Source organism: Rhipicephalus sanguineus, chromosome 5 (genome assembly GCF_013339695.2).
Source record: "Rhipicephalus sanguineus isolate Rsan-2018 chromosome 5, BIME_Rsan_1.4, whole genome shotgun sequence".
In the NCBI taxonomy this organism is placed as follows: Eukaryota; Metazoa; Arthropoda; class Arachnida; order Ixodida; family Ixodidae; genus Rhipicephalus; species Rhipicephalus sanguineus.
This window is the reverse complement of record NC_051180.1, coordinates 149,203,588-149,275,676: the sequence shown is the minus strand read 5'-3', so window position 1 is coordinate 149,275,676 and position 72,089 is coordinate 149,203,588. Positions and strand designations below refer to the sequence as shown.

At 45.5% G+C, this 72,089-nt stretch overlaps 1 protein-coding gene across 1 annotated transcript; it reads right to left on the bottom strand.

The window, feature by feature from the left end:
* Positions 1 to 16,532: 16,532 nt before the first annotated feature.
* Positions 16,533 to 70,613, bottom strand: LOC119394340 (uncharacterized). The gene is made up of 6 exons (XM_037661638.2): positions 70,121 to 70,613; positions 33,885 to 34,256; positions 22,335 to 22,685; positions 21,941 to 21,961; positions 18,736 to 18,828; positions 16,533 to 17,467 (listed from the first exon to the last, which is right to left on the bottom strand). Exons 1-6 carry the CDS (start codon positions 70,170 to 70,172, stop codon positions 17,406 to 17,408), a joined length of 951 nt encoding a protein of 316 aa, XP_037517566.1. The 5' UTR covers positions 70,173 to 70,613; the 3' UTR covers positions 16,533 to 17,405.
* Between the last annotated feature and the right edge of the window lie 1,476 nt (positions 70,614 to 72,089).

Here is a 72,089-nt window from a genome sequence, read left to right as displayed (position 1 = left end):
AAAAATTCCTTAGCATATATAACCATCGCTTTGCTAAAAAATCTCGTTCAAATACTGCTGAATTATTATCATTGCCATCACTTCACTGCCGACGAAATCGTTCTGATCTCTTGTTTCTTTACAAGCTAGTCCACGGTATCATATCCTGCCCTGTACTTCTCAATTGTGTTAATTTTCGAATTCCGCGTAAGTTAACCAGAGAGAACAGACCGTTTCATGTACCCGCCTGCTTCTTCCAACACTCTACCGTTCACAGAATACAAAGTCTCTATAATGTTAATTTTCTTGATCTTGACATTTTTCATAGTCCACAATCATTGTTTTTATCCGAGCTTTGCACTGTTTTGACATAGTATGGCACAATGTACAAAGTCTTCCCTTCTCCGTCTTTCCGCATAGTTGTATATATGCAATCTAATTTTTCATTCCCCTTCAATATTTCTTGTGTTGTCTTATTTTACTCCTCCCCTTTTGTGTTCATTTCTCTTTGTCTACGTGTATTTGCTCTTTTTATTTCTGAAGACTGTCTGTATTGTAGTTTATTTTTATTGTTTTTTTTTTGCGTGCGCCTGCACAAAGACCTTACGGTTGTTCCTGGGCACGTTAAATAAATGATTGATTGATTGATTGATTGATTATTATTATTATTATTATTATTATTATTATTATTATTATTATTATTATTATTATTATTATTATTATTATTATTATTATTATTATTATTATTATTATTACTATTATTATTATTATTATATGCGTGCGCCTGCACAAAGACCTTACGGTTGTTCCTGGGCACGTTAAATAAATGATTGATTGATTGATTATTATTATTATTAGCAGCATGCTTAATTTTATTCCCCAGTATACACCTAAACAACGTAAATATCCCCACTGGTTCTCATCTGAACTTATCAGTGCACTGAACCATAAAGATCACGCACACAGGAAATCTAATCGTTCTCCATCCAGCGAGTGGAAGGAAAAGTTCAGCTTTTTTCGAACTCTCTCTAAACGCCTATAAAAACAGGATCATAGTTCGTATATTGAATTGTTAGAAAAAAGCGCCTCTGACAGGCCGGCTGAGTTTTGGAAGTATGTACGTAAACGGTCCAGCAAAAGCGGAGAGTCCTTCAGACTACTGGACTCAAATGGGGTAGAAGTGCATGCCGTCGCTGACTGTTTTGCCACACATTTCTCATCCGTTTATAAGGCCTCAGACTCTAGCACTGATATCAAACAGCCCAAGGCAGTTAGTTCATCCAGTGCTTTGTCGCTGGATGAAAATCTTATCAGCGAATGCATTAAGCGCTTAAAACCATCCTTATCATGTGGCCCAGATGGCATCCCCTCCGCCATAATAAAAGCTTATGGTAGTATATTTGTCCCAGTACTGACTACGATATTTAATAACTGCCTGGACACTTCCACATTTCCTAGCATGTGGAAAACTGCTCGCGTTTTCCCAGTATTTAAGTCGGGCTCTAAGACAGATGTTTCTAATTATCGCCCGATTTCTCTACTATGTGCCGCATCAAAGATCTTCGAACTGGCTCTTCACAAAATATTGTCTTTTAGTGTGAAAAATTCATTGATTCCAAATAAACATGGTTTTTTTGCTGGCCGCTCAACTACCACAAATCTTGGTAGCTTCATGACGCAGACCTCCACACCTATTTCTCAGAGAGGGCAGGTTGACGTAATCTACTGTGACCTGAGCAAGGCTTTTGACGTAGTCAGCCACACACTGATTATGGTTAAACTTGCGAACTTTGACGTTGACTTGTCAATTGTGAATCTCTTGCACAGCTATCTGCTCAATAGATCTTGTTATGTTGCCGTAAATGGCCAAACCTCTTCTATGTATAAACTGACTAGTGGGGTCCCTCAAGGGTCGGTATTAGGCCCACTCCTATTTTTAATTTACGTAATGATGTTTCTTTTTCCATTCGTAATTCTTCTTTCCTCTTGTATGCCGATGACATCAAGATACTTAAGGAAATTCATTCAGTTAACGACTGTCGCTTGCTGCAGTCAGATTTGTGTTCTTTTTCCGAATGGTGCAACGGCAATAACCTTTCTCTGAATACCTCAAAGACAAAATTGATGTCTATCACTCGCAAAACATCTAGCGTGTCATTTCAATACTCTGTCAATTCTGTGCCGTTATGCAAGGTTTATGAAATCAGTGATCTTGGTGTTGTTGACAGCGCGTTAAACTTTTCTTCTCACGTTAAGCGTGCTGCAATGCGGGGCCTTCGTTCTCTCGGATGCGTTTGTAGAATATCTCGAGAATTCAGGTCTCCCATGGCCCTACACAAATTGTACACGGCAATATGTCTTCCGCAACTTCAGTATGCGTCCGTGATATGGAATGGCATCGCTCAATCCAGCGGTAACACCATTGAACGAGTCCAGAAAAAATTCCTCAGCATATATAACCATCGCTTTGCTAAAAATGGCTCTGGATCTCGTTCAAGTACTGTTGAATCATTATCACTGCCATCACTTCACTGCCGACGAAATCGTTCTGATCTATTATTTCTTTACAAGCTAGTCCACGGTATCATATCCTGCCCTGTACTTCTTAATTGTGTTAATTTTCGAATTCCGCGTAAGTTAACCAGAGAGAACAGACCGTTTCATGTACCCGCCTGCTTCTTCCAACACTCTACCGTTCACAGAATACAAAGTCTTTATTTCTTGATCTTGACGTTTTCCATAGTCCACAATCACTGTTTTTATCCGAGCTTTGCACTGTTTTGGCATAGTATGGCACAATGTACAAAGTCTTCCCTTCTCCGTCTTTCCGCATAGTTGCATATGTGCAATCTAATTTTTTATTCCCCTTCAATATTTCTCATATTGTCTTATTTTACTCATCCCCTTTTGTGTTCATTTCTCTTTACGTGTTTTTGCTCTTTTTATTTCTGAAGACTGTCTGCATTGTATTCTTTATGTTTATTGTTATTTTTGCGTGCGCCTGCACAGAGACCTCACGGTTGTTCCTGGGCACGTTAAATAAATGATTGATTGATTGATTGATTGATTGATTATTATTATTATTATTATTATTATTATTATTATTATTATATTATTATTATTATTATTATTATTATTATTATTATTATTATTATTATTATTATTATTGTAAATACATGAATAAGTGGTATAATTTCTGCCACGAATGTACATTGTTTTCAAACTGGCATAATTCGTCAGCAAAGCGCACCCTTCGGCAACTCAGTGGCACACCATGAGCATATGGTCATACTCATTGCGTCTTTTACAAACTTAATCCGTCCTTATAGACAGATAAACGCGTGCGAGTGCGAGCGCTCGTCAGGAGTCGCTTTGTAGTCCGGCGCGCCGAATTAGCCAGAGACATCCATCGCGGGCGGACGCCACCCACGTTGAGATGGGGCTTGTCGTATGCTAGTTGTTGTGCATGGTTCCCGTGGAGGCACTCAGGTTAACTCTGTCGTATTAGAACGCCGAACACCACCGCAGATTCAGCCTAACCTCGAGATCAGACACCTTAAAAGCGGAATAAAATAGTAGTCCGCAGGAGAAAGCACGGAAAAAGTGCAATTGCAAATACGACGTCATCATTACTAGCTGTGCCTTCTAGGTCGACTGCAGTGGTGATTTCGCAGAAGTGAGGGGCACTTTCCGGTCACTTCAGGAGATGTGAATGTCTCGAGATGCGGCCTATAGCGCTCGTTTTGCGAACGCACCCTTAAAAAAAACTTTGTGTGTCCTTAGCAGCGCTTCAGCGGCGTAATGGCACTCACTTGGTTAACTTCATGTGATGGACACTCTTTGTGGAATATACAGCGTCGGTAATGTTTCGAGATATTTTATAGAAACGCATTCACTATGGGAATGCACACAGTCCTGCTATGACCTGGTCGCTTATCGTCGTCCATCACCGTTGTGCGCGAACGAAGCGAGCGCAAGCACGCGCATGTCTTATTCCTAGACGATCCAGCCAGGCGACTGCGGACGTGTGCAGGTGCAGCCGGCACCAGCGAGCGCGCGATGCAAGCGTCACCACGAGGGCGGAGGGAGCGGCGCACGCTACGCACGGACACACTGAGTGACGTCATCTTTTTTGTTACCCTCACTGAGACGAAGGAAGCATTGTACTACTGTAACCTTGTGCTGTGTCTGTGCCTACATCCAGAACCACGTCTTCCTAGCCACATTTGTAGCCAAGGTATAGGCATTCAAAGCACTAAAGAGAGCATTAATTAATTGTAATTAAGTATAGCTCGTGCTAAGTGTACTCCTTCCTAGCCCAACTCTTGGGCAACGTGCACACATCAAACGTGTCTTTCCTATGCTCATTTACGGCAGACCCATGCGGCATCGCCTTTGGTTGTATTTGAAAAGGAGGAAGTGCTTAAGCTAAATGTAGCCAAAGCGGCTGTGTCACTTAATTTTATCGCTAAATTTGTAGGTATATAGAACAGAAGCGGTATTGTGAGTACTTTTACACCGAAAGCTCTTATCAGATCACAACGGCAGTTGCGAAGTAGACCACCGCCGCCGCCGCCGCCACCGGCGTCCGTAACCACAATCGCGCGAAATAACGAAAAATGAAATTAAAATAAAGATTATAGAAACGTCAGCCGCCGTTGCTATCATCGTCAACCAAACATTAGCACATATAACAGCGGGTATGGTTCAGTGCCCTCAACCTCGCTTTCCAATATGAAGTGATGGCGTGAACATGGGCGACAGATGCCACCGCTGGCGGCTGTTATTCTTTCCTTCCACCCACCACCTGCATAGCCATTGATAAGCAGCCACTCTGTGCTGTCGGGCGCTTTCAACACTGCGCTACTGACGCTCAAGTATGAGGCTTCACAGACGCGCCTTATATCTCTCACACATTCTCCCTTTCACAGTGAACTTGGGGGAGGCGTCGCCATCTGTAAATGGTGAAGTGAAGTACTGTATCGTGACCGCGGCCTTCGAAATTAGCTCCGGCAACGCGCCGTTGCTACGGTAGTCCCATTCGGCGTGTTTCTGAAATGAGAGGTGTAATTTACTAATTTTGTCAACGCTTCAACACGCCACGGGGTTTGCGGCCTTAGTGCAAGCCTCGCTCATAGCATCCATTAATGCTAAAGTTAGCTCTGTGACGATCGCCAGGTGGTAACACCACGTTCCCTTCTCGCCCCGTGAGCAATCATGGCCAGGCTTTGCCGGAGATAATCTCGGAGGCCACGTCATCACCCTAACGAGCGCCGACAGTGAGCGCATCCGTAGTTTCAGCTTTCGGTGCAGCGGGAAGCAGAAGGCCTTCTCGCATTCACGGCTCAAGCTACGAACTCTGCCTCTGGCGTTCCTGAAGCGCTGCGTGGTATATGCTTGAGCACATGATAATACATGATGTTTACTGGCGCAAGGGCCATTTAATGGCCAAAGAGCGCCAGGACATCATGTGGGATGTGATCATTCATGATAAGTGGCTGTAGAGGGGCCTAAAACTCCGCGCGCTAGGGCGGACGAAACATATACGAATTAAAAACATGAGAGTGACGTGAAAGGTGTATAGTGAGAGTGAATGGCATGTGGTTGTGATAATAAAAAAATTGGGATATGATGTGAGCACGACTGCCTCCTCATGGCTTTTGAGCCCAAAGGCCGGGAGACAGGTGTGGTCCATAATGTAACTCCCGCAACAGCAATCTCTTTTCTGAGGTCCTGCTACGGATTGCTTGTGTATAAGACGTGAAATCTATGAATATCGTTTGAAAACGCGAACAATGGCTCATATTTCAAAATCGGTTCTTTACCTATGAACATACGAGGATGCAGTCGAATTTGCGTGGAAGCTAATGGGAAGCTAATGGGAAGTGCTTTTTTCTGATAACGTCTAATTCACTGCATTGGATGAGAATGTGAAGCACGGTTAGTGCTTCACTACATCTCATACACAAAGGTGGATGCATGAGCGCAGGCATAGGTTACCCTATTACTGGGGAGCGCAAACCTTGGCGTTTCTCTGGTCAAATGATGACGCTTTAAATGAGTGCGTATCGAGTGTCAGTGTTCTGTGCTTGCTCATGCTATCTTTGCACGTGATTAACCGTATGCTGTGTCCGCGTGTATGTACACTACGTCAGGTACCACAAGGATTAAGTCGAGATCCTGAACGTTAGTCGTCAAAATGGAGATGTGCCACTTGGTGTCAACGTGGGTGCATCCATGTCCAACGGTACAATAGCTGCCAAACACGAATGGACATCGTGCAAGCTCTCATATATCAGTGTACAATAAACGATCAACTTGTGAAGACACGGTTCACTTTCGTGTCATACCAATTCCTGTAATGGAGGAATGCAGCCATGTTTTTTTCACCCTAATTGTCGCGCTGCAGCAGGTAATATAAACCATTTTTTCTTCAATAATTCACCTTAGTTCACCGCATTTCCGGCTATAAACGCATTTACGTGCACATGTTACTTCAAGTAATGAACATTCAAATACCAATGTTTCGTTGCGTATAAAATAAATGATGCGGGAATGGTCTGTATGAGTTCTGCCTGAAGCAGCATCATGAAAATGCTCACTCTTTATTGACGCAATGTACAGTCAATGCCTCAACTTGCCATCGTTCTGATCACCCGACGGCGCTGGCATCCCGTTTGCGCCAATGATGAATCAGGTCCTGTATATAATTTCGCCATACTTTTCTTTAAGCCTGCAGTATATGACGACGGTGTGCCTACCTAATGAGAGCATGCAAATACAACGGTTGTAGAAATTACCTCCAACTTCTCATTTAAAGTACCCAGAACTGGAATAATGCATATGCGCACAGGCACTGACTTCCATTCAAATGATTTTATATCGAGGACTAAATAATTACTGCCGCTGTTCAGAAAAAGCGTGTCAAGAAAGTATTGGCCTCGAGGAGTTACGGAGTCGCCCTCTATCAGACGCGCCTCGATTGCGTGCTAGGCAGGATAGCGCCGGCGCGCTCCCTATAGATTTTGCTGTCGGCGCTCTACAAAAACACCTCGCGGAAGCCCTCCAGGGCATTTCTGTAAGTACTTTCAAAATGAACTGTGTTCTTTACTGTCAAAATAATCATTTTCGACGAACTGAAAGCACAAGATAGTCTACAGTCGCTGTCTCTCTGCAGAAAACCGAGCACCCGCTTCACGCTGTCACCGCGTTGGAGACCCCTGAACCGGCTTCTTGCGTGAAAGGTAGTGACTCGCTGAGTGCAAACTATGTGAAATATCTCTTTAGGGTAGACTGCCTGTATAACCAAACGGAGCACAACAGAAAGAAGCCTCAAGCCAGCGATCGCACGGGTTCGCGACGACTGACGGTGCCTCTGCATGTATGATCGTCTGCATGTATGTTCGTACTGCTGGTTTCGCTTTTGCTACGAGCGCGTTTTGGCACCGCGCTGTGAACTTTAGGCCGCAAAATATGAGAATTTGTGAGTAAACAGAGAACTACTGTTGCGCGGACGCTATCAGAGCAGTTCAAAACAATTTGCTTACAGCTGCGGCTTCGGTGCTCACGGCAACTTTGTGATCTGCCGTCCCGACGATTCAGTGCTTTTTTTTTCTTTTCCGGTCTAAATTCGGGTACGTTTCAATGTCATTTGACAAGTTGTCTCGCACTGCGTATTGATCGGTCTTCTCAGCGGGCAAATGCCGCTGCTTCTGTTTCTTTATTCAGCGCATTCGTTTCGTTTGGTGCTCACACAAAACGTGAGCAAATGCGACGCCTTTTTTTAATGCTCCTTAATTATCGTTCCGTTTGCATTCCAGTGAACTTGCCGCTCTCTGTCATCAACAAATTCATAGACAAAAGCTTCACCACTTCGAGATTGCTGGTGGAAGAAGAACCAGTCTACGAGACCGAGCATGTAGTAGCATGCGACGCCTAGGAAAAGAAAGATAATACAGTAACGTTTGCCGGACTTGTTCTGCAAACGTCGGCTGTGAACTAGGACCCATATGAACTTGACATAGCGGTGAATAAAATAGAATGTATTGCAGCAACCAGCAGCCGCAAAACAGGATAGTAATTATTTGGCGTGTACCCCAGCAATTTTGGCAGCAGTGTCGTGTCTAACGCCAACAGGGTGGCATCTTTCCCACGTAAATAAATGAGGCTCCAAGAAAATACATGGGGTTGGCCGGTGGGCCGATCACGGAGGCAATGCAAAATTTATGTAGCTTATGAAGCAATGCATGCCTCATCAAATGGGAAGGTTGCCCGTCGGCGTCCCGCGTCGGCGGCGTCAACACGAGTGATGCAAAAAATAATCGTCACGTGATGGTGTCACCATATGACGTCACAGATCGCCAAAATATGTAGCGTCATTATGACGTCACATGATGTATGCAAAGCGACCTGCCACGTTATGGTCGCTTTGCATTGCCTCCGTGATCGGTCACGGAGGCCGTGCAAAACCGCGTTAGGTGCAGAACGCTTTTGGAGGGGGGCGCGGGAGAATCAGTACATCGACTGACAAGAAGAAGATGGCTTTCGCCTTCTAGTCATCTTTAACGAACGCATAAGGGATCCTGTGCGTTTTTTAATTCAACGTATCTAAACAATGACTTGCCCATCTGCAGCCGATTTTGTGGACGCTGAGCACGGGGCCGACGATCAAGAGGTCGCATTGGAGGGTTCTGAGATGGCATCGCACGTGGTAAAAGGTAGCGCTTTTACCATCCTGTGGCAGATAAGCATCATTTGCCGGCGGGAAGCGCGCGCGAGCCATCGTCCAGTGCGGGCTGTCTGCTACTCACCGAATATCGCAGGCCCGACGCAGTAACAAAAGTCTTCGTCGCGGAAGTGCTTGTTGCACACAAGACTCGTAGCGGATGGCTACTTGCCGGTTCTTAGCTTTACAACCCATGCATCACGCTGTTTCTTGTCCCGCGGTTACCGGTGCAGACTGACATTGGGCTCCTTTGCGTAAGCGCGGCACTGCGGCAGCGAGCGGTAGAGCCCCATGTTCGTCGCCTTCGGAGGCAGCCACTCTATTACAATGGTTTCAATTGAGTAGAAAATGACAGAAAACTTCCGAATTTGAGCAGACCGCAGCGCATGTGGGACTTGAAACTCGTTTTCAAAGCACGCGGCAGTGCGCCAGAAGCAGCCGACGCGGCCGCTGAGACCACGTGATCCTGCCAAGCACGTCACGCCGACGGTGGCGCCGGCGTTTCCAGTGGTGGGCCTCGAGGCCAATATTTTTCTTTAGTTTCCTATCTTCTTTCCTCTTCCTCTCCTATCTCCTACTATTTTCCTTTCCTTTGTTCTCTTCCTCTCTCATCCAGGATAAAACCCCGTTCCATCCTGGATATTTTCTCTTATTTCGTTTTTTTATCTTATTTGGCGCGATACTACGGCGCCGAAAACGGCTGTTGGGACCTCATAACAGCTTTTGCTGTAAAATTTATGTGGCTTAATTCATAGGCATAAATATCCTTACAGATATGCATGCGTGCGATGTGTGCATTATACATACCTCATCGATTCCAGCTTCTTTTGATGACACGTGGCACAAACCTATGCTCATTATCGTGCTGTCCATGAAATGTCACATGCCGTATTTTAATTTGTAGAAAAGCTCTCAGACGCATGAAAACAAAAACAGAAATATTTTGTTCGTAGTTTCTTCTACAGTACTTTGATTCCAATCATAGCTGTCGGTTCAGAAGCAAGACGTTTACCCAAATAAAAGCAGCTCAATTCTTCGGAGAATCGTGAAATGTAGGCTTTATGTTGACACAGCGGGGATTAGTCTATAACAGGAGGCACCGCGACAGGCTCATCTGGACGAGTGGAACACGTGTCTTGAAATGAATAGCAATGTAACCAGAATTCATCCAAGCAAAAAAATACAAGATTGCTTTGTACGACGATAAAACAGCAGCGACCATGCCAGACGGTTCTTCGACGACGCGCTGCGACACTATGCTCCTGCAGAAAAAGAAATATCAGCACGTGGCTGGCATTTCAGAGCGCTACTTTTTTCGACGCTATTCGATTGCCTCACCATCTCTACTCAGCGCTGTTTTTGTTGGCCGGCGTCTATTCTTTCGTTGTTGTTTTTTTGTCCATGACTTGGTACGAGGCAGCGACAGAGATAACGCCGGAGATATGAAGAATTATATTCCGTGCGTTGCATGAGGCCCAGAAATCAATTCTCCGTATGGCTGCATTCTAGAGAGAAGTTCGTCATAAAGAAAGAAGGTCTCTCAGACCGGTAAAATACTGTGTATTGATCGCCTAGGTGCAGTCTACCATCCCGGCTAACCAAGCAGACAGGAGATCACAGAGTTAGGGTGAATTAATCTGCAGCTCGGCACATTGATACGTGTTACACGTGTGACTATAGTTCTACAGAATCCAGCAAGGTAGAGGAATGTTTGCGAAACTGAATAACTCTGATCCATTCAAGTGGTGCACAAAGTTAAAAACGAAGCTCATACGGCTCTCTCATAAGAAAAGGTGAGCAGTTGAAAACATTTGCCTGTCTCTTGATCTTCGCCCTGTTCGCTTTCATTTGTTGAGCGATGTAGGGGGAACTGCCAGGTTCTACACGCGGAGCTGGTTTCGTATGTAGTTAACTCCGCTAGAGGCTACCGTTATGCTCTTGGTGTTCCAGAGCAGAGGAGCAGGGGGATGAAGATGGAAAGGGTAAAAGATGGGGACCTTCCTGTAGCGCTCCTCTGACCATTGGTTCAGATGAGGCAGGTGCATAATAGCAACGAATCAGTTTTGAATAAAATCCGCAAGCTAAATTTAAATTACCCACTGCGACAACTACTGCACGGATTAGATTTCCCGGTATGTTTGTATGGTGTTTAGATTGTCACGTTCGCTGGCGCAATGATGGCGGATCTCCCGACTGACTTTGTTACTGTTCCCGCTTACTGAGACACCACCAAGCTCATCACATAAGCACTACCCTTCCGCAGCTGATTAGGCGCATTTTTAACGGTAAAAAGTTTGATGAATTTCTGCGAACGCCTCTGTAACCGGAGACGGTATGGGCAGGCCAAGTTTTAGGTCGAACGCAACGTCTGTGACATGTAAGAAAAGCTTATTGGAAACACGACTGAAAATATTTTTAAAAAAGCGCGAAAGTGAGCAGTTACTTTTATTAGTGAATAGTGTAGGATGGAAGTGAGCATTTTGTTTCTTGCGCGTCAGCGTACTCGTGTTCCACTCAATGTTGGTATCAAATTCTTGAAGATTGTGCCGATTTTTCCTCAAAGCCAGCTCGCGCTCAATTTTCCGCTCTCACGTCATTACACGATACATGACATTTAGTAACTCCAAATCCAGATTAATTTTAGTTTTAGCGCATAGGCTTTTAGACAATGTCATCGGCAGATTGAAGTTACAATAAAATCACGTAATCCCCGAAAATTACAGCTTCGAGCCCACATCATATCAGCTGCTATATAAATATTGATTGATTAAAATGTTTTCAGCTTGTCTTTGAGTTCCTAAATTATTTAGTAAACAAGAACAATTACTTCCATCTAGATCACGCTCAGTACGACCAGCCAGACGACGTTTGGCTCGCACTTCAAGTACACCAATGCTTTTCTGAATGGCGTCTTTCCGCAGTCGATTTGTTTTCGGTAACTTTAGATGTTAGTTCACTTTTCCTGCAATTCCATAATAAAATGGCATCGGGGCAGGTTTTTTTTTTTTTTCATCATTTGAGATCGTCAACGAAACGGAACGCGGCCGCACCGTAAAGCACTCTATCCGGATATTGTGCTAACAATTTCGGCCACCGAATGGCCTGCTGCGTAGATCGCTAACTTAGAATAAGCTTAATTTTGTAGTTTTCCCACCCCCAAGATCTCAGTGGGCGTACCGCCGATATTTTGTTTAATATTCGGCAGCCCAGAACAGGCTTCTCTGCGCACACACCCGTACTGCGAAAATGTAAGTTTTCAAGGCTTCCCGAGGAGAACGGCTTTCTTTTTGAGAAATTTATTTGTGGTGCAGGTACCGAGTGATATTCTCGATTCTATTTTATTCTACCGGTGGGTTATTGACTTCCGCTTTTCCGAATATTGAAAGAGGTCTATTCTAAACAACAGTATTCGATGGTTCTGGTTCAAGCTAAGAGTATAATAGTGGAGCGGGACATTCCTTAAGTTAAACGCCAATTACATTTCAGAATAATTATTGAAATTTAATTGATTCCGCCCGCTGAAAGATCCCGAGGAGCTGGGACTGTTGTAGCTCCTGGAAGAGCAGATTTCAACCACGTGCTACTTTCTACGTCGCCTCCGAGATCCGCCTGTATGAAATCGATAACTTTGGTTTAAGTTGACTTATATCGGATACACATGACGTCAAAGTACCAATTTGCTAACGATAAGGGTCAATCAACTGTGAGGATAATAAATGAAAATTGATTCATTGAGTTCATCGACGCAGCAGACTGTTTTCTTGTGAGCGGTAGGGATAGATACGGCACCTGCCGGAGCAGATCTCAACTACACACTTCTCTCAACGTGGCTTCTTAGATCCGCTTCGGCAGTGCGACAAAACAGAGTATTAAACCAAAGAGTACACACCACAGAACAGGAACGCCGACGTGCAAGTGCTTCTACCACGCAACTCAGACAAGGATGAGGGTCCTCTCTAATTTTTGACGTTGCGTTACCTCTGACAAAAAATTGGGGGCCGCTTAAGCCTCGCCTTTAAGAGTTGAACGCGATAGCGATATCCTGCCCCTATAGTGCGCACTTCGAACACTACGAGTGTTTAACAGAATGCGCGCACTAAGGTGTGTGCCTTATGTAATGGGTAGCATGCTTTAAAGCAGAAATTTTTTCGAAGTTGCGGTGCACCCACTACGTGGCCTTAAGGGAATACGCGCAGTAATGTGTGTGCCTTTTGTACTGGGTGGCTGTCTTTAAACCACCAAGTCGTTATGATATTGACGTGGTGTGACGCCCGATGGCAATGTACGCTTGTACCGCGCAATATTACTGCGATATTACATCTCGTACTGAGACACCTGTACGCAGGACGTGTATTTTTGGGAAGCATGAAAGTTACTTTCAGTGCCGCTCGAAGCAGAGGCGTGGCTGTGTGGTAGAACGCCTGCTTGTCACGCAGACGGCCTGGGTTCGATTCTCACTCGGACCCAACATATTTATTATTTATTTTATTTGCAGCTTTTTCGATTTTTCGGTCACGGACAAGATGATTTTTCGCTCACAACCAACGGTGCCGACACCGACGGCGGAATTTCTGCGATACGAGCTCTTTAACGCTATCGCGTTAAAAAAGAAAGTGTTTTTGTGTGCCGTAGCAATAAAATAGTGGCTACCTCTTCAATATTATCGACGTATACCATCTTTTCAAAGTTTATACATATTTGCTATTCTTTTCAACCGTTGAGCTACCTTACTATAGCCTCTGTTTAACCCAGCATGGCCTTCTTCCGTCGTTGTTTCATCGTACTGCACGCAGTCGTTCGTTAGCATTATGCATGATTTCAACGGGCAGGTTAATAATAATGTCGCCAATGTCAACAATAAAGCGCTATGTTTGACAATTCACCTGTAACCGAGATACGTTTTATGCGTTAACTTGACAAGTGTTGCCCCTCAGGAAATGTTATTCACACAGAAGGGCATTCGCGTGCTTTCTATTCGAACGTTGGCCTACTGAAAGACTGATGCAATGACGTATTGGGTCCCGCACTGCTCTGCTTCCGAGCGACCCACGCCCAAACAGCATAATTGCGGACTCTCTTATTAGAGTTTTCTTTTTAATATGTCACCGCAATGATGTGTCGCTGAATATTTAAATCGCAATTGGTATCGGAGTACGCACGTCAAAGTTCACACTTTGTCAGCATCATGCCAAGCCGCGAGAATGGACATCAACGTTTTGAAAATTCATTAATGCGTAGCCCGCACTGAATTGGTCATTGTAAGGGAAAGACATCACATTTATATTTCCTACGACATCCATTGGGATCTTTTTGAGCACTGAACGCAAACTGTAGTCCTTGGATAGCCCGAATGAAAGCGCTTTGCTGCATATTGGGCGCTATATTTGACCGTAACAATATTTTCAGCTCAAAAATACCTTCATAGTCGTTGCCCGGCGCCATATATGTCTACAGACAATCATGCGTTAAATTTCCATGATTCGTTTTTTAGAGCGCAATACGAGAGCATGGCAGGCGTAAGAGCCCATGAGCCTACTGACACTCGTAGCCTATCAGCCAATATCATGTGGAAGCGCATTTCAACGCTTAACAGCCGCTTACTTGTCGACCAGCGTATCTAGGCTTCACCATACATTGCAAGGCCGCTGGCTTTCTCTATCGTAGAATTTCCTCGCAAATTCTTTCTGAGATGTACTCCACGAAAAGTTTTCTTAAATTTTTTGTCACCATGCTCAGTCGGCCTGCTGGAGTAAAGAGGTGTCCTTAGCCCAATAACAGACGCTGCCTCTCGCATGTCCGCTAAACTCACCGCTGTGAAGTAAGATTCAGGCTAGCTATAATCAGCTACCGACACGCTCGCAATAGTCTACTCACCAAATGGCACAGTTTTACGCCTTCACAAGCACAAGTGATTCGCTGAAAGCATACGAAGATGCCGGTATTATTAGCAGCGTTTTGCGCACCAGCTTAGTGTGCAGCATGCTAAGCGACGATCACCAAACACAAATTACAGAAATGCCGATTCCCTCCTTACTGGCAGAGCTCGACCACGTGTCGCCGAATGAACCGCTTATATACACAACCTACTACACACAGGCTGTCTAAAAGCTTCGAAAATTCGCAGTCTCTTTAGATGTCGCTACTGGTGTACATCGCCCCATCAGGGATGCACCTGCACCGTCCGGGCACCGTGAAGTCGATGGTGTGCCTATAGGGTCGCAGAAATTGCGCGCCATCCAGCGCAAGTCCAACAGGCGATGCCACTCCTTCGTCGCTTTCCAAAGGACAGCGTGATTTTCCACAAAGGATCCCTCCTTCGCTTTACGCGTGCTACCATCCCTCCGCGATGATCCGGCTTTTGCGGTGGCTTAAACTGTCAAGTGTAGGGTGCGGTGCTTAGGAAAATCGCCTTGGGCACACCTTGACCGCTGGGATTCGGGCCCCGTGCAATTCTGGGGACAAGTTCCCAAAACTTATCTTTCGTAAGTGCGTTATCCCGTTGGTCAACCGGCTTCCCTAATTATATGTCCCGCATCGTATTTGGCTGAAACATTCTATTGCGAAAACTTTTACCGTAAGTTGCTTTTGAGTAATCCGATGTTAAAGGCGCGAAGACGACCACGGCCAAGTAGAGAGAGACACACACACACACACGGGCCGCATTTAACATCGGATTGCACAAACCAAACACGCCTAGTTGTCCACCCTAACAATGCTTTCGATAATATGGGCCCTGATGCACAGCCTCTCTCACGGACCTGTTCTTTCTAGACCACACAGGCAACGCTGGGCCACGTCCTGAGGATCTGTCAAGGTGCTCACGAGAATCACGCCCCCTGCTTCGCGACCTGGGCTTCCACCGAGGGTGACCATCTCACCTAATTCGTTGGACACATGACCCCTCTGCTCCTAGACTTTCTCCAGGAGACATGCCGACGCCTTTTCATTTAAATTAGTTCGTAGTGGATGCTCGCGCAAATAAACTAAAGAGGTAGACTACAGAGCCGGTGCTCGCTACGGCGGATACGACTCGCAATATTACTGTGCTTCCAAAGTATTTACGATTTTCCTCGTAAAAGGTTTGTAGCTGCAAAAGATATGAATATTGTGAAATTGCACTGCTCCACTAGTGAATCAGCTTCGAGCGGGTTTAATGTGGTGTACGGTTATCATTATTTATATGCGTTACATCAAATCTTTTTTTTAGATAACCTGGATCACTTTGTTTTAAAAAAAAAACGCTGATGAAAAAAAAAGTGCGTACCAGGAGTCCATCTTGTTTAAAGCATTTTTTGACAAGTTCTTCATAACCCGAAGCATTTACATCGGCGTTTGAACGCGATGCAGGTCGCTCATTTTAAAGCGCTTGCGGCGTCGCAGTCGTCGTCAGCGCTCCGGTGTGATGGAATCAAGACTCACCTTTAGGAAGCTTCGTTGAACCTATAAATACCAAGCTGGGAATTTTTTCTTCAACACTACGCACCTTTGCATTAACTTGCACACCATCATTATTATATGCCCTGCGTTAAAAGGCCCCAAACCACTTAGAGTTCAAAGACAAGAAAGTATTTTTTTCTTCGCCTTCACTAACCTTCCTAATGGCGGTTTTGCTCCTCACCACATATTTCTGCGTAAAACACACGGACAAGTGTTGAGCCTTGCAGTACTTCGCGATATACGGCTACCCGCTGTTATCTCTCCTTGCGCAGTCGAAAACGCACAAAGCAAAATAAAATCAACTGATCGCGCATGATAGTCATGCAGGGACAAGTTAGGTGCACGTTAAAGAATCCCCAGGGGGTCGACATTTCCAGAGTCCTCCACTACGGCGTCTCTCATAATCATATCGTGGTTTCGGGACGACAAACACCAACAATTATTATTTTAATAATACAAGACAAGGCAGGCAAAGCCGGGTAGTAGACAACTGGCAACTGATATACCTCGTACATCGACCAATCGAGAGCTTACTTCTCCATGACGTCATATGAAGACCGGTGGCGTCACGCATTCTACCGGAAATGTGGGAAACACCGGGAAAAAACTGCGCGCTCACTCTTTGTATTTTTGGAAGTTATTTAGGGGCTCTAAAGCAAAACAAAACGTACTTCACCAGCAATCTGTCAATAAAACCGTTGTATTCAACAGCGATTTCTTTTATTTTGACAGCAAGAAGCACAATTTTGTTATTAAAAGATGCTTTTGATCCATGTGACCTCGTTCGATTAGCGCTCCAATAAGTGTCCCAGCGTTCTCTCTCCAAGACATGGAAAGCCAGATTAAGCTCACGAGTAAAGGTTAGATCAAATTGTCTAGTGTATGAAACGCGCCGAGTCAGCTCTCATCGTTCAAGCCAAACAGGAACTCTGACAAACGAAGCATAACCTCTCCTGGTAGCTGGATCCAATTGTGTTGGTGGCGTAGCGCAACAGATGCGCTAACAACACTGGACGATGGTGTAATCTGGTGAGCCAAGCACTCCCACACAGCAGGCATTGACACGTTGCCATCGCAAATGTCACTGATCTCTCAGGCATACGTAGGGCACTCATGTGACATTTCACGCAGTTAGGCACCTGCACAGTGACACACTGCTTGGCGACGACTTGGTTCTCCTGAAAGTGGCACCTTGTTCACGAATCCGCACTTGGGTTCGCATAAACATTCACAATATCGCGCACCGTCTCCGTGTCCAGAAGCGCTACGTGTCCTCTTCTTTCTTTCGGAAGCCTTCAAATATGTTGCCCCTTCCATCGCTGCAACCTGCGAAAATTCGTTAAACCAGAAGCGATGTTAAATGCCATAAACATGCCAACCTCACACCACCGCGTGACGTTTGAGTGCACAACTGTCGTCTTAAGCTTACTTCCGGTTTTCACTTCCAAAATCACAAACCGATTGCTGAAAACTTGCGCGTTTAGTTTACTCAATTCCGGTTTATATAGATCGCGTACTTCAGATGTAGCCCGTTTCCATAGTCTTAAGAGCTCAGTAGCGGATCTTCGGGTCGCCGTTATAATGGGCAGAGTCACGTGACGTTTGGAGCAACGTCACGCACAACACCATTGGCAGAGCAGCATGTCGTTGTCGACTCTGGTTCCGGTAGTGTTGCTGGGGAAATAGTAAGAATCGCTAAGCGTCACAGCGTAGATTACTGACCAGTGACACTAGCAAAATAGCGATACTTATGCAATGCAAGGCAAACCATTTCCCTTACATTCAGCGCTTGGCGGTGGTATGACGTCATAAGCCACGTTTCTACTCAGGTGACGTGCCTCTCCCGAATGTGACGCCGACCGAAGGTTTTGTTGTTGCGTTCTTTAGGATGCAGAAACATGCACAGTTGTAGGCTTACTGCTGGTTAGGAACAAGCTAAGAAAGGCCTCTACTCGTGACCCATTTAATTCAACCAGTAATTGTCGCAATTATCAACGTCACTGGAAATACGGCGGTGACTTCACTAAAAAATCTGTAAAATCGGCACCTTGCCTTAGCAATGTGTTCCTGAGAGAGGTAGTCGTATTCCCGACAACCACTGAATAGGGTAGGGCGCCCATTACAACGAATTACTCCTTCTGTTTACATTCACCACCGCTAAACTAGGGCTTTGTGACGTTATCTAGCCAGACCTGTCAAGGAGTAGTATAAAAGTAGAGAGCACGAAGAATTCATGGCGCACAAGATAGCTACCGCCACCTGCATTGTACTTGCTGCGCAAACCAAAATAGTATTACCAAATTTTTTAAGTGGTGAAACATACCGAAAACTAGGTGGCACCGATTGCCTGAATGAGAACATGTGCAACGCCTTCGTCTTCCTAACTGCAGTATATAATGACCGGAATACGAAGAACTCTTCATATTCATCTAAAAAAAATTGCCCCTAACGTATCTTTGCAGTAAGGTATTTCACGATGTCTACAAATTACAGCTAAGCAGAGTGTCGAAAGTCATCCGTTTAGTTTTAAGAGCGGAAAGGATATCGGACGTATTTATTTCGCGTAAGGGTCAGTTGAACAAGACGTGACTTACCATTTCTATGTGACGTAGTAACAATATAGATGCTTAAGCTCAGGACAATGCAGTAAAGCGACAGGACTGGGCCGCAGGAAGCTGGAGAAGAACCTGGAATTGCAGCAATAAATGTTTTTAAATATCGCAGTAAATATTAGTATAGAATCTATCGCAGGCGCTGTGACGTTCTAGCAATTAGGGACGGTGGCAGTTGCGACGTTCTGCTTGCTTCATTAACCTGAAGGTGCTTTCTCTTGTAACATTAAGAAGATAAACTCCGGAAAAAGTAAGTCTGTTACTGATGGCCAAATTGAGCGCAGTTAATTAGGATCAGTTTTGCCGTCACTCCAAAGACATGCCTAGGATTATAAAAGAACTGGCACCCCTCCACGGTGGAGCGCCATAAGATCACGTGTGTGCCAACTTTGGTGACGTTGAAAGCGGGCTTTTTGAATCAGGGCCCCACGTGCGTGAAAGAATGAAACAACGTGGGTGCTGCAACATCAACCACGGAGTAACACAAGCGAAACTTGACCCTCCCGAGATTTCAGTCTCGCTGCCATAAGACGACAGGTCATACGCACGCCTGCTTAATTCCCACTTTAGGTAAAAAAATCGTGCCCCGATTTGAAAAAAAAAGAAAACTATTTCTTGCGGAAATTCCACCGGTGTACGCATACTGGGTCACCTTCAAGCAGCCCGCCAACAGAGCCAGGGAGGTGAGGGACGAAGGCCCTCGTAGTGCGCCAGTTTGGCTGCGTTGTGTGCCTCCCGCAAACTGGCTTTTGCGACGTCGAGAATACTCGCGAACGGAAGAAGCGTCGCAGGGACCCACGGAAAGCATTTAACAATGGTGTCGATGTCGGAAGGTGCTCCTAATTTATGCGAGCACTTCCATTTACACTAAAATCACTGTTAAAGAAACGTTGACGGCTACGTTCCCCGATAATGCGAATTCGCGCTATTTCGGTATGCAAGAGAAACTAGCAACACAAACCTTTCACGTTTAAAATGTTGGTGTCAGTGGTACTTAGTAACTGCAGTTCGCATAGCTTACCGTCACCACCAGTAGCAATAACATTTCTCATAGATCATCTGGGGAACTTATCTTTCATTATTACCCTCATGGCAAAATGGGCAAAAGAAAGTATACAAGGGTAGCTTGGGCTTGTCGGTTATCTATGGTTAATGCAGAAACAGAGCGAATAACGAGGAGCAGGGAGGGTACAAACACAGCGCTTTGTTTGTAGCTTCTCTAGGCCTTTAAAGGGACACTAAAGAGCAAAACGATTTTTCTCGCATTAGTAAAGTAGTCTTCCACGATACCAAAAACACTACGCTTTCTGCGCGAAGAAGCTTAATAAGCGATAAAACGCGCAAAAAGAAAATACAGGTGGCGACGCCACCTTGGAATTCCCGCACCATTTGCCGTGACGACACATATTTTTGACGGCGCCTGCTTGGGCCTACGTAGTTCCTAATCGCTTAAATCGAAGTACATTGTCCTCTGAGGGGGCCAGAGACTTCACATAACAAGTTTGTGGAAATTTCGTCGAGCCAGTGGCGTCAAAATACGTTAAATGCTCTTTGAAGTCTTTTACGTTACGAATTACAAATTTCGGCGCGAAATTTAAAAATGAAACTTTGAACTTCGTTTTCTCCTCTAATAATAAACCTACGGTGGTGAAATAAACTACACAAGAGTTCTCCGAGCACACTTTATTAATCAAAACCAATTTATTGTTTCTCTTTAGTGTCCCTTTATTTACCGAAGGAAAGTAGCAAAGCAAAATATTGGGTTTTCAGAGAGGGGAAGGATTACGCACAGAGTATCAAACAATATTCTCGTTTTTTATGAAAACGCGTTGTGCTATGTTCACTAATATAACCACGCGTTTAATACCCACTTTTTAATTTCATTCACGTATAAAAAACGCCAGGCCTGCGCGGAAAGCGCAGCACAGTCACAGCGAAAGCTGGAAGAGCGGCATTTCTAGAGCCCGTTATAAACTTTCTTGTGGCTACTAATATAAGTACATTAGCAACGTACCCACTACGCCACAAATGATAATTTTTGTGAAGTTGGAAGCACCCACCACGACATTATTCGTTATTCTACCGAGAAGCCGGGTACCGTCTGTAAGGCATTATGTGCATTTTGTTAGATGCGACGGTTGATGACGATGAAGAATTATGGCTGAACCCTTGTAATGGGTTGGAAGCTTTAAATGACCCACTAGTTACGTAATTCATATTGTGTGACGCCCGGTCGTTATTTAACAGCCCACCACGCTTTATAACATACGTTAACCGGAGAAACGAGCGAGAGAGAGAGAGAGAGAGAGGGAAATAACTTTGTTGAGAGCCTGAGGAAATGGATCATGGGAGCCTTATGGGCTTCCTTGGCAACCAATAGAAGTGTACTTGCGAGGAACCCACTACGCTATAAATCATCATAATTATTGTGAAGTAGGGAAGCAGCCACTATGCAAACACTGTGTGTTTTTCGTCATTCTGCGGAGAACCGTGGTACTCGCTAAACACCTGTAAGGCATTATGTGCACTTTGTTGATGCTGTGGCTGATGACGATGAAGAATTATCGCAGAGGCCTTTGTAATGGGTTCGAAGAACTCAACAACCCACTCGTAGCGCAGTTTGCATTGTGTGACGCCCGGTTACAGAATTCGCGTTTGTGTGACGCCTGGTTGTTATTTTACTATTCTACCACACTACATTACATATGTTAATGTGGTTCCTCCCCGACATGAAGCCTGTATAGGGTCATTGTGCAACGCAGTTTCAAGCACCGGCATGGCCCTGAGGTAGAACACTGGGCTCCTACGCAGAGGGTCCTGGTTCGAACCTCGTTCTATTTTTCCTTTTTTTCTTATTTCGTGCGATAGTGGTTACGGACACCGGCGGCGGCGGCAGCGGACAACTACGGCGCCAAAACGGCCGTTGAAATGATCTCATAACAGCTTTCGCTGTAAAATACTTTAGGTTATACCGCTGAGATGTTACCATGCCGCTAACTGCGTCACGGTACTGCGGTTAGTACTTTATGAAGCTACGGTAATATAACACGCATGTTCTACCACTATGGCATCACGGGAATTCGTGATCGTGGACAACGTTTTTTCGAAACAATATTGTGGAGCACAAAGGCTTTCGCCAACAGCTTAAGCGCCGTGGGAACGCACAGGCCAAGGAGTGGAAACTTACCATAAGCTCCCCAGGTAAGTTCTGCAAAACAAAAAAGAACATTACGGTAAGGAAGCTGCCGTGTGTGAACAGGTCGGAATGATACATTGCGACCATTTAAACTTGTATTTTATTCTGCAGTTCACTCCGGCGGGTGTTAATGTTAGGCATGATGTTGTGTAGTGCTTAGCGAGCGAAAATCTTGGGTCAATATATATTCGTGTTATTTTCTGCTACGATGACAGTGTTGCTTTTTGGTCTAGTTGGTTATATGCTTCAGAATGGGGCATAGCGCTAACACACACGGAGGAGGAAGAGACAACAGGACAAGTGTGTTGACAGTGTGTTGACGGTGTTTTGAAACATGCCACCTAATGAACCGAGCAATCAACAACAACAGTGAGTATGGACTTACCATGTGCGAGACTCATCTTGCGCGTCATTACGTAGTTACTGTACGGGATCTCCAACACGCACTCAAAGAGATCGGCCAGCGTGGACAGCTGGCCTTCGTTCATGTCGGCGTGAAGGGCAACGTCAAAGAGGCCATCTTCTATCGTGGCCGTCGTGTAGGTCCGAATGCCGACGTCACCCGCTGCCCTCCTGGCTCCTCGCCTGATGAGAAAAAGCCTGAGGTCCGGCCTCGGGTACGTGCCCCGTGCGACGCACAGCAGCCTCACGGTTGTTTCCGCGGAACGTGACCGTGTCTGTTCGTCTAGCGCAGACGCAGTACTGCTGTAGTTGAAGGAGAAAGACCTGGCAGGCACTGCGAAGGTTGGCAAAAAGGAAGGAGGCGATAAGGCAAGGTGAATATGACGAGTCCTAGATAATTTTTATGACAAATCTAATCACTGGATTTAAATTGAATGAAGACATTGTCTGAGTTATAACAGCGGATAACTAGCACTAGGCGGCACTAACCATAATTTAACCAACACTGGCCAACATTAGTTAGTGCTAACGAGTGCTTTCAGTATGCAAGTAAATATAGTTGCTCAAGTCACGCGACTTCTTGATACGCTTTGCTGGACTGCACTGCCTTCGGTATCGGTCCATAGTTTCGGTCAGAAATCGGATGCCGCGATACTCCATCAAACAATGCTGGTAATGCAGGCAACGAAAACGCTGTCTTCAAAATTAACTTTTTCTACGCAGATGGGTTATTGAGTAATCGTGGAAGATAAGAAAATTGTGGTAATAAAATGCATTCTATGCGATCTTCAAGCCGCATAAGCTGAAACAGTTACACTGGGTGGCTATATCTTCTTTGGGCATAAGAAGACTTTTTTAAATGTGAAGTACTTCTTAGCGAACCTCAGGCACTTTGGCCGTTTCTGTCTACGTATCTATCTATCTATCTGTCTATCTATCTAGCCGCCTACGTCTGAGTGCTCTCCTGGTCGTCTCCATAACTTGTAATATACCAATATTGATATAGCAGGGGATCAGTGTATGACGAACACGATTCACTGGTCATGACATGAATAACGCAAAATACCTGTCGTGTACGTCACGAAACCCTTTCTCCCAGTCACGTGTGGCACATACTCGTATACCAGAGTTCACGTTATGCGGGTATGTGCCACAGGTGATACAGAGTCTCAACCAACACAGTAACCGCGAACACACAAAATGACTCGCATAGAAAGTGATAATAATAATTGGGGTTTTCTGTCCCAAAACCACGATATGATTATGAGAGACGCCGTAGCGAAGGGCTCCGGAAATTTGACCATTGAGTGTTCTTTAACGTCTACCGAGATCACACAGTACACGGGCATCTAGCATTTTGCATCCATCGAAATGCGACCAGCGCGGCAGGGATCGAACCCGCGACCTTCGGGTCAGCAGCCGAACACCTTAACCGCTACACCAACGCGGCGGACGCAAGGAAAGTGAGGAAACTGAAGACAGAACACTCCTGAAAGACGCTCAGCTACCATCCACTCGTCCACGTGGTCCGCAACGTGGACCACGCGGATTACGGAAAAACCAGCGTCAATGCTTCCTACAATAAGTCTGCTGAGAGAACCAGGCCTCTCATCATTACCGGTGACTTCAACATTGATTTATCAAGACCCAAAAACGCTTGGTCCTTGTACTGCGTGAAAGAGGGATTAGATGTGGAGACGGCATCAAAAGACCTTGCTGCCACGTCCACGACAGGAGGCATTATAGATCATTTATCGTAAGAGGCACCCAGGATTTTCAGTATTTCCACCAGCTGAACTATACCTCGCACTTCACTACACTAGCCTCCTCATAGCTGCGATCACGAACGGATCCGATTCACAAGTCCGGTGCAGCTGCTGGTGCTCACTGATCACGGTGATGATGACCTTGTTCAAGAACTGTCAAGAACCCCTTCTACACATACACGCGGGTTTCTGGAACGTGCGTGCGGTCTCCGTCATAACGGACAAGTATAAGCATTAAAACAGTAACGGTGACTGTAACGTACGTGCAGTGCGCCTGCGCGTGCCACTCGGCTGTGTATATATCTAGGGAAACTTTCCTGAATGAAGCTTAGTTGCGAGTAACACCTGTTTTGTGCATCTGTGTTCCTTCTTTGTCCTGTTCGGATTCGCGCTATCCAGTATTGAAGAATATAAGCACTATAGTATATCAGCTTACCGCGTCTGGTGTTAGTAACACCCATGTTGCTGTTCGTTACGCAACTGTAAACAGCTGGTTATATAATACATATGCGACTCTTCAACATATGAGTGTGTGTCCCCATTTCTCTAGTGTCAATCCGTAACGTTTCGCTTAATGTGAAAAATTACGTCACAGTCACCACCTCGCACATGCTTCGCAAAACATCGATTCCCACGGTACGTGGGACCTGACGATTTTTTTTTCTTCGTAGGATCAGATGCAAAATAAAAAGTCCAGCTGAAGTGCCCATTTTATTGCCTCAATATTTGCAGCATCAACCGAAAAAATTACGCCACGGATGTAATCATGACAGAGCATTTAATGTAGCATTCGTACAGCCAATAGGCTCATTTAATGTGCATTTAAAATTGAATGGCGGGGCGCCGAAATACATCTGAATGTGAGAAAGCATTTCGCTTTTTATTGCGCACACGTAATTAAACTTTGACTTGCAACCACCATCTTAGCAGACTGTACTCGGCATCACATTACTATAGTTAACTAAGAAGAGTTCAATTTCTAGTCAACTGACAATTACTGAGCGCAAGAAAGGACGTAGCACAAACGAATGTTGCACGCAGGACGAGCGCTTTCGTATTTCATTCCTTATCTCTTCTAAGACAGTTTTACTGGGTTGCTCACTATGGCGGCCTATCTCTTACTTGTCTAACTGAACTATACATCTGAGCAATGTGCTCGAAGGTTAGTCGGATTGCATATCTTATAGAACGGGTGCTGTTGTTCATGCGAGCTGTATAAGGTAAAAATAGCCACTTATCGTTTCAGAGTTCGCATACATAGCTGTTGCCAACCTAGCAGGTGTATTCTATGATTTAATGTAAAATGTAACAGCATCAGGTTGGAACGCGTGGTGCTAATTAGGTTGCTGAAGAATACTTAAAGATACAGAGATTCAGGTGAAGATTGAGGATTGAAGTGATGAAAAAAGTCACAGTTTCGCCGCAACAGCGAAGCAATGAATGCGATAGCAATAAATTGGAATGTAACGTGAAGAACGGAAAGCAGCTCGAAATTGCCAGCGCGTCGCTCGAGCCCAAAGGACGCACGAAAAGAACGCATACAGGACGAGCGCAAACTAATGCGTCACAGCTCAACACCTGAAGCGCACTGCTGAAACATAAAGCAGGACGCGCGAAACGAACGAACAGATACACACAAGATGAACGCGAACTAATTGTCACAGTTGTTACTTATTTCTGTTTGAACAGCGCACTGCTTTCGCAAACGCGGCCGCTGCAGCGAGCGCAGTAACCTTCGTGCCCCCCGCTCCACCCTAGAGGCCGCCCCTTCTTTCCTAGAGATAAGCGCACGAAGGCGACCACGCCCTGTAGGGCGAACAGCAACGGCGTTCGCAGGAGCGGGGTGACGATGTTTAAAGCGCGCCACGCGCGCACGTCGTGCCATCTATGTGTTCACTAAGAAAGCATGCTGAAGTAGGTGGTGTATATAAATTGCTCGCCGTTAGCAGGCTTTAAGACGTTGCTGTTCGTGGCCTAACGTCTAACGCCGCGCGCTGCCAAGCGAGAGGTCACACGTTCGAGTCCGCGCGTCGGAAAGTTTTCTGAATTATTTTTCTTCGTGGCTTTTATATACGTATATATGTATATATATATATATATATATATATATATATATATATATATACATATACGGTGAATGACGGCGGCCACCGACGGCAAAAGTCAACCGAGACTGTCCATATAATTGCTATCGCAATAAAATTGTTCAATAGGGAATGGTTCTGGAGCTAAAGCTGCGACAAGTGGTCTTCTCTTCGTCAAGATAGGTGCTGCCCTCTTGCCAAAACGTCGGCTCCAGCGACGTTTCGTGTTCAGCGATTTTTCAAAGCATAGATAGCATTTTTCAACCGCACGTAAATTGTATAATGTTGTTACTCGATAGGATACTGGAAATCGTGTCTTGTAAGGAGCCTTCTGGTGTGACAGTGAAGGCGCTGCGTTTTGTCCTCTCTTTATTTCTGTGCCTAAAGGGAGGTTTGATTAACCACAATATCGAGTTACTACGCGTTCATGCATATCTAGAAAGGTAATTTGGTTCTGAATTACGGACAGCGAAAGAATACACGCCCAAGGGGTTCACGTTATGACTAGATTTGACTATTACCGTCTCAAGAGTCAGATTACGGACACCATCCGCCTGCCTAAATGAGCGCGATGATTTAGGTTCCAATATTCCTGAAAGCGTCATTTCAGGAGGTATCACTAAAAGGCTAACGCGCAAAAACGAGTTAAGTTACTGCGACCACCACGGAATGAGCGCATTTCTTCTTGCAACCAATCTGCAGTAGCGCGCCAAGGAAGAGCTTATACTCAACTACTTTTAGACGACATAGAGCGTTAGCCTGAGATATACACAAATATTTTATGCAGGTTTCGATACTAACGCACATGACTTGAGAACTCCACCTCAAATTGCGTTAGCATTACCGGAAACGAAGTTGGAACACCAAAGTTCCGAAGCTGACGTTCCACTGCAGTATGAGTTATGTGGAAATAGAATTTCTAAAATACGAGCGCGATAGGTTTCCAACAAGAGAAAGTGCCTCAAAGCAGGCTGGCCGACGTTTCGATAGGTGGACCTATCTTTGTCAAAGGCGCCTTGTCATCCTTGGCGTGTTAGTTTTAAAGGGTTAGTGTTGACGTCATGTGCAGCGGTGGCGCTTGTCACTGTTGGCGATTCCAGCCTGGAAAGAAAGAGAGAGGAGTGTAGCCCTTGCCACATTATTTCAAGAAGGTTTGCGACGGTGCTGAGGGGTCAGGGGAGCTGCAAAATGAAAAAGAAAAAAAGAAAGAAAAAGGAGAGAAAAAAATGAGAAAGAAAAAAAAAACAAAAAAAGGGGGGGGGGGGCTACCAAGGCACTAGCGGAGTATCAAAGCTACCTGGGAATGCCGCAGGGCGGCGCGTCCAGGAAAGAGCGGAGTATGCAAGCTACCTGGAAAGGCAGCAGAAGGACGGCGCGTCTAGCCATCACAAAAGGCTGCAGAAGATCGTGGGGAAGGAAATACGAGCGAGATTTACCAGTCATATATTTCGCGCGTGGGCTTTACAGTTAGTATGACGAAACCAGTTCTGTGCGATCTCTGGAATAGAGCGCGCAGTTATTTTACGCGCACGTTTTCTTTCCAATCTTGGCCATCTGAGTCGAAACAGGGCTGCGTGACTTTTACGTTCCGCAGAGAGCAAGCGAATATCTCAGAGATCTTTCCCGTAAGAACGGCGCCCAAGTAATCGAGGAAAACGTGGCTTCTATAAAAAGGCTAAAGAAAACGCGCCCGTGAAGTTCTGGCTATGACGCACGTTGAACAAATAAGACTCGCCCCTCTTCAGATATATCTGTCTGAAGTGCAGCGAAGCACGCAATGCTCATGCGGGAGACGAGGAACATGCTGCGTGCGTAGATCTAATTGACTACCTGGTAAGGCGTGCACTTGAGTTAACCCTTGCGACAGCTTCTCGCTAGGCAGAGCAAAACAAAGCTTGCTACACGTGGCGGTAATGGGTCAACCTTTTCTGCTTTTTATCTCAGCGCAACGAAAGAGCATAACCGTAAAGAGGTAATGGAAAACCATTAGCGCAAGTTAGGAGTAAACGGCAAGGCGGAATTGCGATTCGTGGTATCGCTGTGCAGAAATGGGCGCCTGGCGTTGAAGCTCTTCGGAGGTTTGTAGCGTGCACAGGAGCTCCGTGACAGGTTCTGTCTAAACGGCACGCAGCAAAGCCTGCCGCAGATAGCTGCATTGGTCCAATATTACCTGCATCCTAAAGCGCACAAAGAAATTACATGGTCGTAAAGTGGTGATGAAAAGCATTAGCGCAAGTGGGCAATAAACTGACAGGTGAAATCGCCATTCCTGGTATTGCTGTGCAGAAATAAGCACCTTGTGCCAAAGCTTTTCTGACGTTCCAGCAGCCCCAGGACGAATAAACTACCACGAAATATGAGACGAAAATGGGCGGGACGTACTAAAGATTTGCTGGAACGCTTTCGGTCGTTTATATCCCGAGGCAAGTGTGTACATGATGTGCAAACATTGAAGCCCGTGTTCTCTCCTATAGACAGTGTGTTTGCAATCGATGTCGTCACGGCAAAACATTTGTTAGATTGAAACGGGCCAAGTGCGGCGTTCGACACACCAGCAAATGAGTACACGTGAGTTGTCATTGTTTGCAACTGCCTCATTTCCTTCGCCTTCCTAATGAACTGCGTTGACGACACTTGCGTGGCGAACCAAAATGTCGCAACGTCCTTCAGCCGGGAAAGGGCGCCTTTATTCACAAATTTTCATCGCTTGTATAGGTCAGCTATCTCTTGCAGGGCACTTTGTCTGTCTGTGTGTGTGTGGGGGGGGGGGGGGGGGGGGGGGGATATGGCGAGTTTGAATGAGTTACCTCGATAGTGTTTCGCCCGTTCTTATCGCAATATTGCGGTTGTGTTGACGTTCAATCATCTACACCGACCGGAACACTCCTGCTGCCGCAAAACCGCATCTTTCACGCTGCATACCAGCCACGCCGCCGAAACACCACACAGCTCCATCTGCCGTGTAAAGCGCTACCCAAAAACCAGGCGCCCAATATCCCAGTTTTCCCGCGGCTCTCCGCTCTCGTTGCGTTCGCGTGCCGTTATGTCGAATAACGTAAAGAGGAGCAGAGTAGTCGTACGGCGAAGCCTGCTGGAAGCAACTTTCTGGCAATGCATGACGAACAAAAGCATGCATTCGCCGAAGAAAAAACGACACAAGCAGTGCTTATTGGTTCGTGCTGCTTTGCAAAAGCGCGAGGCGTTTCTTCGCGCCGACATACTGCAAAGGGTAAGTTGAGATATATGGCTACTCGTGATAACAGTCATTGTGCTTCCCTTGGCGCTCGTCCAAAAGGACAGGGTGACTACGATGACTTAGCTGTCGGGCTTCGACGTCTGCGATGTGACAAGCGCGTCGCCATTTTAACACGAAAGTGTTTTGTGCCGGGGTCCACCATAGTGACGTATTTCCGTCACAGATATGACGTTGACAAAATGGGCGCTAGCGGATGAGCAAGAAAAGTGTGTAAGAAAAAGTTCCCCCACCGGGATTCGAACCTACGACGTCTTGGTCCGCGACAATAAGCGCCCGGCAGTCTACCGACTAAGCCACCTTCTGAAGAAGTGCATATAGAGTGCCAGTGTTTATTATGTGCTTGTTGATGTCATATTTGCAGGGCATTCCCGATACGATGTGTCCAGGCATATGTTAAAACTTCAGCTGCCACACTGGTTAAATCGTGAACATGGGCGTTAGTCGTCGCGATGTAGATGTGCCATTAGGCCTCAACGTGGGTACATCCCCGTCAAATGGTGCAATAGCTACCAAGCACCAATATACATTACGCAAGCTCTCATATATCACTACACAATAAGCACTACTTCTGTGAAGACACGTTTCACTTTAGTGTTGTACCGATTCCTATGACGGAGGGATCAGCCATGTTTTTTTTCGAAGGTTTGACTCGCGCTCCGATTGGTTGGCGGTGAGAGAATCTGGCAGCAGCTTGCCAGAAAAAATTGGTGCGAGACCAATCAGCGCGCAGAGCGCTGTGCCGGCGGATGTCGCTGCCACCGAACTGGGTTCCGCGCTGCTCTATCCGCCGAATGTCCTAACGCCGCATTCTCGAACAAGCCTCGACTTCACTAAACCGAGTTGAGCACAGCGCCGCTGCTCGACTGAAAATGACGCCGCACTTCCCAAGAATCGCTGCAGATTATCGCTGATATGCCGTGGCTTGTTCTGCCTAGAGACGGCGCTCCCATCGACTTTCTCAAGTCAAGGTAGAGCGTTGAGTGAAGATACGTCACCTAACGCTCTTATTTGAAGGGCTGCTGCTCGGCCGACTTGGTCATCCATAACAAGGGCATGAAATAACAGTTGGCAGTTTAGCGCCTACCGTTCTCTACATGTGTGTCGTGTTTCTTTCTTATATGTACCGCGCTAATACACGGTACCTTGCTATTTGAAACAACCGATTTTCCATATTTCTTATATGGGTCATATTCGAAGGCGGATTTGACGTCAAGCTTCGAGAAAGCCTATCGATACCTGATCTCCAGAATGACTAAAATTCTGAAATAGAGTTTTTGTTCTACGGTGATGTTTCAACACATACTGGCTGAATGAGGTGCCTCAGGAAATTAAAAATGCTTGAGATCAGTATCGTCTCTGTAGCTTATCTGAACAAAGCGTTATTTATCACAATAGGCGGAGAAATCAATGCAAATACCATTTAGCAATCTTACAAAAGTTTATTCCCTGTGAAGCCGCGGGCCGCGTGTTTGAGACCCCTGGTTTAGGGGAAACGGCTCGGGGGGTTGTGGTGCAGATCAGTTCATCGGAACTTGCACTGCCATGCTTCGTAATTTAGCCTCTAGAATAGCTTGGCAAGTGTGTCAATAATTTTATGAACCGTTTGGGCCTGCTGATCATGTTTTTTATCGGGCGTGCCAAACGGCACCGAACAATCGAGGTAAGAAACAAAAAACACTTGAAACTTGAAAGACGTGGCACAACGTTATGAACTAGAAGAAAGAAGGGACACAAAGAGCGTGCCAAAATAGCTCGCTAATAGCGGAAAATGACGATTACACAGTGTGAAAGTCTCACGAAAGTGTGTCAACCATTCCAGTTGCCACAACATTGATAAGCATACCGCAGTAGTCGAAGCCCATTTGTATAAGATTTGCCAACCGTGACAGATCTGTGCGTCTATCTTTAGTGCGAAAGCACTTATTCCCTACCTTACGAGGTTTTGCATATTTCAGAAAACAACGCGTGCCGTCAGCTGGACAATGTGTGTAATGGATAAGCATGGCAACACAGCAATCAAGCATGGCAACACAGCAATCAATGCACAATCTGGAAATGGCCATGCAGGATATGACAAGCAATGCATGGTATAATACATCGGGCATGTCTTGGATAGGCCATAGCCCAACCGAAATTTGACTTTGGAATGGCCTCGTCCGAATCTGACCGTTGATAAGTCTAGTTGGACTCGGGTGGCTTGGGCCATGTGCAGAATTGGGTTAGTGCGTTCTCGACGTTGCGTGGGCTCACCCCTGAAATGGAATTGGCCTCAATTGAGTTTACCCCCTCCCAAAGCCGGCCCGAGCTAGCCCCAAGATATATTTCACCTAGTTCTGAAATTTAGGTGTCCCGCGCCCAAACATTTGAGAATTGAGTTGACCCACGTCCAAAACCAACTTGACCACAACCAAATTGACTTCGCGTACTCCTAATATTTGAATGGGCCACGTCCGAAATCTACTTTGCAAAATTAGAAACCCTAGCTAGGCCACCTCCACGGTGACCCCTTAAGTGACAACCTAGCGCCGCCTAAGCCGCCTCTAATGTGTTTCGCACAAGACTACGTTGCTTCGCGGAGCCAAACCGCCTCAATTTTTTAAGGCTTCTTCAGCTCAGGCATCCGCACATACGGCCTTGTTCCGCTATTGGTGCAATTAGGCAATAATTGTTTGGTGGACAGTTGTTGAATTGAACAACTCTCAAAATAGCTGGGTTTTTACCGCTTCTGCGCATGATGAAACAGTACTAGTTATCCAAAAAGTAAGCACAGAATTCAATAATTTTTTTTACAAATCACATAGCATTTTTACCACATTGTTGTTACGAGAGATGGTTTACAACCGAAGCTCACTATTAGTAATTGTAGTTGCACTAGGGCTAGTTCCTCCACAATATCACAGTTTTTCTATTGTCTCTATAGATCAAGATCAAGAATTAAAGCGCGAACCCATGGATACACAACATGGCTAAAGTGTAACTCTGGTGAATAGTTTAGGAATATATACGCTTTAGGAATACGGCGTGGAAAGAAGCATAGCGAAGTATATGTTTCGGTGCAATAAGATATATTACTTCTTTACCAGTCTTGCTTTTCCTACATTGTTTCTTTATCTTTCATTAATTTTAGATAAACAGATATCTGATGAAGAACTTGCAGATAAAGGGCTAGTAAAAACTCTGCATTGTGAAATTATTCGTTTCCGACATAAAGTATTTCTAAGGAAATTTAACAGCGCGAAAATAAGCGGATACACAGAAAGATACACCGACATAGCGCTGTGTCTGTGTGTCTTCCCGTGTGTTCCGTCTTTTTTGCGATATTTAAATATTTCTTAAAGTATGAACCAACTCACCCAAGCATCAGTTTTAGTTAAGTATTTTGTATTCGCGCAACCGAAAATCATAAAAAATTTGCAGTGGCTTAGCTCGGCTATGCCAGGATATACGTAGCGTTATCAAAGGTTCAGCTGATTATTCTTAGCTTTCCACATTGTCTAGGAATATTAGCCTTCTTCTGTTCATTCTTCGTACGCTGAACCGCTACTTGCCAGGCAACTACTTCGGGATCCGATGAAATAAGCTTCTCGGCTCTTCTGCGCCATCTAGCAGCATTTGCGCTCTCCTTTTCCATGGCGTTACCCACCTGAAAACGCCAGTCAGAGGCGCTATCAAGCGGCCCCAGCGCAGTGTCAGACGGCGACTGGACAGCGAAGGCGAATAGCTGCGCGCGCGCCGGCGCCACTATGTCTATGACTACGACGTCACTCCTCACGAATGCGGCGCAGACCAGCAGCTGCGAGCCGTGCGCGGCGGTGATGGAGTCTGCGCGCGCGCCGGCGCCAGCGTGTCTGCCGTGCCTACGACGCCACTCCTTCCGAACGCGCAGACCAGCAGCGGCGAGCCGCGCGCGGCGGTGTAGGAGAGCGCGTGAGATGCCAGCTCCGGTGACCCAGCTGTGCGACACCACTGATGCTCGCGCATGCGCAGCATGGATCATGACCCTCCACGCGCAATCGGCTCCGGCTAGGCAAGTGTAGCTGACGCTACAAAAAGCAGTACGCATTCAATAAGTACGGTCACGGTCAATATGAGTTGCAGCATGGTGTCCATGGTCATAATGGCCGCAAGTCTGCACGGCGGCACTAGCAAACGCACAAAATTTATAACATAAAATTGCAACAGTGCGTGTTTCGCCGATTTTGCTTACGCTGGCAGTGCCGCAAACGGTTAGGCCCACTTCCAGCATGGGCACCGTGTTTCAACTAACATTAGACGCCGCTGTATGGACAGTATCTTGTTTCGGCCCATTCCCTCGCGTGTACTGTTTTGCTGATGAACCGTGGTCATAATAGAGGCTACATGTAAAAATTGCTTTGTGAATGTTCCATCGTTCTGTTTCCGTCCTTTTACATCAAATATGGGCTCACCAAAGACAGTCATGTCCTGATGACGGGCGTCCTGACCAGCGAGCGAAGTGACCACGCAGGTGTACTTGCCGCTCAGTTCCCAGGTGGGCCTCAAGATGCGGATGGCGCGGTACTGCGAGTACATGTCGCGGGAACTAACGGAAAACGTGTCGTCCAGGCGTCCCTGTAAAACACCGAACGCCTCGCGGACGCGCATCTCGGGTATCCACTGGTACACCGGCTCGGGTCCATCGTTGAAGAACCACTTCACTACCAGCTTCAGGTCGTTCTCGTTGTACACGTACTCACAGTCCAGTACCGCGGGCGTCTCGGTTCCGTTGCGCACCCAGCGTGGCACGATGAGGCGTCGGATGGTGACGGCACGGCACAAACCTGCGCATGGTTACAACACTCGTGATTAGGCGAAGGCGACAGGGCGACCTGCGAGGCGTCTGAAGGCATTCAGGATGCTACAGGAGTCACAACAGGTCACCTCGCACAAGTATAATCGACAATATACATTTTCAAAGGCATCGAATTCGGTAATGTCACTCTATCCAAGTCACACTATAAACTGCTTAGTATGCAATTTCATGTCCCAACCAGAAAAGAACTCAGTTTAGCTTCCAAGAAGCGCATAAGAAACCATGGATACACTTTTCTGTTCGCAGGCGCCCTTGCCGGTGACTTTTAAGCTTCATGCCGAACCACCGTCTTATCTGGGCAGCACTGTAGCCTGCATTGTTTTAATGCTAAAGCATCATATGTCTGCAGGAGCGGAAAAATCCGCCAACCATTCTCAACACGAACACTAAAAGAAAAGTCTGCAATAAAAGATGGTAAAAAGTCGCTGACACTCAAGTGAATGAACGAAAGGTAACTGAAGTCGCATGACTTCGATGTCACATCACTTCATCCTGTGACAGTCATTAAATGCCAAACTGCTGCCGTCATCACGACGTCATGAACTACGGCACGAATATCCCATGCATGTCGTCTCACATGACCCCTTCCCTTGGTCAAACGTGAATGATCTCGTTTTTAGAGTGCAGCATCAGGTAAGGTGCTCAGGTGCATCAGGTAAGCTTCGGGGGGGGAAGGGGTGCCTTTATGAACAATGCAGTCGGCTGAGAAATTCAGTAAGCTTCGTTAAAGCCCAAATAAAAGACTGGACAAATGTAGGTACACATGTAGGACACACACAGACTGGACATTTGTCCATTCCTTTATTTGCGCTTCAAGGAAGCTTACTGAAGATGTGTTCACAGCAAGCCCACATCGAAACCCTCGCTACTGAGAACGTCAACGTAGCGAAAGAATAGGCTTTTGCCTGTGCTCGTTGCCTAAAGGGGTGGGATTGTTATGTTTATACTTCGATGCCGTCTTTTCGAAGCTATCTTCATGCGTTCGTCAGAATTGGAATTGGACATAAAGTGGCCCCTGATCACTTGGCTGTCTATTTAGCCATCTGCGGTAAGTTTTGAAATTCTCCTGTGATCCAAACTTAAAGTAGAGTGAGCCGTAGATCTGAGCTTCAGTGGTCAGAAAGTGCCCGTGTTGTAACTCGCTTCATTTAGCGTCATTAAAACGTCTCAGGTCGCCTCATCGCAAAAAGACTTTTCCTCATTCTAAAGCGCTACATCAGTGACTCTTGACAACGACGCGAAAAGGTTTTCAAATATGCTCCGCGTACTCAACGTCACAGTGGCTGGGAGTCGTAACCCTCGGATATTTCAGAAGCTTAGTTTAAGGTGCGGTTAAACGCGTCAACCAGTTTATTGCTCCATTTCTTCTTTAATTTTTCCTTATGCCTCTCACCTCTTCATTGCCCTTTCCCAATCCTACAGCGCAGGGTAGCCAACCAGACGTTTTATCGTTAACCTCTCTGCCTCCCTTCTTTCCGTGTAAGGAAGCCTTCTGGGCCTTCCTTAAATTGGTTAAGGGTGTGTGTGCGTGTGAGGGGGGGAGGAGGGTAGTTGCGGAATTGTTCTCAAGAGTCCGTTTATAGTTTTTTAGCACCCTCTCAGCATAAGAGTACTTACCCATTGATAAGAAAAGTATATGCTAATCTTTGCTTTTCTATTACACACGGTTAGGTTTTTGGCACCCTAAGTATTGTCATTGAGCTTACTTTCCTGCACTTCAAAAAATTGGTTGCTGAAATTTTCTCTGCTGGTGACTTCTCTTTCAATTGTGACTGGTTAGTGGCATTATGCAGTTTCTAATGTGATAATACTGGAGTGCTAGACGCAAATGTGTAAGCGACCATGCCTTGGTAGAAAAGAAGGCCGAGAAAAATTGTGGACAGCGCAGAGGCGAGGGGCTGCTTTCTTTTTTTTTTTTGATGAAGAGACAGAGGAAGAAAAGAAGTTCGGTGAAGGCCTCGTGGCGAGCTAAGGCGTGAATGTTATGTGGCTGCAGTGCTCGGTAAGTGGCTAAGCGGTACGACAGAAGTAGGGTAGAAACACGAAGGTGTGGTGGTGTAGATGACTACGAGTGGCACGAATAATAAATTTTAAAGATCAGGGAATAGGCATATCACTTGCCAGTACTTTGAAATGCGATGTGTGTTAAACAGTCTGAAATCATTCGTGTTTATGCATCAATGATTTCATCATCAAATGCAAATCAAACGCACCACGAATAAACGTTGCAAGTCTGGCCAGTTCGATGTTTTAATCCCTGTAGAATAAGAAGTGAGTACAGTGTTGGACGGATCAGTATTGCTCAACTCACGCAGTTTCTGTGACATAGAACTTAATGAACGTACAGTTTCTCACCGGTATGATTCATGAGTCGACAACAGGGACAATTAAAAAGAATGGAAGAGGGCTGGTGCAGTTTGTGTCCAATTTTCAAGAACCACCGTATGAAATCGAGCAAGCATTGTTAGAGTGAAAGAACAGGGTCGAAGAATATTCGACGACCGCCGATGTGTGTCTTTTTGGTTGTTTGACACAAAGTAAAGAACGAACACAGCACCCGATGCATCATTTTCTACATTATTGAATTCTATTCTAGGAGAAACATGAAGATTGGATAAGCAGCTTCTTCTTAATATGCCGAAGTGTGTTTAACAAACAGCAAGTGTTGTTCATCGCTATCTTCCATAAAATTTAATTCCGGTTTTTGACCACTGTATGGGTTACGGGTAATCTCTTCAGGACAGTAGACAAGAACGGTAACACTTTTGTCGCTCAGATGAAAATATATTAGTTTGTACACTCAATGAAAAAGTTAAACCAAATGCTAAGTTATATGAAGAGCAATAGCACCCGGCGTGCTTTCACTATGCATTCAGATATCATTACATTTATATCATAAGGCGAGTCCGCTTCAACATGCCTTTTTTTTTTCATTACCCAAGCAGCAGCTCGTTCCGCGTACTCAATAAGTACGTGACATTCCGCCATGTGTTAGGTTAAGGCAAGAGAAAGAAACAGAAAAAGAAAATGAAAAAACGCCGCACTGGATACACGAAGCGATTTAACCTGACTTATGCTGGTATATGTCCAACGTTGTTGGCTCAACATTATTCTCGTGTACTCGGTGTACGTCGTCCGGTTCTTTTTTCGAACCGTGTGCACGCGTTCGACAAAAACAGCAGTACAAACTCCACGCGCACTGCTACAAAGAAACAAAAAAAAATATCAATGTGTTTACGTCGTTCGCTTGTCCTTATGTGCATAGCGCACGCAATCTCTGCGATGAAACGGCCATGTAGATCATCAAAAATTTTTGTTAGCCGCGAACAAAATATTACCAGTATCCTTTCTTGCTGTTTAGCTAGCCTCACAGGCCGCGGGAGTTTCGGATGTTATACGAGCTATTTCGTCGTATAACATGTCGGATCTGCGCTGCTGCGAGCACACATAAACAGAACATTCATAAATTTCCGCCCCCTTTTTTTTCTTCTTCTTTCGCGTGACCCAATATTTGACGCTCTTCCGGGGAAAAAAAAAAGTCCAGCAGCAGCGCCGACAAAGACAAACAGCTCGACACGACACGCTTCCTCCCTCCCTTCTCGACGCACCGGAGGCCATTCAATATCCGCTCGGGCGGCGTTGTTTGTTGCGCTTGCTGCGCGCGCAAAGAGCCGTCGGGGCTCTGACGGCCCGCAGCCATCGCTTCCATCCGTTAAGCTTTACCGCGCACACTCGTATGTTGCAAAGAAGCGTCGCGCATGCCTCACGCGAAGCGGCGTGCAAATACCACGGGTTCAGTTGTGGGGGAGAACGTATCCGGCCCGGCTCGGCTATGATGAGACGGGAACATTGTTCGTGTCCTTCCTATTGTGGTCCGACCTTGCAAGGGCCAAACAAGGAGAACCGAGTTTCAACATCTGCTGCTGGACTTCTTCGTTCCCTTGCTTCTCTACAGAGCAACTACCCATGGTGGACAACCGAGGCGCGCTCGTGGGGACACGCTGCTGGGAATATTGCTCTGTGCAGTACTATCAGAAGTGCACTGCCTGCTGCCAAGCTCGTCATACGTTAGCCCGGGGTCATCCTTTAACCAATATTTCGGCGTTCAAGGGACAATGTGTGTAGCCCTCAGGCACTGTCAGCATAGTCAGTAGCGCAGAAATTCGACTGTTTCGAAACACGCTACCGGTGAACAGCGTTGGGACTTTGAATATCAGCACGCTTTAGGCTATTAGTTAGAGTTACTCTTGATGCAAGCATGAGGTCAGCGGAGTTTACTTTCTAAGCATAGCTTTGAGAACTGAAAGTTTTGAGACGAGGTACCATAGAAACTATTCACAGGCAGAAAAGATTTTACTGGTACTCACGCAATTACAGAACTACAAGCGCAGGAATTCGTCTTTCCTTCATTAGCAAAGCGTTATTGAGAGGACACGAACAAAGTCAAGCGGACGCGTACTAGCGCTACTATGTTGAGCCTAAACCCGTTGCAGCTGTGCTTATCTTAAGCTTTATTGCAGTCACGTGGTGTCAGTATCGTTCTAAAACATTGTGCTTTGAACCTAACACTGTAGGCACAAAAGCCTACACCACAGTGGGTGCTTACCATGCGCAGCAAAGTATAAGAATTCTTGGCTTTTTAGAGTTAGTACCAATACGCTAAAAAATCTAAGGCTTTCGAAAATGCGCTACTTATCAATCCTGTTCCCTGCGACACCTAGCCCTTGTAGGTTTGCATATTCCGCAAGAGATAAAATCCTGATTGATACACGTCTATGATTTATGCGATGATGGTGTAAAAGAAATAATTGCACCAAAATGTACAAGAAATATACGATGTTCTTTCTTTTAAAATCTAGCGGCATTTTCCTGAACTGGAAACCGATACGGAGTTTACGGAGTTAAAAGTAGCACAAAGGTAATCATGATGCCAGAAACAAGAATGTTATTGAAAGCGTTGCCAAAATTTGCCAATGGCCAGAATGTTGCTGGGGTACAATTCTAGCAGAAAGGCTGCTTTTGTTTGCTACATATATTAGAGCTAGACAATCATATGTAATACTTCACAGAGTGAAATGCCCCATGGCTGTTTTTAAAGGTGATTTCAATCCGAACGTTCGAACATTTAGCTTCTGAATTTTGTTATCTCAGCAGAAGAAGTTTACACAAGACATTCGTATGTATTCTGTGCATCACTTGGTACATCTCATGTAGAGTGCTGCCATCATTCAAGGAAAGCGGGGTACTGTATATGGACATGCATGCAGTAGTGTTATATTTATGGGCATTTATCTGTACTTTACCTTCCTTATTCATACAAAGCCACCATCTCATCTCTTCTGGTTTTCTTCTTCTGGCGCCTGCTTCTTTTCTTCTTTCTTTTTTTTTTGAATAGAGCTTCGGTCACATCCTTACAGTCCAATAAATTGCTGCGGAGAACAGTGTTGCCTTGAAGTACCACTGTCTCCAGGACAATAATTGACAGCAGGTTATTTTTGCAAGTTAAAATCGATTCCGTATTTCTCATCCCAAGGTAAACCGCCTTCCAGAATAATGTTGCGTGGAAAAAACGGAGGTCGCTCAAAAGTTGTTCCGACAACTTCAAATCATCGTCTAGGACTCAGCCTAGTATTATCATCGACCATATCCTTACGGAGAAACGTCGGAAGATAGATGTATTCACAATATTTACATGAGCTCACTGATCGGGGTCACAACAAGACAAAAGGCGAAACAGGGAACATTTCGTCCTCTTCTCATTCGTTCCCTAGATAAGCGGCACCTAACATCGTTACCAGGCCCTGAAACAGTGACCTTAAAGTACAGAGCGTTCTGTGCATTCTGTTGAATGTCTTATTTTTAAAGCAATGTTTAGCTTTACAAATAAATGTACCTATTTTTCTCCATCACAAGCAAGAGCAAATTCTACAGCAAGAATTGGGGCACGCCCTGTTGTGGACACGTAGGCTACACGCGACGCAGTGTGACGCAGCGGGATTAATCACTTAGATCAGACATCCCGGGTCACGTAAAATGCCAGGGGCTACGACAAATACGGAGCCGCATAGGCAAGAGCCACGCGAGCGAGTGCATGCATCAAAAAAATAAATAAAGGACACGCGAAACGTTTCTGGCTTCCGGCCTTCTTCCTGATGGTGGGCACGTTTGACTTGCACGGCGGTCGCCTCCTGCGACCCGATTTGCCTACTGTTACGTTTATATCGTCTTTTTTTTTCTTTCGTTCATGCAAAATTGAGAGTTCTTTGCATGGACGGGACAGAGTTCGGCCCCTGGCTTGGTTCCTCGTCTCCGGATATGTAGGGCTAAAGGAAACCGAAGGGCGAAGGATAAAACCTCGAGGCGAGACCAGATGTACAGCTCGGAATATCGATCGTGGCGTTCGCGAGGCCGCTCGTACGTGTCGCGTTTGTCATGGCGAGGTCTTCTTCTTTTAGTTTGTTGTTTATTAGCTGCGAAATATCTGTTTCGGCTTCTCAAAAGGCCGGCCATTCTAAACTTTCAGCCCAGAAAAGCGAGGTTTAAAAAAAAAGCCCACGAATAGAGCGCCCACGAATAGAGCAAAAATATACAAAGAGAAGCTTCCCAGATCACAAACACAACGCATGTACGAAAATTCTGCGCTAGCACGGATAATGCAAGCCGAACGAAACCCACTGCTAGACTCTACTACAGTAAACACTGCATGGCCCTCATATCATCTTGCATCGCGGTCGCCAGGTAAGTACATCCGTTTCTCAGAATAATTTATACCTCTTCGCAGAACACTAAGCAGAATAGGCCGAAACTGACACCACTTTTTTCTTCTTTGTTCTTTAGAATACCGCTAGCTGCCAGCGCTGTCGCGTACTTGTCTGTATAATGACCTCGCGCAGTCTGTTCGGGACCACCTGCTGTCGTAGCGCTTGAGGCACCTGAGACTTCTGCCGATCCTTCCAACATTTGGTTTTCGCGAGGCTCTTTCAGGTTAATAATAAGCATTTTTTTCTTACATCCACTTTCGTTGCCCGAACTGCTGCGAGACGTTGTCTGGCTACGCAGTACGCATCACAATTCAGAAACTAAGAAAGGCTCCAACCCTCACGCAGCATTTGTATATGAGCCCTATAAGCGCGGTGAAGTGGGCCGTTGATGGGAACTGCGGCGCCGAGCACGAGAGTGCAGTACGAAGCGATGAAAGGCGTGCGGTGACGGCTTCGCTTTCAACACGAGCCGAACGCCTGTCAACACCTCCAGCCCGCCAATGCCGTGGCGGAGCACACTGATGGCGCACGCATACTACGTATGTTGGAGGCAATGTGCATCCAATGCAAATACTACGATAGAATATTGATAATTCTATGAAGAGGAAAGAGGGGGGGGGGGTCATCATGCACTATGAGGAACTAGTGATTAGTGTACGTTATGAACGAGTCGATTATTGTTAAGCTTTCATGTTCAGTGTTAAAATGCCTAATTTTTAGACACTGCGAAGCAAGCCAGATTAAAAATATGGGCAAATATGCCTGAGTGTATAATACGAGCTTTGGCGCAAAAGCTATGGCACTCTCTTCAAATGTTGGTTGGTCGTGTGAATTGGTATTTCTGGCTTTTCTAAGTTCTGTGTGTGTTTTAAGACATTAATATCCTACAGGGCAGATACCTTTGCTACTTTAGGCATCACCAGAAAATGTGAAAAAGAACTGCGCGCGCACGCAAGTGCTGTTGTGGCTCCGCAATAGTACACGGGGCGCAACTAAAGCTATGGCGTCATATGCCTTGCGCCAATTGTTTCGGGCATTGGAAAATTAGATTTCGCCAACCTTGGCACGAACAGTTAACATTGGCCAGTAGCCCAACTCGAAATAGTGGCGGAATCGCGATATTGCACAGGCCAGCGAGACTGTAAAGCGCTTTGGAAATCTCCACTGCACATGACAACATACGGAAAGAACACGCTACCGACAGTGCAGCGCTGAGCTCCGAGCAAGCCTCAGCAATACCAGACATGCTTGTGTAACTGTAATAATAATGTCTGGAGTTTAACGTTCCAAAATCACGATATGATTATGAGAGACGCCGTAGTGGAGGGCACCGGAAATTTCAACCAGCTGGGGTTCTTTAACGTGCACCTAAATCTAAGTACACGGGCCACAAACATTTTCGCCTCCATCGAAAATGCAGCCTCCGCGGCCGGGATTCAATCCTGCGACCTTCCGGTCAGCAGTCGAGCGCCATAACCACTAGACAAGCGTGGCGGGGCGCAAGTTTAACTGTGGTTTTATGATTTCTTTCACAATTACACTAATAATAATACTAACAATATCAGGGATTTTGCATGTCAAATTCACGATATGATTATGACTCACGCCATAGTGGAGGGTACGCGAAATTTTAACTATTAGTGTGTTTTAACGTGCACTGACATCGCACAGCAGCCGGGCCTCTATAGCACTTCACCTCCATCGAAATGAGAGCGCCACGGCCGGAATCGAACCCGCGTCTTTCGGGTCAGCTACAGTCACGCTACCTGATAAACGGTATGCAGAAGAGATAGGTTCGCTTGAGACATTTCGATGTTTAGAGCCACGGTATAGGAATCCAATCACGAATAATAATCATGATAGCATGCATATATGAAAAAATCCCTTTATTTTTCAAATATGTGAATATATTTATACAAGCTGCATTCGATAATTACTTTTTCTAGTAATATTATGACTTCTCATCATATGCACAGTTCTTTATGAACTTTATAAGTTCTTCGAACTAAATGCACGAAGCATTTACTTTCCTCTACCTGCATATGAAGAGTGTTCCACAAAGTGCGACCCATTGACTCTACGCCTAGAAGATTGCATTCATGATCAACATAAGTGATAACAATTTTGTCTCATAAAAATTCTGTCATGCAGTCTGTAGCGCACGTGGCAGAAAAAAAGAAAATTCTTGTAGAAAAAGACATTCGAGCTCTCTTTTAGACACTGGCTAAATACAGTGCTCTACTCCTCGTGTAGCTTGATAGTTCGTGCTCTTCGGCGCACGTGGCTCGAAGTGAAGCGAAGTCATCGATCGGTTGGCGCAGAGGGCTTTCCACGTAAGCCCCGCATTATTTAATCGAGACATGTTTCTTTCTTCTCTTGCCCTCCTGAGTGCTTGTTATGCATATTAAACTTAGACTTTAATACTGAATGAGCTCGGGACAGTTCGTGGAAACAGGGAGTGGGCGGCATTACTGGTGACGTGAACGTTATTATAGAAGGAGTTGAGGAAAGTTTATGCGCACCATTGACGTGCTATATTTTGTACATGAGACACACACAGGTGCATCCGAAAGCTTGCGCAAAAAATGATCACGATTATGTTCGAACATGCTTTTTCTTAAGTAGCCTAAGTAACATTTTTCTTGGCGAAAACTACAGATAGTGGAGGTAAAGTTCTTGAATGAGAAAATCCGCAAACGCAATTTGAATTTCAACGTCCGGATTTACTTATTGGTGAGCGATAGTGCGTGTAGTTCAAAACGAACTTGTTAGGGCAAGCCTTAAATGTGCCTGGTACTTGCTATAGTCAACAAGTCGCGAAGGAGCACGAAAAACAAAACACTTAATATCCATTAAATACAGGAGGACGCCTAACTAGAGCGCATAGTATTTCGCGTGCAGTGTCCTGCGAAAAAAGAAAAAAAGAAAGGTTCTCTCGTAGAGAGAGAGAGAGATAAAAGCGAAGGAAAGGCAGGGAGGTTAACCAGGTTGTACCCGGTTTGCTACCCTACACGGGGGGAGGGGGAAGGGGAGAAAAAAGAATAGAGAGAGCGAGGAGGAAAGAGGGAACAAGTAATACGCGCACACACATCAGTGTTCACCGCATACACACAGACAGTCACAACGGAGAAATATTTAACATCGGTTCCTCTGCGAGATGTTAAAAAAGGCTTGCAAGGACTGGCTCCAAGGAATCGAGAACTTGCAGAGCGCATTGAGCTGACGGAGTTGTCATTCCGTTGAGGAGAGTGCGCATCGTGGTCATGAGAGACCTCAACACAGCGAGGACTTGTAGGTTCTTGTCGTGGAAGTCATCTGTGGACGATGAAGCACACTGCGGGGCATTCTGCATCGGCTCTTTATGAGTGCGCAGTGGTGGCAGCGAGGGCCACGCGACATCCGCCGCCGCTTTCAAAGCTTCTGCGTCTTTCCGGCTCTCCAATTGTGATGCATTGGGCGGTGGTGGTGGCGGCAGTGGTGGTAGCTGTTGCTTAAGGGAAGTCTGACGATCTGTCGGAGTAGGAGATCGCGTTGTCCATCCAGATTGGGTAGCAGTAGTTTTAGACCTTCGTCGCCGACGCGAGCGTCGTTGTCTATTTCTCACCACGTCAGCAGCCTCTTTGTGCGTCGAGCCGTCCCGCACCATCTGTTTCATGACACTCCATTCTTTTTTCACTAATGGACAGTCCCTTGATGAGGCTTCGTGTGATCCATGGCAGTTGGTACACTTCAGGGCAGTTGCTCGGCAGGATTCCGCATTGTGTGGCTCCGCACAGCGGGGGCAAATCGCCACGTTCCTGCAAACTCCGCTGACATGGCCCATTTTTTGACATTTACGGCACTGGAGTGGTCGTGGTGTAAACGGACGGACCACGTGACGAAAGTGTCCCACCTTCACGTGGGATGGCAATATGTCACCTTTGAAGACAATCTTTACGCAACGCGAGTTGCCCAGACGTGAAACTTGGACGATGTTGCTATGGTCACTAGCTGCCTTGATGAGCATTGCAAGGTCGCCACAAGGAATGGAGATGTCGACATCGTATATTACACCTACCACCATGTCCTTGTTAAGGGGAAGGTGAGCTCGAACCTTGATACCGTCGAAGTCTGTGACCCTGGTCAGAGCAAGCAGAGATGCCTGGTGTATAACATCGATAGCTAAGACATTCTTGCGGGGGTTGACTCGAACATCCTTGATTTCGTTTGGAGCCAGAGACTCGAGTTTCCTCGAGATGGTCTGCCGATTCAAGTGTCTCAGATTGTCCGATGGCGAAACAGGCACAAATAAGACGGTGTAGTTCATTGAAGCCTCCTTCGGCTTCACAGTAGATGCGGTTGAAGCTGGGGAAGCACCCATAGATCGTCGTTTTGGTTTCCGACTGTAAACAGGCGTGAATTCATCGTCGGAATCGTCGCTGCTTGCCGAATACAGTTCGGTGGACTCACTGTCGGCGTCGCTGAGTTCGCTGTTCCGTTTCCTCGAGGGGCCCGCCGACGGCGGAGGCATGCCTGGAGGGTGTGAAGGGCAGTCTACTTCTAGTGTAGCCAAATAAAATACCGATGGCTACGCGAGGAACATGAAAAATCACCAAAAACTGTCATCCGGTAAACAAAGCGCTGTGCAAGACGCACACTTCTTCGTCGTTCCAATGTTCTCGTAAGTGCAGCTGTAAACAGATACGTAAGGAAGGCAAGCCATACTGAGCTCAGATATTGCGCATATAAGAAAGTTAGGAAGAGAACTAATGATCAATGCTGCAACAATACTAAAATTTGGATGCATTGAGCCTGTAAGAGAGCAAACAGTTACATTCGGAAATGAAGAAAAGGCCTCGAGCTACTCGATTAGATCATAAGAAATGGGTAACTATGAATAGATAAGAAAGGAAGCAACGGAAGTCAATAAACTCTTACTTCCGCTTTGTAGACATGAATTTGACACCATTCACGAGGTTTGGCAGAACTGACCTCCGTGGTTGCTCGTCCTAACCCTCGTTTACGTGAACCCTGTTAGTCTCTATCCCGTTAGTGTAGTAAAGTATTTTTTTTGCGTTTGTACGACGCGAAAGGAAGAGCGTGGAGTGCAATTCATTGTTATCACACTAACTTTTAACTTCAGCTAAAATGATACTTCTTATGCAGAGCGTACGTATAGGCGAGCATAGGGTAGGCTTAACGCACTAATACAACCATTGGGCCAGCGTATTGTCTTTCCTTCAGAAGTGCGTTATCGAAACTTATAAGTAGTTGACTGCTAGTGCTATATATTCCAAAAAGTGGGCGAAACTTTCACTAGTGGCCCAAGGCTAGAGTCCTAGACACACCGCGGAGCTGATCGGCACCTAGCTGGTCCTGTCCTTTGAGGGTTTTGCTAAGTTTTTGCAAAGTTTTGCGAGGTTATGCTATGTTTTGGAAAGTTTTGCTAGTTTATGGCAAGTTTTGCTAAGTATTGCGAGGTTATGCTAACTGTCGCTTGGCATTGCCAGGTTTTACTAGGTATTGCCAAGTTTTGGTAGGCATTGCTAAGTATTTGCTAAGCGATGCCAAGTGTAGCAAGGTGCCGCCCATATTTCACAAAATGCTACACTATCACATAAGCAAGCCTTCAGTTTCGGTAGGTGCCCCCGCATCAGAGATGAGTGCAGCGTTGCCGGGTGGTATAGCCACTAGTGCTCAGCTTCGGGCCAGGACCAACTAGGTGCCGATCAGCTCCGCACAGCTCCGCAGTGTCTCTAGCCTTGTGGAAATGTGCAAGCTACGTTCAGCTTTTTTGGGTCAAGTAGGCGGCCTTGCCGCGCAAGGACTAGATAGCGAGATACCGACATAGCGAAGCGAGCGCGAAGCTATGCACAGATGCAGCAGGGGTGGCTAGGCAACGCGAGGTGACGTCATTGCTCCGCGAGGTTTTTTGTCCACGACGGACGGAAGAACGCCCGGCTTGAACAGCTCCGCTGCTAAACAAATCACACATTCGTCACAATGACGAAGTAATGAATGCTATAGCACCATATCGTAATGGTAAACTAAGTAAGCCAAGCAGCTGACTTTTTAGGATCAGATCTCGAGTAACTCTTCAAAACGCTGCTGTAAGGCAATACGGCCGGTCGCGGGAGCGAAGCAGTTTTCGTGCTGTCTATCGTCTCAGCTCGAAGTAAGCGGTGAGAGAACAGCACGTACAAGGGTATACGAGCCCTTTGCTGATGTCTGCCGAGATAGCGCTCGCGAATGCGCCTTTAAGATCAGAGTACACAGTTGCTGCGAGAGCGACGCAGCCCCCCCCCCCCTTCCTCCTACGTCCCTTCATTCTCCTTCGCCTGACGAAAGACGCGCCGGGCGTTTCCTCTCAGCGTCAGGAGCCATCGACCGCAGGCCTCGCACGCGGAACAATGCGCCCTTTGTGCGACGAAAATAGGCGGCTCTTTTCAGGTCTGCATTGGCCGCGTTAGTCACCAGCGTTCGCGTGCTTTTACTCGCGTGTAGAACATACGATGCGCGGGGCGATGTGACCGATTTAGACTTTATACGGAACATGACGGCGACAGCGACGGCGGTGGGAAAATCCTGAGAGTGTCTATATCATTGTTATCTTAATAAAAGAGAGGACACAAGGGACATGTGAGGAGCCCCACAAACGCCACTTCATGTATATATGTCTACATATTTTCCGCGCCATAGCATTTTTGAAGAACTATGCATAGCTGCAACGCAAAATTTTAGCTCGAGTGAACTATGACCGAAGCCGCAAGTCGCAAAGTACGGCGCTCTTGTTCCCAAGCATGCCAGTAAAGAGCGGCAGGCACGATCAATATTATAAAGCGCGAAAATGGCTGGCACAGAGCAACCCATCCTAAAGATAGCAAGGAGACTTTACTTCTCTGGTAAATTGTCACTCCTGCTGCTTTTTTCCTCTACAGCTTTGCCAAGAAGTCTAAGCATCAGACCCACTGCATTAAATGTAGCGTTTTAACACGAAAGTGTTTTATGCCGGGGTCCACCAAGTACATCCGTCACGGATATGACGTTGATAAAATGGACGCCAACAGGTGAGAAAGAAAAAAACTAAGAAAAAGATACCCCGCAGAGAATCGAACCCACGACTTTGCGGCCGCGACGGCAAGCGCCCGACGCACTACCGACTAAGCTAACTCGGGAGATACTTCACACGGCGCGAACGCGCCTTATATCTTTCACACATTCTCTTTCGCGGCGGGCGGAGTGGGCGGTGCCGCCGTGTGTGAGATGTGAAAAGAAGTAATGCTTCACGCTCGACACTTACTAGCGCTTACTCCGAGATTGCGTGCCATATCGGAGGTCATGGTTAAAGCGTCTCGATACCAGAGCGGTAGACTGGCCGCGCTGGCGTCGCCGAGGCACCCTTGACGCAGTTACGTTCTTTGCCTTTGGCTTCGTGTTAGCGTGCGTCGGCTCATCGGAGTAGTGCAGCTCCCACGTCCACCAACGGGATTTCTCCGCCGCCGACTGCTTCAATTGCGAGAGCACCGACTAACAAAACTGCTGCAATATGCGTTGCAGAAAGGACGCGAGTTCGATGGGCGAATGTCGTGCCTTGGTGGAGCGAGAGCAGCGCCTGCGAGACAGAGGCCAGCGGGACGCACGCGTTTGCGGCTCAGGCTACGAACCTCTACCTCCCGCGTTGCTGAAGCGCAGTGTGTGTTATGTATGCATGAGCACAGGCGTCGGCTACCCTTTACTAGAAAGCGCACACCATGCCGTTTCTCTCCTTAATTGACGACGCTTTGAAGAAGTGCATACCGGGTACCAATGTTGATTATGAGCTTGTTGATATCATCCTTACGCGGGATTCACGATTCGCTGTGTCCAAATATATGTTCACACCTTCAGCTACCGTGCGCAACGGTTTAATCATGATCATGGGCGTTAGTCGTCGCGATATAGACATGCTGTCAACATGGGTGCATCCACGTCAAACGGTGATATAGCTGCCAAACACGAATAGACATTGTACAAGCTCTCATATATCACTACACAATAAGCAGTACTTCTGTGAAGACACGTGTCACTTTCGTGTTATACCGATTCCTATGACAGAGGGATCAGCCATGTTTTTTTATGACCACGCGTGCACTACTTATACGATCCGTAACCACTTTATCAACTTTATCGCACGCAAAGCGAAGCATCGTAACGCTTTTGTTATAACATAGCATGAACTGGTTCGCGTACAAATCGATGTAAATTAAGACTGCGTTGATCACGCACTCTACAGAGCATTTCATTGCGACGTTTCGCAGAAGCTGCGATTACTCTCTATTCCACTACGATACAATAGGTCAGCCATTGGCTTTTTACTGGTTTAATTGGACTCTAATACACAGTGTCTAGATTGGACTCGTTATCCTATAGTATCATGCTCTAACAGTTGATTGCATGTTGAGCATCGTGTTCACTATTGAGCATGATATTCGAATGCCCTGAGTTACGCTAGCCACCATGCGTAGTGCTTCAGGGCTTATTCCAATCAAGAAAATGCGCTACAAAAGAAGCGCCTTTTCTACAAGTATCGCTACTTCGCATACTCAAGCGGCGTCTGTACCGAGTTACGTTGCTATTTTTTTTTCTACGCACGGCCGATGGAAAATGAGATAGCGCAAGCCGCTAAGCTTGTTACTGTAACATCAAGTTTCTTAATGTAACGCTGGTGACGTAAATACACATGCAACTCCATACGGATTAGCACACGTGCCAGAGGCCATTCAGGGTGTATATATTACGTGTGCAAATGGCAGCGGAAATAATAGCTCTCATCGGTAGTGCCATCGTGATCAGCGAAGAATAATTTTCCGCCAGAACGCTTTCAGAGCCCGCACACGTTGGTGAGTTGGTGTTCCATTTTTGCGTGGGCGAAGCCTTAAGAGAAGGTCCACGGACATTATTCGTTCTCAATTATAGCTACGTTAAGGTGAACTGTGTGATGTCATAGAGTGCATGACCTTTTGTAATATAAGAGTTGATTTTGTCCTAAAATGGAACTAGTTTATTGACGTTGGCATTCTAAAACGATGATCGGATCACTGAGCACTTTTATATTGGGAAGAGATCAGGGAATTTATTTCGTGCACTTGGGATTCCTTAACTGGCATCGAAATCATATAAAATTAGTGTTCTTTTACTTGACTCTTATCGAATGATGATCTGTGATCACGAACTGAGGCCTCAATTAAAACATCACAACGCCATGGAGCCACAAGTTATCCACCACGGCAGGTTATAAAAATACTTGCGAAATGTGCCCGCAACTTGCCCAGATTGTAGACATGACGACGGACATTGCCATTACAGCGAAAAGTGCGCGAGCATCCCACCCAAGTAGGACACCTAATACTTCGAAGGAATCTCCAACAGAGTAAGAAAATAAATAGGCTACTAAGGCAGATACCGCATTTCTTAGTATTTATTGTTGTTAATGTTACACAAAAAAAGAAAAAAAGAAAACACATCGAAAGAGCCAGCGTCGCTGAAGGAACAGTTCACTTAATCTCGCTTTCCTAATCGTGAGCTTATGCAGTGGCAACAAGAATTATTGAAAAAGACTCGGCCATTATGCATGCAGTGCGCCTACGGGAAGACATTTCCGGCAAGTTCAAGATATTCAATAAGGGACGCATTTGAACGAGCAGCTTATTATGTGTCCCCGTCCTGTTGCCATTAGGCCAATGCGATGACGTGTTGAAAGACCTCCAAGTCAGATATTTGTTTCTGCGATGCTTTCTTTTTCGTGTAGTTTTTTTTTTTTTTTCAAAATGACGGCTCTTGCAGGTCTTTTAGCAGGCGTAATGTCTCGTACACACGCGCTGCCGCCAAGAGATAGCTGCAAATGGATTTAAGAAAATGGGTCGTCGGCGTCAGGGAGGTGGAATTGTAAATTTAGAAAGAGACTTGGAGCTCTTTCCTGTTATTATTATTATTTTTTGTTTAACGTTGTTACTCGGCAGTGCATTCGTCCATGCCGCTGATTTTGTGAACCACGGCAGGATATGCGGTAGTGATTCAAACTGAAATGAGGTCACGACAGTTTGTTTTAGAAGAAATCAACTTGTTTCTTCTTGGTGCATGAAAGTGACGTTTTGAGCTTGGAAGAGTTTAAGAAGTCATGAAAGAATAAAAGCAAGACGACGAGCAAAAGAAAAAAAAGAAGAAAGTACTTCTTTTGAGTTTGAATTCTAAGCTTAGCGAAAAGAGAAAGTAGCAAGACCTTAGAAATGATGAGAACAATCTTGGGTGAACTGTTCTAAAAAAAAAAAAAAGCTCACAGAGTCCATTACGCATGCGCCTAAGACGGCTGGAAGGCGAAAGCCATCTTCTCCTTCTTTTTCTTCTAAGCCAATGTATTGATTCCCCATCCCCTCCGAAAGCTTTCTGCACCTAACGTGGTTATTGCAGCTGACCTATCACGTCACGCTATGTGACGTGACGTCATACTGACGTCATGACTACGTCACAAATTTTGGCGATCTGCGACGTTATCCCATTATGATTTTTTGCATCAGCAGCGTCGACGCCAACGGTCAATTTTTGAGTTTGATTTTTCGAGTTTTTTCTAAGGCGTAAGCCTTAGAAAAAATAAAAATAAAGCACGTCCACACCTGCATAGGTAGCTAGGCGGGAAGGTGTGAGGCTGCTAAATTCGTGGAGGCTGGTTCGATTCCCGTCCATGGGGCCCCATTTCAATGTGGACGAAAGACAACAACATCCGGGTACTTTTTTTCTTTAGGTGCGTGTTTAAGGACCCCAGGCGGTGAAAATGAGCCAGGGACCCTGACTGACTACGTTGCGCCTGATATCGTGGTTTGGACAAGTAAAACCCCAGAATAAAATTCAACATTTCTAAAAAATGGAAATAAATAATCATCGAAGAGAGGGTCACTCGCTATGAGTTTTTCGTGGTTATGTACACATCGCATCCTTTTCTTATATTTTTACTATACAAGCGGGATAAAAGGGAATATAAAGATCTGTTTTATGCGATAAGTCTAATGTGCAAAATTTTTAGAATTTACTAGTTCACCAGTAGCCATGTGCATGTGAAATAAGGCAAAAATCAGACAACAAGCTTCTCAAGGAGGAGGAGGAAGGAAATGAAGGAAAGGCAGGGAGGTTAACCAGACGCGCGTCCGGTTTGCTACCCTACGCTGGGGGGAAGGGATGAAGGGATTAAAAGAAAGAAAGAAGAGGGAAGAAGGAACTGTCAGGGTACATATGCACCTGTCCATTGAATGCCTACAAGCGGTCGTTTAAGCCGGTCGATTTAAAAAACAGCAGTAATGCTCGCGTCGCTTTGCTGGCCTGCGATGCCGTAGGGCCACGATCCGAGGATCTTCTCTTCGGAAAACGGTCTGTCGTCTAACTTGTTCAGCGTATCGCGCAGAACGTTTCGTTCGTTCACAAAACGTCCACAGAAACACAGTAGATGTTCTATCGTTTCGTTGCTATTGCACGAGTCACATTTTGAGGTGTCTGCCATTCCTATGCGAAAAGAGTACGCCTTCGTGAAAGCTACTCCTAACCACAGGCGGCACAGTAAAGTTCTCAAGATTGCAAGATATCATTGGCGGTGACGTAGTCAACTCATGCAACTTTTATGAAGTGTTCTAAATTTTCTATTGCATAAGAAATATCCAAACTCGCGTGCGTCGGAAGATCAAGCCAGTGCCTTTGCAAGCACCCTTCGTGGTAGCTCAGCAGGTACGGTGTCGCGCTGCTGATCTTGAGGAGTCGGGTTCGATTACCCACCATGGCGGGCGAAATGCACCACCTGTGGGCTTTTATCTAGGCGCGCGTTAAATAATCCCAAACGGTCAAATGTAATCCGCCATGGGAAACCCAGTCGTTATTATAAAGGGGTTAACCTTATGCCGCGTTCACACTGGGGTATCTACCGTCTATAGCGAGCGGAAGTCTCCTGCCGCTGATAATACGCGTTGTTCACCATACTTAACAACCACACCGCCGAAACTAGGGCGCCCTAGATGTCAGCGTTCCTTCGTGCGAAAGAACGCGGAGATTGAGGCGCCCTGCGTTGTCTTCTCATTTCATTATGACGAAGAACATAAACAGGAGCAGGGTCGTCGAACTGCTGGAGAGCAACTTTCGGGCGATGTCTGACGAGTAGAAACATTCATTCGCCGAAGAAGAAGCGACGAAAGCAGTGGTGGTTGGTTCGTCCTGGTTTGCAAAACCCGAGAAGCTTGATCACGTCGAAATAATGCTACCCGTTCTGCGAGATCGTGACATGGTGTATTGCAAAGAGTAATAATGCTACTCGTGACAACAGTAATTGTGTTTTACTTACTTGGCACTTGCCGAGAACTACAGGATGATTGCGAAAGATTCGCTGTCGCTACAGGCTTCGACGACTGCAATATCATAAGCGCGCCACCATTTTTCGAATGTTTGACTCGTGCTCCATTTGGTTCGCGGTGCGGCAATCCGGCGTCAGCCGCCGGAAAAATCGGTGCGCGTGGATATCGCTGCCGCCGAAGCGGATTCCGCGCGCTCTCGCCGCCGAATGTCCCAGTGTGAACGCGCCATTCGATGCCTCATAAAACGCGAAATTGGACAGTCGGCGTCGGCGTACCGCAGCGTCGGGGACGAGCGATGAAAAAAAAAAACATAATCACGTGATGGCGTCACCATATGACGTCACAGATCGCCAAAATTTGTAACGTCATCATGACGTCACTGTAACATGACGTGACGTAACATCAGATTATTACTTCCCTCATGATATCGTAGCTTGGTCAAAAGTGACGCGATCACGGAGGCAGTGCAAAAGCAGGTGAGGTGCCTCCGATCTTCAATGCAGCGCAGAACCACATAAGGTGCGCAAAGCTTTCGAAGGATGACGGGGCCGGATCAATACATCGATTGAGAAGAAAAAGAACACGGATTTCGTCTTCGAGTTGTCTAAATCGAATTCATAAGAGACCCTGTGAGCTCTTCATCTATTACTTGCAAGCAGCGCGGTGCTTTTCTGTATATACATGAAATATGCGCAGCTTGCTGTCGGAAGAGAGAGTTCTACGCCGTCGACATGACACAGCGTCGCAGAAGAAGGCCCTGCAAGCACTACAGCGCTTTTCGCGAACGACCAGCCTGTCTGAACAACTGTAATCAGAATGCCCTTCCTGTGTGTGTTGTTCTTTTTTCCTGCGTGTGTGCGTTAGTTTTATTTTCTCTCTCTCACTCTACACCCTATTTCTGGCCCCTATTTCCTCACCCAGTGCAGGGTAGCGAACTGGATGCTAATATCTTGTTAAGCTCCCGGCTTTCCTCTTCATCTCTCTCCCTCTTCGTATGCCATTTCTATAATTACATGTGGTTCGTTAAGGAATTCATATTCTTATTTTTATCTGCTTTCCATGCTTGCTGATATTTTCTTAAGAATCTTACGGAAACATAAGCAATCATTAGAACGGCACCCGGAGCATTTCAGTTGGCCTTATTTCGTGTGTTTTATTTTTGTCTTAATGCGCTTTTAAAATATACCAGCGGCGTATAGCCCCTTCGTGATTTCTCAAGTTTTTGTAGTTTATTGTACTATTTCGTAAGTCCATATACGGCCTCTTTTTGTGGATTTTAAGGTGTAACAAATGAGAAATAAAATCTAAAAACCCTGTTTGTTTTTTTCTGATGCACAGCGGCACTAAGTGCGGGCGAAGTTTGTTTGACCATGTGTGGACTGATTACGCATTTCAGGTATGCGCCCGTTTAGTTCTTTGACTGTTGCTGTTCCCAACGCAACGTTGCTCCTCGAAGAGCTGCAAATTCTATCCATCCATATTCCGGATCTAGCAACACTATACTGATCGTACACTCTAGGGGGGGGGGGGGGAGGAATGAGTATGTGTTACTCATTTGACTACTCCTGATCTTCCCAGGTGTACGAATCTCTATAAACGCACACGTTAGCTCTCTTTTAGAGAGTCACGCCTCCTATGACTATCTGAACAGAGTATAGTGATCTCCAAAAAGAGAGTTCGCGTCTATCTTTAAAGAGAGCCATATACGTGGCAAGTAGAGACTCACCAAAAAGCTTAAAAATGACTCCTTTTTTCTGAGAGTGCAAGGCACAAGTCATCGTTGTAATCAATATTATATTGTCCCATCGCGATAGTCACAGTGCGCAGCACCTAGCTTTGTTTCGTACGCATCATCATCCTAACTGGAGAGCTGTCTCATATACCACTGTTAAGTCACTCCGAAATGAGTTTCCCAGCAAACAGGAGCAAACAATAAAGAAAAAAAAAAAGAATGAGGGCAGGGCCGTCGGTAAAGGTCGGTAAAGAAGCCCTCGTCATAACGACGCGCAATCGCGACAGCCATCGTCGTTATCGGTTCAGGAAACCGATCGCTGGCAGAATAGCACGCGTGTTTTCCCCTAGAAAAGAACAAGCTGCCATCGTAAAATTAACAAAGTAAAGCTGTGACGCGACAGTACGAGAGGAATTGCCATCCTGTATCAGAAGCTCAGTGCCTGTTTTCTCAAAGGAAAGTACGTTGACCGGGTGTCCCAAAATATCTCGGCTTGCCGCCATTCAAGAGAAGCCGGCGCTCTTCTCAGCTGTCATCGAATATATCGGAGAAATGGTAATGATGGCATTGGGAATATCGAATACCTTTTATGCGGCATGCTGTGGGCTTACTTTACGTTTAAGCAATGTAGCACACACTTCATTTATATACATCCAAAGTGAAGTGAGGCGCGTAATGCTCGATGCTTTATAGCTGTAGCACGATCTCCACACCAACTGGCGAGTCGTTACCATTACGTTTAGCATAACGATTAACATTATTTGTATTGACGACATGTCAGGAAAAAATTTCCGCAGATCCCACGTGGTGTGGCAATCGGTTTTATGCGAACCACTCAGCGAGTAGTTATATGCTGCATTTTTTTAGCTTTGAGCTAAGCGTTGCAAAGTGGATCGACGTGTTTTTCTAAGTGCAGTAGTTGTATTCACATCGTGGGCTTACCAGGCACGTCGACAACACTGGCTTTTAAATGGCAACTTATGATCCGACGTAACGTCAGCACTCACGTCAGAGCACAAATGTCAGTATTATCGAAACGAAGTGCACTTTACGGTGCGATGATGTGCATACCATACGTAACTTTCGTTAGCGTGCTCCTCCGGGGCCGAGCAACGCTTGAATATAGCTTCCTGAATGATAGGGATACAAATATAATGTTTATTAGACTGCTATAAAAGTGGGGCGAATACTGGAGCCACAACTCACATTAACCTGATATGACGCCTGTATCGTAGGTGTGCATATGTAGTGTTTGTTGCTTTGTTATAAAACAATATAGCCAGCACTAGAACCACATCTGACGATGCACCGATATTACGCCTGCATAGGGTACTTTTCAAAAGAGTTTCTAGACCTGGTGTGGCTCTGTGGTATAATACATGACTGCCACGAAGAACGCTTGGGTTCGATTCCTGCTGGAATCCTGATTTTTATTCCTTTGATTGGTCGGGTCAACGCTGCCGATGTTGGTTTTTCTTAACGTTCTCGCATTTAAATTACCAATGTCTGTTCTCGCCATTCCTGTGGAGATATGAAATTTCAATCACCTGTGGCGCATACCCGCATACCGCGTCCCGTGTATTACGGGTATGTCTATGCCAAGTTAAAGAGGCGATCACGAGAGCACCCCGATGTAGGCGGCTAAATAGATAGATAGATAGATAGATAGATAGATAGATAGATAGATAGATAGATAGATAGATAGATAGATAGATAGATAGATGGGCGTCCGGAGGGGGTGCAAGGGGGGGCGGCTGCCCCCCCCCCCCCTGGAATTTCGGATAATATTTTTCTATGCAGTAGCAATAAGCTGCACACGTTGGTTAGCACACAAAAGGTCCGCATATCCGTGTGAAACGGCCTTCAGGACTGCCAGTCAACTTTGCACGTTATTTCATATTATTGGCTAACCTCGCTGGTCAAGTCACGGTAGTGAACCCCCCCCCCCCACATGGATGCACCCCCCTGGAAAAATTTCTGCGGACGCCTTTAGATAGATAGATAGATAGATAGATAGATAGATAGATAGATAGATAGATAGATAGATAGATAGATAGATAGATAGATAGATAGATAGATAGATAGATAGATAGATAGATAGATAGATAGATAGATAGATAGATAGATAGATAGATAGATAGATAGAAACGCTCAAAATGCCTTGGGTTCGCTAAGAAATGCTTAGCATTTAAAATATTCGGTCAGAGTGAGAATCGAACCCAGGCCCTGTGCGGGGCAAGCAGATGTTCTAACACGAAGCGACGCCAGTGCTTGAAGTTGCTTAGTAAAAAACGCTAAGAAGTGGGAGGAGTTTCCTTAACGCATCTAATATTGCATTGTAGAATCGCAGAATCACACCACGCGTGAAAATGCGTGAATTGCCCAAAACGTTGGTGGTTTAAGAGCCGCACACCAGTTACAGAGTGTGCAGCCGCGCAGCTGCGCGTGGGACCTTACGGACGTGCAGTGTGTACTTCGCTAATTTGCAATAGGAAGGATTGTGGGGCACTTGCACAACTGTACTTGCAGTAGGCATAGTAGCATAGTCAGGAATGGACAATGTTGCGCTCACATACGGTCCTTTTCTTGCGGCACGCTTAAGGCGATGCGCGCGGGGCTCGATTAAGCTGTCGCGTTCCACTGTTGAAGGCAAAGCTAAAGCATGTTCCAAGGTTTTATAGCTTACAATTGAGACTGATGACGCATAACGCCTGATATAAGGTATTCTGGACATTGGTAACGAGAAAGCGTGTGATCTGAACAGAGGTGATATGAGCGTGTAAAACACTACGGCAAGAAACACATTGTTTTTCGTACTTTTCCTTTTTCAATATCTTCATTTGTCATTAGACGATTCGTAGGCAGGGTTACCTAAAGCTGCTAGCTTGTCTATTAACATCACGCTAGGGGCCACACTCAGCAGCCAAGTAACCTCCTTGTCAGCAGCTCAAATCAGAAATAGAGTTGAGTTTAGATTGCTAGTTAACTTTAGGCAGGGAAACTGTCTTTTTTTTTCTTAATCACTTTATTACGCATAGCACTTATACGCAAGTAAAAGAGTACTTGCGTTATTCAGCGACCAACATTTACCTAATAGCCTACTAGACAAGCGGTGGCAACAGTTTCCTTATGTTATTTAGGTAAAAAGCTAAGTAAAAAAATTTCGTAATTCATTTTAGGTGCCCTGTTTATCCAAACGTTGCGGAGAAGACTGCAAATTCCGGAATTTGCCCGAGCTTATCTTTCAAGATCATCTAACCAGCGTGAACAAAGAGCACATCTGTTCCATATTCGGGATATCGAGGGGTATCTCGCTATTTCAGCGTCAAAATCGTATCTTGCTTTTAGAAGCAAACACGAACGAAGCGAAAGCGCATGAGAATCGTCATCAGCCAGCAAAACTATGGTCTGCTTTTTTTTTTTTTTTGTAGCGGCTGCACTGCCGTAATTTCAGCATCGGCGATCAAGAACAATGCTTTGAAAGAACTCGCACAAATCAAACAGCGAGAAACAAAGGCAACAACAAGAAGAGAGGAAAAAATATGAGATCAGAGGCCATTTAAGGGCGATCTATTTATGCTACTGGGAAAGAAAAACGACCCGGTCGTGTTTCGGAGCGTACACATTATCGAGGGACGATGGAAGGCATAAATTGTCGACAATACGCAAGGGAATATCGAGACACACGAGGCAGCAGTGGAACTGAAAACAATACCGGCAAAAGAAAGAAAAAGAGCGGCTCGCGGACTCCATTCTGGAGGAAAAACGAGAGCACTGACGGTGTGATCAAACGAATGCTTTCGGTTTCAAAAGAGCGAGCAGGAGAGCCGAAGAATAACCTCCCTCTTCTGTTTTGTCTGCCAATAAAAATGTAGGAAGTTGGTTCATTCGCTATCGTCTTTTGTTGGTTTTTGAGCTGTTTAAATTATTGAATTTTCTTGCCGGCAATAAAGACACGGAGCAAGAACATGAAAACTAAGTCACACAAACTACCGAGTGCCAAAAAAAAAAATCTAATGCTATATATTCCCGCAATGGCGACTAAGAGCCAGACATTCCTGGTGCTTAATGATGTTCCTATGTGGCACAGCGCATTGTATTTCAGGAACGGAAGAAAACGAAATCTTGAGAGTTTTCTCTTTTTGTTTTCAAAATGCCTGGATAGTTTCGGACGAGCATTGAAATTAGCGGCGCGCGGTAACATTGACGGAGGCATCTCAAATACTACCAAAGCGCTGTAATTCATAACAAAATAAAGCAAGGATTACTGCAAAGAAAAGGTACACAGAAACGTTAACCAGTTGGCACCTGATCAGCATCAGTATTAAGGCGCCCTGAAAGACAGTGGTGTGTCTATGTCCGTTTTGTGTTTTTGTAGTTAACACTGCGGAAATGAAAACTTTCACATATTTACCTACTTTCGTTCTCATAAATGCTCTCACTGACGCAAAACACATACATACCATGATATACACAATAATAATGAGCACTAACAAACAATAATGCCAAGGAAAGTATAGGGGACGTTATTAGTAGTAAATGTAAGGTAAATGTGAAGAAAGAAAAGTGGACGAAAAGATGACTTGCCACGGGCAGGGACCGTACCTGCGACCTTCGAATAGCGCGTCCCATGCTCTACCAACTGAGCTACCGCGGCGGCCATCCCCCCGTCCACTTTATACATACATTGAAGAAGATGAGATTTCGCTTGATTAAGGGCACAGGGTAAGCCTTATACGTCCCATGCATTTTTGGCCATATTGAAGTACTATTTCCTCAGTGACTAAAATAAATATCCAAATAATGCATACATCATTTTCTTCCAAATTTGTCACTCTTTTAATTGAAGCAGATTTATTGAAATCTCGCTATTATTAGAATTTTCGTTAATTCTTTACCACTAGGACCTATATTTTGAGTTCATTTGCATCTTTCAAAATCTGTAGCTCAAAAACTATAAAGTGCATAATTTCATTTCTGCTTTAGTAGTTGTACGCATTTACGCGGAATACAAGACAAAATAATCTCCTCGTTATCATAGAATGCATAGGTAATAATGTTACCTAAGTAATAAAAAAAACTAGTTTTTGAGATAATCGAGTTTAAAGTTAGAAAGCAGCTGAAAAGCGAACATACTTTGCCACAAACACCGTACAACTATTTTATTTAATAGCTACGAGCTTGGCAATCATTGCCAAAGTCAATTTTTCACTTTAAAGCCTCTCGTCTCGCTTGCCTTGCTTCTCTTTAAAGCTGCGTGGAACGCTATCCGCAATGTATTGTCGATTGTGTTCAACTTCTTCCAGCAAATTGACTTTATGTCGGTCAGGCTTCAATCCTAATTATTTCAGAATTTTGGCTCGTGCGATACTGCAGTCATTAAAGGAAAGAACAACATCCAATGTCGCAATCCTTAGGGTTCTCAAACCTAAACAAAGACAGCAAAGACTCTGTGACGCAATTCCCATTAGCTCGACATGCACACCGGACAGTTTGCTTGTGCAATTCAGTCTAATTGCATCACAAATGTCGATGTTCATTAGGGCATACCCCTTGTCACCTTGCATGCGATTCTCCTGGAATGACGCTGAAAAGGCTGAGAAGTTCAACGACGAAGAGCTTGCTGGTTCAGCGTTTAGCCTCTCAGTACGTCTCTGGTATTTATTCGCATTTACAAGAGAACTGTATTGGTTGCCAGGAAATTTACACTTGCTGAAGACCCTATTCACCCGCAACATCTCAACTTACCGACGGGCAAGACAGACACAAGGTATTATGAAGCTAGGAGTTGAAATTGTTCGAACAGACGCGCTCCGAAGAACAAGTGCGAATTAAAAGGCACACAGCCTTAGGACTGCCTTAGGAGTTACCCGACAATTTCTTATACCGAGCTGACTCAAGACAAGCATTTTGATTTTCGTACTCGAAGTTTTTTTTTTTTTTTTAGAAGAACAGAGCAAGCACGGAGCGCATAGAAGGGGAACGTACTAGGGTGCGTGTTCACTCACTACTTGCTTTCGGAAAAACTTGTTTTCAGCCACAAAATGGAAAAATACTTTCTCAAAAAAACACGGCTGTGGCAAATATGCACAAAGGGATACCCTTCGTGAATTGCAAAGAAAAAATACAGTGATTTTTTTCGGATTAAAACTTTTCAAATTAAAAAAAAAATCACAGACCCGCGGCTTCAATACTAACATTAAGGGCGTATTCGTGACGTACGCAAACGTGTGGAAGCTTTGTGTAAAGTGGAATTGTGCCCGCGAGTTATCAGGACAGAGTGAGAAATGTATTTATAAAATACAATAACTATACGTGAATACCTTCTATCGTTCGAAGAGAATCGGCAGCCCTATGAGAACATCTATGTGTGTCTGTGGATTTCACAAAATGTAACACTCGTCCACAGACATCGGAATAAAGCAGACTCTGTTAATATAATATTCGTTCTTATCACAATATTACTGCTTGAAGTACACAAACATACGTGCTCTTCCGGAATTGGTGTTGCTACGTAATCTGGCAGCGACGTCCGTAATACGTTTGTGTTTGCGGAGCGCTAATATCTTTTCTTTTCGTTTCCTTTTTGTGCTTCAGAAGGCAATTCTAGCTGTTGAAATTTGGCTTATTCTTTCCCGCGCGCAGTAAAACTAGCAAATGGCGCTAAGCAAACAGGAAAGCAAGAAGGCGTCTGGCGCTCTATTTACCTGGTCCGTGTTTTCGCGAATAGCAGGGCGAGCGAAAGAAGCTAAGCCGTTCAAACAATGCGCGGCACCCCGCGAAAACAAACTCGGATTTCCCAGGTGTTCGTCCTGTTTGCTTCTCAGTGTCAATACGACGTGTCGCTGTGACCTCCATATCAGTGCAGCACTACATACAGCTAGCGACAATGCGAATCAAACACAAGGGCGCCATTCCCGGTAAAAGGAATGTCAGACATGCTGGTTAGATTTGTAGTGTAGTGGAAATTGCCATTTTATTTCTGCAGCGTACTACGCATAAGCTTTTGCACGGAGCAAAATGAGGCAAGGCAAGCATTGCGTATAGTGCCTGGTCTATTGATTGCTTTCTAACCATATATGTCGTTCAGTACCGCACTCACACACCAGTTCGATCCACCGAGTGAAGCTTCCGGCAAAGTTGCATTTTATTGTATTTAATGGAAAGAATTATTGTCCCAACTTTTATACAAGTAGAAATAGTTTGATTACGTTGAACTGCCTTCAGCTTACTCGAAGTTACGCAGCTGTCTGTGCGCAGTAAATATAATAGAACAGAGCTTACAGTAGTTAGCCGTATTTTTTTAGGTCTGTGTAACAATTGCATTATTTCTGTGACCTTGCCTGCAGTTGGGACATTGGACAATGTGAGGAGGCAGTGGTCTTTTATTTCTTTTTTTTTAGTAAAGAACCCTACTCTTGAACTAAGAAATGCATTCATGAGACATGTAATACTTAGCCACTTCTCCTAAAACGGCAGGAAAACGCTTCCCTTAATAAATCCTGGGTATCGAATGCAGAGATACTTCGCAATGCTTGTACTAAGCGCCGCTTAAACTAAAGAATCAGTGCTGTATACAACTTATCTCGACATAGAATTAACGAATAGCATCGGATGTTCTGCGACACATGCACAGAATAATTCGTGGGCTCAATTTGTTCTGGTGATAAGAATACCCGCGTACTTACACTTAGCCCAACCTTAAAGTAATCCACGAGTGGTTAAAGGTGTGCCGTATCCCCAGACATGGCGCTTCTCATAATGATATCGTAGTATCGCACGTGACATTCCAGAGCTTGATTTGTTACATCATATGGTTGGCGCTGTTAGAATAGAGGCCATTTATATAAATTAGGAATAACAAAGCACCGAGAGTCATGCCTTAAGCTACACAGGCTGGCATGTCACAAAGGTGGATGAATAATCGTTTGTCAGAAAACTATGCGTGCTATAGTGTAAATGCACGTATTTCTGCATAAATATGTGTCTTTGGTGGATTTTTTCATGAACGGCTGCTGATCAGGAGAAGTTCCTCTGCATTGCGCAGTGCAGATGCGGCGTAGACTCCAGGCTTAACGTATGTGTTTGGAAATCACAGCACAGTAGTCAGGCGAAGATGGTCAACGCCACCGAAACTTTTTGGATAATTGAAGTTTTAGCAATGCATTTGCCAAGTATTTTCCATGACCACAAGGAGACAGCCAATGAAGCCCGTTATGCTTGGTAAAAATAATCGTTTCCTTACTGCCGGCCCATTCTGTACAATAAAGTGTGTTTCTTCTTCTTCAACTCAATCAGCTACGGGGGAACAAATCAGTGTTCCGCGGCTATCACTCATTGACAGATAAGGGTGTTAGATAAGTATACATGTGAATTGTTGTCTGAGATATCGGGTAGCAGACACTAGCTTCATTGTTGCCACGAGATGGGAAGACGAAGATAATTTCCCAGTTTTCTTGTCATGAAAATTTCATCATTGAATTGTTCGGGCTGAGTAATGTCATTAAAGTACGACTAAGAACTTTTATTGCCAATTGCAAACTATTCTTTACAGACCGAATATAAACGAACGATTCCAGGCATGAAAATAATTGTTGACAGTAAGGCGAGAAACACGCTTGCATATAGTTGTAGTGGGACGTAGCCAAATGTTCTCGCTTGTGCTTAACCATTTTTAGTGCACTTTCTTCGCCCATATATAGGTTACCAGCCTACATTTCACAAAGAATAGGAAGTAGCTTCCATATTTGACGTGTTATAGCTCTCATTTATTAGCTCCGTAAAGTTACAGCAACCTCCCTCTCATTGATAAGCAAACGTTATGGGGTGTTCGCCAACTTAGCAACTGCATTGAACGTGGGCGGGTGATACATCCGCCGGAAACAGCCGAGAAAATCACCTGCTGTAGCTTGACAGCTGGATGAGAGCGGAGAATTGTCATTTTCCTGCCTTCCTGAAGAGTAGGATGGTGTATGTCACATGGACTCTGAATATGAGGGGGGGGGGGTATCGCCTCTGATTACGCTCTCATCGTTAACTATTACCGCTGCCACAAAGGTTTGTTTAATCATTGATCATGGACGTAAGTCGTCGGGATGGAGGTGTGCCACCAAGCGTCAATGAGGGTGCATCCACGTTTAAACGGTGCTATAGCTGCCAAACACCAACAGACATTGTGCAAGCTCTCTTATACCAATGTATTTAAACATTCATTCTTCTGTAAAGACACGTTATAATTTCGTGTTATACCGATTGCTATGACAGGGGAATCAACCATGTCTTTTTTTTACTTTTATCAGCGCATCGGAGCAATATATATAAGCTCCCATTTCCCGAAAGGAAGATGGTTACGCCTTTGACGCTCTTTTTTCCGCTCCCTAACCCGCCACGGTCGTCTAGTGGTTAGAGTTCTTGACTTCGGAACAAAAGATGGTTGATCCCTCTGTCATAGTAATCGGTAGAACACGAAAGTGAAACGTGTCGTCACTGAAGTACTTGATTGCTTTAGTGCATTGGTATATCAGAGCTTGTATAATGTCTGTTGTTGTTTGACAGATGTAGCACCGCTTGATGTGGACGCACTGACGTTGACGCCTAGTGGCACATATCCGTACCGACGACTAACGCCCATGATCATGATTTAACCCTTGAGGCAGGGGCGTAGCCCGAAATTCTTTTTCGGGGGGGGTGTTCCACCATACTTTATATATGTTCGTGCATGCGTTTGTATGCTTGCGTGTATATATACGCAAGCAAAATTGACAATCTCCAGAGGGTTTGAACCCCCCCAACCGCAACCTCCTTCGCTACGTCCTTGCCTTGCGGTAGCTGAACACCTTAACATATACGTGGACACCGCATATGCTGAATCCCGCGCAAATATGGCATCAACAAGTGCATAATAAACACTGATACTCGATATGCACTCCTTCAAAGCGTCGTGAAACGCGAAGAGAAACGCTACGTGCGTCCTGTCTTCCCTCTAGCCTGGCAGTTAATTCCCACAACGCGAGCGGGGAACGCGGTGCAACAGCCAGGCGATCGTCCGAGGGTTATTTTTCGATATGAATGGATGCTATGAGCGAGGCTTGGGCTAAACCCACCACCTCGCGGTGTGTTAAACGAAATTACACTTCTATTGGAAACGCGCCGAATGGGACTGTCGCAGCAACGGCGCGTTTTTTTGGTTTTTTTTTAGCCTGGTGGCGCACATGCCATATAAAGGGGACGGTCATAGCATCCATCCATTCATTCATGCAAAAGCACTGTGAGAGGAAAGTGTGAAAGGCTGCCCGCTGAGTCCTCTATTGTTCAGTCTATATACAGAATCGTTGTGCTTAGCAATAACTGAAAACAGCAGCATTCACTGCTTTAGATTACAAGCATCTATGGTGAACTGGAACATGTAGCTGGTTCTAGTTCACTATACAAGCATCGGAAGTTAAAATTCTCGCATATGCAGACGATGTTGCAGTTTGTTGTACTGATCAAGAAAGTGTTAGCGCTACCATCACAGTATTTAAAAGTTTCGGCAATGCAACTAGCAGTTTCGTGAACTGGGGAAAGTGCCTGGGCTTTTGGAATGGAGAGTGGCCGTCAAGATCAGACTATTTTGCCAATGTTAAGTTGGTGACCACACCCGTTAAGCACCTTGGTATTCCACTGGAATATTATAAAGATAATGAGAAGTACTGGCAAGAACAAGCGAGATAAATTCAGATGAAAGCCAACAGATGGAACTGTAATCATCTGTCAGTGTTTTCGAGAGCGACTGTTTGCAATCTGTTCTTTGCCGCAAAACTGGTATGTCATGCAAGTATTCCATTGTTCAAGGGCAAACATACAGAAGCTCCATCGCGTATTCGCCGTTTTTGTTTGGGCGTCTAATTGGGAGAGATGCAGTCGAACCCTCCCTGTTTAGACGAGTGAAACAGGGAGGGTTGGGATTACCACATCTTTTCTTACGCCAAGTAGTAAACAGGTTCCTCTTCTTCCGCAACACAAATGATCCTTTCCTGCGTACGGTGTGCCAAGTGAGACTGATGCGGGCTTTACCTAGATATGTGGTTGGCACGAATCACATGACAGGTGCTGTCTGCGGGTATCTTAAGGAGGTTATTCTAACTGTACGCTTTTTATCTGTTAGATTTTCTAATGAGTATCTGTTTTCAGTGACACGTAAAAAGCTGTACAGAGATGTATGTGATGCTGTTCTACCTGTACCTCTATACCGAGCCATATACAGTGGAGGTCAAGGGCAAGATGTGTTCAAGAGGGTGAAGGCTTTCTTTTTAAGCTTCACACAGGTACATTATCTGTCAAGGCATTTCAAGAAGACCGTAGTCTTTTCTTACCTTGGGGGCAAGATTGCCTCACCTGTAAAAAACCGGAAACTATAGACCACGTTTTCTTACACTGCTGGGAAGGAGTTTATTTTTAGGATGTACTTCAAAAAACGTTAAAGAAGGAGTTACCGTTAGATCCACATGGTATAAGATTTCTGTCTGTAAAATGATCAAGAGGGACTTCCTTTTGACTTGATTATGCTAAATGCCCTTCACTGTTTATGGCGGGCTCGTATGGCGGGATTTTATTACGATCCAGATGCAAGGCCCGCACGGATGTATTTTCGTTAGTGTATGACCAAGTTTGTGAAACTCCAGAAAGCTCAGGAATTTGTACCTGAGTGGTTGTCGAGGGTAGAACCCTTGACACCGCTCAAGAAATTTTAAACTTGTGTCTGTCCAGTAGGACTGACACAACTTGTTGTCTTTTCTTTCATGTCCTCATTGTTTGATGTACATGTATATCGCAGGCAATAAAGCAAAAAAAAAAGTTTGGCGGTAGCTCAGTGGGCTAAACGCCCGCCAGCCATCGTTGCGGACCGAGAGGTCATGGGTTCGACTCCTGTCAATGGGCCGCATTTCGGTGCAGGCGAAATGCTAGAGGCCCGTGTGCTTAGACGTCGATGCACATTAAGGAACCCCAGGAGGTAGAAACTTTCGGAGCCCTCCACTACGGCGTCTCTCGTAATCACAACGTGGTTCTGGGGCGTAAAAGCCCAGCAATTTTATATCGGCTCTCTTTCTTCTTTTTCTTTACGCATGCGCAAGTATCATCGGCAGATATGTGCGCCAACTAGCCCGTCAATCCACCTCCCTTTCTGGAATATACTTCGCTTACGTGACGCAACGTGCCCATTGGGTGCGTATCAATGGCACTGTCCTGCTCTCCGAACACTGCACGTCGTCAAGAAACAAAACAAATGGCTGCATTTTTTTACTACCTTCCAGCGCCATGTCAATGGCAATTGCACGTGTCGCAGTCACGGCATACCACATTGAGCTTATAAGCTTACATTAATAGACGGCAGCGCCATCGTGCCATTTCTGGCGTACTATTGTCATCACGTTTCGCAACTGAGTCAGTAGGCAGCTTTAGTTTAGCAGGCTTAGTGGAATGGCTGGCTTAACGTAACGGCGGGACCAAAATGCACATGCACGGAATGCTAAATGACCCATAATCATTTTTGCGTGGTTTACTTGTGCACGTAAAACATGATGGCGGAGTGTGACTCCCGCTTCCAAGCGAATTTGGCGTTGCTGTTGAAGGATTAACTTTGTCCGTAGCAATTCACCGTGCAAAATGGCCTCGCTGACCTTCAGGCATCTTCGACGACTGGGTACTACGGATTACTTAGCAGATTTGTTTAGATCTATTGCGTTTTCTAACGTTCCAAATTCTAGCGAAAGAATCACTGTAAACAATTTTTATAACATAAATTTTTAACTTTTTGTGAGCGATTCAGATCACTTCCATCCTTATTATTCTGAGAAAGTTTGAATCTTAGAGAATTGAAGTTTTTCCGTTGACTTCAGAAGGTTCGCGAATATCGGTTTGCAGGGTCCGTTGGCTGTTGACGGCAGTCGCAGAGCTGGTAGCGACACCCTGTGGCGTTTCGTAGAACTACAACACATTCATTTTTTAAAATTTTTTTTGGTCGTGTCATTGTTGTCGAAATAAAATGGTCAAGTACTCTGAGTTAACTTTGATCTGACTCCAAACGCGTTGCACCAGTAGTTAACGAGTAGTTACGTAGAGCATCTGCGTCACTATTAGCTTTGTGTGTATCAGGTTAGGCTCGGCATCTCATCGCGTATACTTCACCGGTAACCCGTAATCCGCTATGGTTAAAACTTCTACGGACAAACTAACGTTCCCTTTCGCTGCACGCCGGGAGACAGGTTCGCAATTTCGTCTTTTTTTTTCAGTTATTTTGAACGCATTCATCCGCTGCTACGAGACGCCGCAGTCACAACTGGGGCACGTAAACGTCATCCCGCTTTAACTACAACTCTCTTTCCGCAACAAACTTTCGCGGTGCGATAACGCTATTTCCTTAATCCCGCTCTCACGTTAACGCTAAACTGATCCTGTGTAGTGCCGGTAAATAGTTTTTTCTTTTAACGTTGTCAGCGTGCTTGTTACTTCGAGCGAAGGCGAGCTTCATACGATCCGCCATGTCTGCCAGTTACACTCAAGACTTCTTTATTTCCTTCTATTTTTCTTCTACACCACTAACTTACATGCAGCTTATTGCAAATTTGTACAGTCATAGTCATCACCATCAGCCTATTCTACGTCTACTAAAGGAAGGTCCCTCAGAAAATGATGCCAATGAGCTGCCCGCAAATACCGCAAGCATGTACCACGTGACGAGCGCTTTTGTCTCTTTTCTGACTCTGCTTCAATGCGGTGGCTCTGCTGTCGTCTTAATGTAATGCTCATCGGCGTTCTACTCCCTTTTTACGGTGAAGCTGGGTAAGACTGGATTCTGGCGAGCCGCATCGTTAGAATGAAAGACACGTAGAACAACAATTTTTGGCGCCTGTTGCCATCGCAAAGGCCTCTTTCACAAGTATCGCGATACTCGACGGCGGCACTTCCCACCAGTCGTTGTGCCCCTTTGTCTCGTGAGGTACAGATCGTACTAGCGCTGTTATCAGCCGTTAACCTTTGTTGTCTCTATGGAACGGACCCGTGTCGTCCGCTCAAAGGAAGAACAGGGGGAACTGAAGGCGCGCGAACGCGCACAGACGCGCGAATGGGCGCGAAAACGACGTAGAGACACAGCGACTGGCCTCAATCTTCACAGTAGTGCAGGAACTCTGAATTTTTTTTTTCACTAGCGCCTAAATTTCTAGATAAATCTGTACTAGGCTGTGTCAACGAGAACGGCTGTAGTGCTGAACCAATGTCTTGTTACGCAGCATATAAAAGGTTATAAAGAAACTGAATCCGAGAAAAAGATACCCCAACGAAGTTGAAGTGATGTCGCAGTCAGATTCCATCTGTATAAAAATCAATTACCACTACTCTGACGCAGTGTTGCAAGTGCTGTGCCGCAGCGCAAATCCGCTCCTCAATCGGGATTTAGGCACGTCAATTAAGTCGCGTGTCTACGGCGCGCCCTGTTTCGTCATCGCTGATATAAAGCATGCCTTCTGCAGGAGCGTATTGCCTGTAAGCATCCCAACATGAAGTCCACCGATATATTAGTGGTTCTTTCTTTTCTTTTTATTGTGCGCATATTGCAACACTAAAGGGATGTCTGTCTACGAAGTATTACTGGGTATTGAGATATACTGAGTATGTGCAGCGCAATGGTACGAAGACAAGAGAGGACACACAAACGACATAGACATAGACTTCCAACTGTTGGAAGTCAGCGCCAGTCTATGTCGTTTGTGTGTCTTCTTTTGTCTTTGTACCATTGCGCTGTACATACTCAGTATATTTCAAGACATGTGCCAACTCGCCCATCAACGGATCCTTCTTATTACTGAGTAGTTAGAACAAAAAAAAACACCCATAACAGGCCGATAATTGCTTATTCTCATTAAGTAGAGGGACACGCACGCACAGTTAAAAGTGAGAGCTAAAAACGCCTGAGAGTACGTTCGCGATACGAGCGTTCGAGAATGAATGAACTCACCTAGCAGCGACAGCAGCATGAAGAGGGAGATAGCACACAGATGGCACTTCATCGCCTGGCAAAAGTTTGTAGGCACCGCGTCTATTATCTCCTGTCCGGAGAAACAGAAGGGGTCAAGGCCGCTGCCAAGTCCCGAGCCTCCTCACGTACCACCGCACGTGTGCCATGTGACGTATGTAGCCCGGAAGGTATCAGCTTGTCCAATATACTCCGGAAAAAAACTTATAATACAACGGCGAGATGAGCTCAGGAAACTCGCGGAGATGTCAACGGCGGCAAAACACAGCGCGGGCCCAGACGATGTCCCGCCGCAGCAGCCAACGAGCACGACGACGGTCTTCGCGGTCGCCTCATCGTCGCTGCCGTTTGAGGGGGACGCGCTAAGCCGAGTGACGCATCTTCGACCGCAGCCCGGCGCTCACTCGCGCTAGCGAGTCGATTTCGGCTCCTTTTGAGAGCCCGCGTGGGGACACGCGGTCTGCCAAGCCCGCGCGTGACGTCAGAACCCGAGCTCAGGTGCCCCCTCGCGGAAGGGAGGGGATTGCCGTCGTTCTCGGCGCGGGTCGCTCAGTTCCGCCGGCGAAAACCTACGGACTGAAGTGCGCGGAAACGGCCGCCGTTCAATACGGGGCACTTGTCGACGACGAGACGGCTTAATTCCCCCCAACTCAGAGAGGGGCGAATGGTTTCGCACAGTCCGAAGAACTTATTTTAGCACTCTCTTCAAGGACCCTCTCTAGATCTGAAGGGCCTATCGATTAAACTGCGAACGTGGAGCGCCAATAGAACTCGCTTCTGCGTGTATATGTGTGTAGGTGTACACGTCTAATCTTGGACGGTCTAGGTTGGTACTTTCACGGGCTCGCTTGTGCGATTGGTGCGGGGGGCTTATTTAAATAACCGTTCCGGCAGCAGTGTTCTGTCATTAACATTTCTACCGAAAGTTCAGGGAGTTTCGAAGGACGCAGCTAAATGAAACACAGAGGATGGAACGAGCGCGACATTTCTATCTACCGTTGGTGACGCAATTGGCATCGCAAATCGGGAATTTGGTCTTTCGTTTATAGTCTGCGAAAGGTAAAACGGTAATGATTGGAAAAATAGCTCATGCGTTTAGGCAATGCCTTTCCCGTCGTGATACGGCATTCGGAAAACCCATTCTGAGTGCGCAATCTCTTTTATGGCGATACGCATCAGGCTGGCTCCGAGATACGTCATTCTTTGCGACGAAAATAAATCTTTGTTTCAAGGCAATTACAACCCATAAATACACCCCATAGACAGCAAAGAAGGTTAAACGGTAAGCCACATTACTGACCATATGTGGTGTAGGCTGTCGCTAATGTTTTTTTTTTTTTTTTTTTGTTAATTCTTGTTTCCCTTTCGGAACATTGTAGATCGAATTTAGGGCAGAAAAGGGGGCTAGGTTTCGCAAATTTCGCTGGTACAGGTCTGCGTGTTCACTTATCAGCCGACTCACTCAGAGCGACCCGCTAGTCTGAGTCCGGTTTACTAACATTTACTTAGCCTGCGTGAGCCCGACTGGCCAAAGTTTTTATAGATTGAAAATCGAGTGAGTCAGGGCGAGTTGACTTTTGCTGAGACGCAGATTGAACGAGGAACGTTGACTGCAAGTTTTGCGAGTGCGCGCCCGAGCGAGCATAGCTAAGTAGAATCGTTGATTCCGCTTTCGTGCTCGAGAGAGTGAATCTGAATGCATTTTAAAATCCCGTTAGCATTTATGCATGATGGATTGCAGATAGTGTGTGATTGCACGTCAATCACACACTCACTCACTCACAACATACATACATACATACATACATACATACATACATACATACATACATACATACATACATACATACATACATACATACATACATACATACATACATACATACATACCTGACTGACGTCAACGCAGCGCACTATACGTACCTCGAATAAAAGTAAATAAAGAAGGCCG

Excerpts from the sequence above, each read along its gene's own strand:
- LOC119394340 (XM_037661638.2), bottom strand. The coding sequence starts at position 70,172 with ATGAAGTGCCATCTGTGTGCTATCTCCCTCTTCATGCTGCTGTCGCTG. Across the intron at positions 22,686-33,884 it reads TCAGGACATGACTGTCTTTG|TGCCTGCCAGGTCTTTCTCC; the intron begins GTGAGCCCATAT and ends CAACCTTCGCAG. Across the intron at positions 21,962-22,334 it reads CAAGATGAGTCTCGCACATG|AACTTACCTGGGGAGCTTAT; the intron begins GTAAGTCCATAC and ends TTTGTTTTGCAG.